This window comes from Schistocerca cancellata, chromosome 1, assembly GCF_023864275.1.
Source record: "Schistocerca cancellata isolate TAMUIC-IGC-003103 chromosome 1, iqSchCanc2.1, whole genome shotgun sequence".
Taxonomy (NCBI): domain Eukaryota; kingdom Metazoa; phylum Arthropoda; class Insecta; order Orthoptera; family Acrididae; genus Schistocerca; species Schistocerca cancellata.
This window is the reverse complement of record NC_064626.1, coordinates 1,046,187,855-1,046,259,943: the sequence shown is the minus strand read 5'-3', so window position 1 is coordinate 1,046,259,943 and position 72,089 is coordinate 1,046,187,855.

Here is a 72,089-nt window from a genome sequence, read left to right as displayed (position 1 = left end):
TGCTTAAGGCCTACAGAAAATGATAGTTACAAGCGGGAGATACAAGCTACAAGGAACCAGATAAACGCAAAGCAGCAGCGTCCGACATGTGAAAATTACAAGTCATTCTGTCACTAACATTATAAACAGCGCATCAGTCGGGCAAATGTGTACACAGGGATTGCAGCGCATCTCAGGCTCTTACCGCTATGTTAGTTATGACCGTGAAGTCTCGATTTTACACACAAGATGCGACAGGGGCGATCGCACAAATGAAAGCTGCTTTAGAGGAGTGTGTAAAGTTTATTCACACATGAGATGGCTGTCCACTGATAACCGACAGGTTTACCGTTAACGATTGCAAGTAGACAGTGTTTTAAACCACATACGAAACATGTAGCTGTATACGAGTAGAACGCAGGCTATGTCACGTGACTGATGCATCCAGAATCACTGATACCTCAATAGACATACAATATAATGCAGCCTAAATGGGAAAAAAATTGACTGCCACCCTTATTCCCTTCGTTTCGATGTCCACGTTTTCCGGGATTCCTCCTGTTGCAGCATACTTGGTCCGATATACAAATTGTTCGGTGCGAACCAGAAGATGGCAAAGTACTTCCTCAATTTCACTGCATTAGGCTCTATATTCGGTCAATATATACCTATTCCCTGGTCAATTTTCGCAATTATATCGATTTGAGGTGAAATCAATATATGCGATCATGACATAACATCTCGTTCTGTGTTCTAAAATTGATTGTAAATGTAGCACAGATGCCACCAGCCAGCCCAAATGCATTGACCGGGACGTGTAATATAGCACTGCACTCGACTGTATCCGGTCACCTCCACATTCGGAGGGGGACAGGGTGTGGTGGAGGGTGCTTGCGTGCATCTGTTGCGTTATTTTGCGAGCGACCCTGTAGGCTGTGCCATGCGTTATTTGGACAGTTTACGAGTACTGACCGTGTTTGCAGATATGTGTACTGAATTATTTAGGAGCAGTTAGCTATTGTGTACTGAAATTAGGAGTTGTTTGCGCATCTGCGGGCTATGCAACTTGACCCCAGGCACATCTGGGTGGGTGTTTTGTGATAGTGTGATAAATATAATCCATGCCTAAATAAAATGTTCGAAAATAACTAGAGTGCAGTCATTCCTTACTCTCCCCAGCAGCCCAGAGCAGGCTGAGTAGTTTTCCCTAACCATCTTGGTTTACGTCAGGAAAGGAACAACAGCTTCCTCTGCTGGTGGTACTGAGTACTAGACCTCGTGGAGAACATACTGTTTGCCGCCATCATGGATAACTGCACTTGCGTCATCAGTTGGTGTCACGGTTGCATCCTCTGACATCGACGAAATGTACTAAACCACTTGGGGTCTGGAGCTCGTGGTGAATCCACTAGGTGGCGCCATCTTAGATTACAGTACTTGTGTCACTACAGCGTCCTCAAGTGGCATAGATATGAACTAAGTCAGTTGGGCTATGGACGTAGTGGCGAATACACTTGGTGGTGCTGCTGCCTCTAATTGTTTAGATAAAGGCTGGTGTATGATTTCGACAGTTGACGATTAGCAAGCAGAGTATTTTAGTTGGATTATTATTTTGAGAATTTAAGAGTTGTTTGGCTATCTGGACGTGAATGTATTGCATTATTTATAGTGATTCGCATGTTTGTAGGTTGTGCAATGTGTCAGTTTTGACGGTTTACAATCAGCAAGAGTGTGTGTAGAGCCTTATACGTGAGTTATGTAGGGCTAGTTTGCATGTCTGTATGCTGTGGGTCATGTCGGAGAGCGTGTTCTGTGATAGATATACTCCATACGTCAATAAATTGCCCCCAAATAAATAAAGTACACTCATTCCTCTCTCCATCCGCCTAGTCGGCACAGGTTACTAGGAAGAGGTGGTGGTCAGGACCTTGAAAATGGTTGAAATTTCATAGTTGAACGCCTTTTCATACTTATATGAAATTATAAATTGAATTGTTTAATATGATTAAAATTGAAATACTTAGGTAATTGATAGGTTAGGTGCGCGATGTGGGTGTTAGCATATATACAGAAGACTATGTACGGCTAGTGTATGGAGTTCCGGCCGAGGGTGTGTGACGTAAGCGGTCGGACGCCCGCGGGGTGGCGGCGCAGCGCGTGTCCGGTTATGACGTGTGTGCGCGCGCGAGAGAGAGAGCAGACGATCTTGTGTCAGCTAACTTAGGATGAGCATTCTTTGTCGAGGAAGCCACGTAGTGGACTCGCAGTTGTGTGACGTCAGGGCAGATTCCACTGTCCAGCCGACCTAAGGCCGCGATCGGATGGTCGTTGGCAGGTGAGGCGGCGCAAGAGAAAGCGGACGTCACTGTGGCGTCCTCCTGTGAAGGCGATATGAAGTAGACTATGAACCTCGTGGTGGTGGACACAGCGGGTGCAGCCATCTTGAATAACGGTACATGCACCATGTTCTGACGTAAGGGTGGCACCCTCTGCTGATGAGAATATGAGCTAAGCCCGTTGGAGTCTGGACCTCGTGGCGAAAACACCTGCATGATACTGTTTAAATAATAATAAAGACAAGTCCGTTTCTCCCGCCATTATCGTAGGTGTGCCGCATTATCATTTTGGAATTTGAACTTCCCGCCATTTTCTGGGGGGTGGGGGGTTAGATTAGTGGAGGTAGGCCAAGTGTACAATCTTACACCACGTGGTGGATACATTGGGTGCAGCTGTCTTGATTGACGTCACGGTCGCCATCTTGGATGACGTCATCATGACGTCCTCTAGCATTGGCGGTGTATACTAAGTCAGTTTGAGTCCAGACCTCGTGGTGAATACACTGGGTCGCCATCTCGGATTACGTCACAGATGAGAGAACCCTCTGTTGGTGGCGATGTGTACTAAGTTGGAGTCCTGACCTTGTGGTGGACACACCTGCATGGAATTGTTTAAATAAAGTCTTATGTCCAAGTCCTTTTCCCACGAATCCTTAGGGGGTGGTGGCAGTCTGGTGACTGAGATTAGTAATGTGTCTTTTCTTTCACGCCATTTTGTTAGCTTAGTAGACATATGGGAATTGAATTTTGTTTACTGCAAAACTTAAAAGTTGGTGGCAGCTCGTAGGAAAAGGTGGCGGTCGCGTGACTTAGGCTAGTGGAGGTAGGCCAAGTGAGCGATTTTCCTGCGATTTTCTTTGCTCAGTAGAGCTAAGAGCAGTGTGGTGCATTATCCTGTTGGAATTTGAACTTGCCACTATTTTCTAGGGTGTTGGGGGTTAGGTTAGTGGACACAGCCCAATTGGTCTATTTTCCCGCCATTTTCGTGGTGTGATGCAATATCCTGCTGGAATTTGAATTTCCTGCCAATTTTTTTCTGGATGGTTAAGTTAGTGGTACCCCAATTGACCTATTTTCCAGCCAAAATCAAACTTCCCATCAAAATCCGCCATTTCGAATGACGTCATGGCCGCCATCTTGGATGACGTCATCGCCGCTATCTTGGATACATCTGGCAACAATGGAGAGTGGGGTGACACATACTTTGTCCCGCTACTGCTGGGATATGGACCGTGCCCCGACAGCTAGCATATATCTCCCTTGGCCAGAAGGAAGTATGTCATTCCTGTTCTTCCTTTTATGTTAGGAAGAAACTGGTAGGTGTTTCTCCCTGTTTCTGCCCTGTTCCAGATTTGTTGCCATTCTCTGTCCTTATTCTATACGGCTCTTGTGCCTAGTACGTCCTTTACCTTATGATATCTGAGCTTTTTGAGCCAAAATTGTGCACCTCTCTTTCTAGATCAAGAGGTAGCAAGCCTAACATTACCGGCAAATACCGGCAACGCCTCAGTTAGTGTCGTTCTATACGCGCCTGTCAGGTGCAAGAGTACACTTCTTGGTGCTCGTCGTAGAGCCTGTGCTGTCCTTACCTTTCTGACTCCACCAGCCCAACCGCTCGACCCGTAGCCCACAATAGCGGGTAAGATTGCGTTGTGGCACGTTCTTATTGTACTTATTGGCAGATGAAAACTTCTTTGGCCAATTGTTACTACTTTATTTATGATGTTAATGCCCCTCTGGCAGACGATTGCTACATGTGGATGAAAGTTTTGTTTCTCATCGATGTTCATTCCAAGGCACCTATATACTTCTTTACTTTTCACAGACTGGTCATTTATGCAGCCTTTGGAGATTCTTTCACAATTTTCTTTCCAGGTTATTCTAACTCCACCTGCATGTCGGTGCACTAATATCGTAGACTTTTATAGACACACCTGGGACAGCCCATCTGTTTCAGTCTTTCGAACAGGGCATGCCACCACAAACTGTCAAATGTTCCAGCAATATCAGTCATTATGCCTATAACATACTTGTCGTCTGAGGTGTTCACAATATTCATTCCGTGACTTGTCGAATCCCCAGTGGATTTCCCTTTCCTGAAACTGTACTGCAGGAGGCTCAAGCCTATTACCTGTCTGTGGTCCCTCAGCCGGCGGTGGCTACAACATTTACGAAACAAATCAGCCTGTAAGATTTCGGTTCTTTTGCGTCTTGGTCTTCCCCTTTTTTTATTATAATGATATCCGAGATTTTCCAGATTCTTGGCACCCGACCCTGCAAAAGACATTTGTTTAGTAACACCGTGTTACACTCAAGAGCCAAAGAAACTGGTACACCTGCCCAATATCTTGTAGGGCCCCCGCGAGCACGTAGAAATGCCGCAACAAAACGTGGCATGGACTCCACTTATGTCTGAAGTGATGCTGCAGGGAACTGACACAATGAATCCTGCAGTGATGTCCACAAATCCGTAATAGTACGAGGGGGTAAAGATCTCTTCTGAACAGCACGTTGCAATGGATCCCAGATATACCCAATAATATTCAAGTCTGGGGAGTATGGTGACCAGCGGCTCCAGGAACATTCTTCTGAGTTTAAACTCAGAAGAATGTTCCTGGAGCCGCTCTGTATCAATTCTGGACGTGTGGGGTGTCGGATTGTCCTGCTGGAATTGCCCAGGTCCGTCGGAATGCACACTGGACATGAATGGATGCAGGTGAACAGACAGAATGCGTACGTAGATGTCATCTGTCAGAGTCGTATCTAGAGGTATCAGGGGTACCATATCACTCCAACAGCAAATGCCCCACACCATTACAGAGGCTCCACCAGCTTGAACACTTATCTGCTGACATACAGGGTCCATGGATTCATGGGGTTGTGTTCGTATCCGAACACGTCCATATATATATATATATATATATATATTCAATATGAAACCAGACTCGTCCGACCAGGCAACAGGTTTCCAGTCAACAACAGTCCAATTTCGGTGTTGACAGGTCTGGGCGAGGCGTAAAGCTTTGTGTCGTGCAGTCATCAAGGGTACGCGAGCGGGCCTTCGGCTCCAAAAGCCCATATCTATGATGTTTCGTTCAATGGTTCGCACGCTGACACTTGCTGATGGCCCAGCATTGAAGTCTACAGCAATTTTCGGATAGGTTGCACTTCTGTCACGTTGAACGATTCTCCTCAGTCGTCCGTGGTCTCATTCTTGCAGCATCTTACTCTGGCCGTAGCGATATCGGAGATTTGATGTTTTACCGGATTCCTGATATTCACGGTACACTTGTGATATGGTCGTGCGGGAAAATCCCCACTTCATTGCTACCTCGGAGAGGCTGTTTCCAATCGCTCGTCCGTCGACTACAACACCACGTTCAAACGCACCTAAATCCTGATAATGTGCCATTGTAGCAGCAGTAACCGATCTAACAACTGCGCTAGACACTTGTTGTCTTACTTAGGCATTGCCGACCGCAGCGCCGTATTCTGCCTGTTCACATATCTCTGTATTTGAATGCGCATGCCTATACCAATTTCTTTGGTGGGCTTCAGTGTATATTGTACAATTTTGTCCACAAGCTGATGCAACACTTCTGCCAGTGTTCTATCAGACTCTGGTGCTTTCTTCTTCTTTAACTTACTGGGTAAATGGAATCACAACACTATTATTCACATGCTGCTCTAGTAATTCCGAGTGAAGATTCTGATAATACTATGTCTCTTCTGTCGTTCCATCGTTGTATTGTTCGACAACAAAGTTCTGAGTAGGTACTGCATTGATGTCCCCCAGTCTGTCGTCATCGTGCCGTCTGATCGTCTCATGGTTAATAATACGTTGGGTGACCGACCCTTGTTTGTTGCAAGTTTGTGTGGAAAACCCCAAACATCTGTTACCATTTGGTCGTTAATGTATGCTTCCATTTTTCTACCCTAGTCTGGTGTAGTAGTTCTTCGTATTGTTGTTCGACTGTTCTATAGAAACTCAACCTTCTTTTTCGTTTTGTTTCCCCTAAGGATCTTTGATAGTATCTCCTCGTCTGCCTTGCTCTGCGTTTTAAGGACTGTACGGTGGAACTTCAGGGAATTTTAAATCCTTTTGACTTGCTGAGAAATGTCCGGATCGCCTAGTCTTGAGCCGTCTGCATCGTTCGCACCAATTCGTCCGCTTAATCATCAACATCAAATCCGCTCCCCTGGAATGGTTGTATCTTGAATTATGCCCTTAAACGTTGGCAATTCGCTTTGCGTAGATTATATAGTCGCTCGGGCTAGATGTTAGCGTCTAAGTTATTGTCTGCATTTTCCAGTTGGCAATGTGATCACTGACTGTCGAGTTTGTGACTGTGATATCCATGTTTGCTGCAGCATCTGCGCGACTCTGGAAAGTAGGTGGGTTGAGAGGCCTATTCATGACGTGAAGGCAAAGTTCTTGTATAACGTCTTGAAGGCACGGTCCTCTTTCTCCCATTACTCTGCTATGCTACAATGATGATTACACGTTTGCGTCCATTACGAAAATTCGTCAGTCGTGTCGATGTAGCATTTTTTGAGTTTTCTGTATGTGGGTTTATCTCCTGACTGTTCTGAAAATTTTGACTAGTTATACAAAATTTTCTTAAGGCAGTCATTATTTCTGTGTGTCACCGCGTGTTCGTCATAGAGTTGATGTATCTTTTTCACTATTATGTCTTTATCTGTCACCAAAATGGTGGCCACTGGATGATGACTTCATGATATGATCTGTGTTATGACTGGCGTGTGGGGTAATGTCCCGTTTCTGGAATACAGCTGCTGTTTAAATAGTATGTGTAGGTCCAACTCCTCTAACACTTCCTCGAGTTCTTGCATCACCATGACACAGCACATCACATTCATATGCCAGATTTTAAGATATTAATGGTTTGTATTTGTTCTATTGCCGTTGGGGTACAATTTGCTTGTAAGCTAATGGTTTTTTTTTTTTTTTTTTTTTTTTGAGTCGTCAGTCTTCTTACTGGTTTGATGCGGTCCGCTACGAATTCCTCTCCTGTGCTATCCTCTTCATCTCAGAGTAGTATCTGGAAAATACGTCCTCAATTATTTGGTGGATATATTCCAATCTATGTCTTCCTATACATTATTTGACTTCTACAGCTCCCTCTATTACCATGGAAGTCATTCCCTGATGCCTGAACAGGTGTCCTATCATCCTGTCCCTTCTCCTTGTACAATTGTATTTTTCATATATTCTTTTCCTCTCCGATTCTGCGCAGAACCTCCTCATTCCTTACCTTATCAGTCCACCTAATTTTCTACAAACGCCTTTTCCAGGTCGACAGATCCTATGAACGTGTCTCGATTTTTCTTTAGTCTTGCTTCCATTATCAACCGCAACGTCAGAACTGCCTCTCTGGTGCCTTTATCTTTCCTAAAGCCAAACTGATCGTCATCTGACACATCTTCAATTTTCTTTGCCACTCTTCCGTGTATTATTTTTGTCAGCAACTTGAATTCATGAGCTATTAAGCTGATTATGCAATAATTATCGCTCTTGTCAGCTCAGGCAGTCTTCGGATTTGTGTGGATGATATTTTTTCGAAAGTCAGATGGTATGTCCTCAGACTCATACATTCTACAAACTAACTTGAATAGTCGGTTTGTTACCACTTTCCCCAATATTGTTAGAAATTCTGATGGAATGTTTTCTATCCCTTCCGCCTTATTTGATCTTAAATCTCCCAAAGCTCTCTTCAGTCCTCATTCTAATACTAGATCCCCCGTCTCTTCTAAATGGAGTCCTGTTAATTCTTTTATCCCATCAGACAAATGTTCCCTCTCATAGAGGCCTTCAATGTACTCTTTCCACTTATCCGCTCTCTCTTCTGCATTTAACAGTAGAATTCTCGTTGCACTCTTAATGTTAACACTCTTGCTTTTAATTTAACCGTAAGTTGTTTTGAGTTTCTTATATGCTGAATCAGTCCTTACGACAATCATTTCTTTTTCGATTTCTTCACATTTTTCATGCAGCCATTTCGTCTTAGCATCCCTGCATTTCCTATTTATTTCATTCCTCAGCGAATTGCATTTCTGTATTCCTGAATTTTCCTGAATATATTTGTACTTCCTTCTTTCGGCGATCAACTGAAGTATTTACATTTTAGTAGTTACCTTCTTTGTATCTATGTTTTTGTTCCCAACTTCTGTGATTGCCCTTTCTGGAGATATCCATTCCTGTTCAACTGTACTGCCTACTGAGCTATTCCTTATTACTGTATGTATTACTGCCATCATGGCTGGTAATCATAAAAATATTTATTTTATTTTTGTCACTAGGCATATTATACATTTTGCTTCAGCTAATTGAACATGGTGACACCACTATTTTTCTATTTGTAACACGTATGAAGATAGCTACAGCCGAAACCAGTAATTTTGAAGTGTACAATTTATGTGATCAAGACTGACGTTTATTAATAAAATATAGTTGAGGACAGAGGGAGGACAGCACATTCAGGGTCTTTAGTTTGCTGTCGATCAAAGGGGTAAGCTCTTGTGCGACACAGGGGCCGCTTATGATAGTGTGGTATGCAGATAGTAGGAGTTAGTCTTTTCAGTGTAATCAATTGCGATTCTGGAAGATTGTTTCATAGTGTATTTGTTCAGATTAACGAATCAGTGTACTGAACTATGCTGCTGGCAAAGAATTAATCAGTGTCTTTATATACTCTGCTAGCACTAACCGCGCCACTACTTTGATTCATTTTTAATTGTAGCGTATTATCAGACCAGGAGACCCACCATTTCAGATAACTTGCTCCTTTGCGTTAAATAAAAGCGAATATTGATCATAAGTCTGAAATTAAAGTTCATGCTTGTTGTAAGGGACCATTCCCGTTCCATTATTTGATGTTGTATATTTATTTGTGTTGCATTTCCATTAACTGTGCCTTATGCTACCTGGCTCTTACATAAAGAATTATTATGTGCACAATACACCAGCGCACGACTAGTCCCATATGTTAGCAGCCGCTAAAAAATTATAACGTGGTCGCGTGCTAGCCCGCCTCTTGTTACGTGGTATCAAACTGATTCATTTTACAATTGACGTCTCTCAATTTTTTCTCGTTGCTACAAACCAACCAGAGCACATGAAATTACATTTTGACTTGTCTGATCTGGAATAACTTGATGTAGTTAGGTATGACTTTTCAGTTTGGCGGGAAAAGCAGAAAAATAAGCTGCCGTCTCAGCTCCAGAGAGCAGTCAAACCTGAACAGAATCTATACTTACCTATTCCCTAAAAATATTGTAAATTAAAGCCCCCTGGCGCGTTTTTCTGTCTTTGTGTGAAGGCTATTCTCAGAAACATCTGTAGGGATTTTGATGCGGTTTTCACTAATAGGCAGATTGATTCATGAGGAAGTTTGTGTTTTTACGCCGGCTATTGAGAAAGTAAGGCCCGGTAGGTCGCGAAACGGAAACCATAGTGAAAATCAAAAATGTTTTATTATGTTGTATTCACAACAATTTGCTGCACCTTCCAGCTACTGCTCTACGTAGTCTCCAAAAATGTTCAAATGTGTGTGAAATCTTATGGGACTTAACTGCTAAGGTCATCAATCCCTAAGCTTACACACTACTTAACCTAAATTATCCTAAGGACAAATACACACATCCATGCCCGAGGGAGTACTCGAACCTCCGCTGGGATCAGCCGCACAGTCCATGACTGCAGCGCCAGACCGCTCGGCTAATCCCGCGCGGCTACGTAGTCTCCGCTCCGACTTACAAGGGGAGGCCACGAAGTTTGAAACGCGGATTTACTGCAAACTTCGTACACTCGTAGTACTCCATGAGGACAACAAAATGTGTAAGCAGTAGCGCGTACTTCTCAAGCGTTATTGAGAAAATCGCAAGATAATTTCGGTCGTCAAATATATACCTGTGCGTGGCCAGTTTTACCACGAAGCGGCCGCAGCCCAGTGATGCCGGCACGGTAACTCAGCGTGTTAGATCAGAGGCTTAGCTGCTCCCTGTAATAAAAAAAAAAAACTGAGTTAATGGATCAACGATGAACTGAAACGGCTGTCTTGCGACGTCCGCCCCGAGCAGGTACAACAAACGAACAAAATGAGATTAAAAGAAGTGGTTTGCGTTCTAGCCCCGTAATCGATGGGTCGATGGATCGAGTCCCGCTTGTCATATTTTTTTAATTTCTAACACAATAATTTTCTTTACTATTTATATTACAATTGATATAATGGGAAAAATACGTATAATCAGATGAAATTTTATCAAATTTACAATTTTATTTGGCAGTCTACAAATTTTTACTGTCACAAATAATATTATATTCATAACTATCGACTAGTAAACGACCAAACGCATAAAGTAATACTGAAAATGTATGCTTGTCCGTGATTTGAGAAATCCCTTATACCTGGAAGCAGCCCTAAACGACTTGTTACCTCCAAGTTTTGACCGGCACAGACTGCTTTCGAAAGATGTACAATTAATCACTGCTTTCGACATTACGAGTACAGGTTTCAGGATGGTATTTTTTGTAAAAACATGGAAACATAAAGTTAAACGGCACCAGCTGCATTGAATAAATGCTATGTTTCCGCATACGCAAGGTCTTTTGAGTTTTCCATGGGAAAACAAACCTCGTTAACATTTTCATAAACCTCTCTTTCAGACGATAATTTGGAAGCAAACCATGCATAACGCATCATTTCCTTAAATATCCGCGTCGATAATTGGTCATGCAGTATCGACTGTATTTTAATAGCGTCTTCACGAGAAGCAATTTCTCGTACTCTTTTGATTAAATACGAACAATTTTGAAGACACGGGCAAGCATACATTTTCTGTATCACTTTATCCATTTGGTCGTTTACTAGTCGATAGTTATGAATATTATATTATTTGTGATAATAAAATTTGTAGACTGCCAAATAACACTGTAAATTTAATAAAAGTTCATCCGATTACACGTATTTTTCCCATTATATTCAATTGTGATATAAATAGTAAAGAAAATTACTGTGTTACAAATTAAAAAAACCGACGAACCACCGCTTCATGGTAAAAATAGACACGCACAGGTATATATTTGACTACCGAAAATAGCTTGCGATTTTCTCAATAACGCTTGAGAAGTACGCGTTACCGCTTACACATGTTGTTGTCCTCATGGAGTGCTACGAGTGTACGAAGTTTGCAGTAAATTCGCGCTCCAAACGTCGTGGCCTCCCCTTGTTAGACATACATTGTAGCATGGTACTAACTTTCCAATATCCTTCTCACAGAACGCAGCTGCCTGTGCTTTCTGCAACTTCTCTACGCTGGTGTGCAGTTTGTTGTCTGTGCCAAAGCGTTTTCTTCAGAGCCAGCGGTTCATGTGAGCAGAGACGAACATCAGAGAGAGCCAAGTCCGGGTTGTATGGTAGGTGATCATAAACGCTGTAGGGGGCGTCTCATTGCCTGTGGGGTTGCATGAAATCAGGCGAAACCTCGGAGCGGACACGCATACTTGGTGGGAGACACTAATAGTCTAGGCATCTACACATGCTCACTGTGTGCTCAGAACTGAAGATAGCGAATTGGCGCGATCGAAAGGGATATTAGAGGCACTGCCCAGCACATCTTTGCAAAGCTTCAACGGATTTTTACTGTCGTTTCAATTTTGTGACCTATCGGACCCTACATTCCGAATAGCCCTCGTAGTTTATTACCACTGAGCCCGACAAGACGCCCGGCTGTAATTACTTGGAGCCACCAGTGCGAAGAAGCAGGGGCGAGTCACTAGTTCTGGATGTGAATGAAAGAAAGGGACATGGAGCCGACGGAGGTGCGAGAGGAAAAGTTAAAGTTTAAAGCAATACAAAAGGAAAGTGAAGAAATGTGTACAGAATGTGTGTGGAATGTGACAGTTCCCCAAAAGTGGGATGATGGTGTAGGTTTTCTACCTCATTAGAGAGGAGACAGACAAAACATTAAAAAACTACACACCTATCAGCGTCCCCTGCGTAATACTAAGCAAGATTATGCTGTGATTGAGGAACTGTACTAGCATTCGGGACAACAGCGATTCAAATTCCCGTTCGAGCAATCCGATTTCTGTTTTCCGTGGCTTCCGTGAATCCCTTAATGCAAGTCTCTGGATGATACTTTTGAAAAGGACACGGCTACTTTCTTTCCCCATTCTTATCTAATCGGAAATTACGCACCGTCTCTAATGACTTCATGATCGACAGGAAGCTAAGCCTTCCTTCTTTCCCCTCCGCATGACAAAGGATATTGTATTCATGCCCAGCATGGACATACGGTGACCATCCCCTTCTAGCTGGACTGTCGATACAGAACCTCAACGAAAAGTGATTGGCTATATCCAGCAACATTGGTGTGATATTCTCGTGTCCGGTGTCATATAGCCATCCATGAATACGCCAGTGACAGCCGAACACGACATTCCGTTATCTCGTGAAGCTAACCTTCAATCGTCATATTGACATACGTATTATCAACCTTGTTGTGTTGTGGACTCGTTTTGGAAGGCTGCTAGGAAGGACAAATCTTCGCTTATCGACGACATTCGCTGCGCTCAGGTGTTTGTTCTCGGCTCACTGTTCAGTCCGTGAACTCTTTCGACACTAACCACTCGGTATTGCCTACCTTGGCGTTCCCTCGGTCACAGCTTAGCTGTCTTCCAAGTGATCGTACAGACAACAAACAAGACGTAAGATTTCTCTAAAATTATTACCTGCCACATAAAAAATATTCGATTTTAATCGAGCAAAGGAACATGCTGGCTTTAGCAGTAGGACCATCTGTGAATTAAAGAACGGTACATAGAGTATGAATTACCAAGTCAAAGAGGGGTCATGTAGAAAGATTTCATATCAGCAATATTCTCAGCAGAATTAGAGGAAGTTTTCAGATTTTGAAATTGGGAAAACCAAGAAGGAATACGCCGGCCGCGGTGGTCTCGCGGTTCTAGGCGCTCAGTCCGGAACCGCGCGACTGCTGCGGCCGCAGGTTCGAATCCTGCCTCGGGCATGGATGTGTGTGATGTCCTTAGGTTAGTTAGGTTTAAGTAGTTCTAGGGGACTGATGACCACAGCAGTTAAGTCCCATAGTGCTCAGAGCCATTTGAACCAAGAAGGAATACGTATTAAATGGAGCTTATCTGAACCACTTTCCATTTAGTGATAACATTACACTGTGTACTTCCGCTGCAGATAAATTTCAACGACTGGTGGACGGACTTAACACAGCAACCTTGGAATTTCTGTACCATATGCTGTTTTCTGGCTGTTGTTGGACAGGAGTGTCGTCTTAAATGATGAAATACGAATTCTATACTGCATACATTTGTTTTCTGCTTTCTTTATCATCTATTAGGTTGGTACATAAGTTCATAGCGCTTTCGTTTTGCGTGTTGTTATTCCGGTTGCTATGGGTTTGTTTATCGATATCATTTTTTATTTGTGGCTCACTGTTGTATCTGAATTTATACAGTGTGAACATTAATAAACCCGAAAAAATGCAGGGACGGTTTCCTGACCGGAAAGGAAGGAGAATGGGTCCTGTGGTTATGTGTCCGGAAATGCATCGTTGCCACTGTAGATGGCTCTGATGAATGAAAGTTCCTCTTACCAAGTGCCGTGTGTTTCTTGCGCGTTGCAGGCTGTGTGATTGACGCAGCATATTGTTGGCAGCAGAACGGTCCATTTTTCATGTCGGGAAGAAGCTGAGATGGTGTTTGCGTATAGCCAAACAGATGGAAACGGCCGAGAGGAAGAATGTGCTGTGAACCCGGTCATTGAAATCTCGTGTACCCATAATTCACCGTCTCCCTGAATGGGCCCACAATCACACAAACGCCAAAAAAGGGCTTCAAATGTTGTGTGAAGTGGTTAGCAGGGGTACTTGTTTTTGTACAGCTGTACTACCTCTCGACCGTTAACATTTGGTTGGCGGCACCACGGACACCTTCTCGGCTTGTTTCCGACATGAATATCGGACCATTTTGTTGCTTGCGGTACGCGGCGTCAGTCACACAGGAACGCAAGGAATAAACGGAACGTGGTCACAGGAACCTTCATTCCTCAGCGCTATCTACAATGGCAACAGTGCATTTCGTGACACATGTTCATAGAACCTTTTTTTCCTCCATTTGAACTTTCATTCGTCAGCGCCATCTACAATGGCAATGATGCATGTCGGGATACATATTCATAGAACCTTCTTTTCCTCCATTTACGGGCAGGAATCCCTCCCTGCAGTTTGTCGGTTTTATTAATGTTCACACTGTATATTGTCATTTGGAAATAATGAGTGGAGCTGAGGACGCTAGAAAATCTACATCTACATCTACATCTACGTGATTATTCTGCTATTCACAGTAAAGTGCCTGGCAGAGGGTTCAATGAACCACTTTCAAGCTGTCTCTCTAGCGTTCCACTCTCGAACGGCACGAGGGAAAAACGAGCGCTTAAATTTTTCTGTGCGAGCCCTGATTTATCTTATGTTATCGTGATGATCATTTCTCCCTATGTAGGTGGGTGCCAACAGAATGCTTTCGCAATCGGAGGAGAAAACTGGTGATTGAAATTTCATGAGAAAATACTGTCGCAACGAAAAACGCCTTTGTTTTAATGATTGCCACTCCAATTCACATCCCGGCGGGGTCAGGGATTTTCTCTGCCTCGTGATGACTGGGTGTTGTGTGATGTCCTTAGGTTAGTTAGGTTTAAGTAGTTCTAAGTTCTAGGGGACTGATGACCATAGATGTTAAGTCCTATAGTGCTCAGAGCCATTTGAACCATTTGAACCAATTCACATATCATGTCTGTGACACTATCTCCCCTATGTCGCGATAATACAAAACGAGCTACCCTTCTTTGTACTTTAGGTTAGTTAGGTTTAAGTAGTTCTAAGTTCTAGGGGACTGATGACCATAGATGTTAAGTCCTATAGTGCTCAGAGCCATTTGAACCATTTGAACCAATTCACATATCATGTCTGTGACACTATCTCCCCTATTTCGCGATAATACAAAACGAGCTACCCTTCTTTGTACTTTTTCGATGTCATCCGTCAGTCCCACCTGATGGGGATCCCACACCGCACAGCAGTACTCCAGAATAGGGCGGACAAGCATAGTGTAAGCAGTCTCTTTAGTATACCTGTTGCACCTTCTAAGTGTTCTGCCAATGAATCCCACTCTTTGGTTTGCTCTACCCACAACATTATCTACGTGATCGTTCCAATTTAGGTTATTTGCAATTATAGTCCCTAAGTATTTAGTTGAATTTACAGCCTTCAGACTTGTGTGACTTATCACGTGATCGAAATTTAGCTGATTTCTTTTAGCACTCATGTGAATAACTTCACACTTTTCCTTATTCAGGGTCAATTGCCACTTTACGCACCATACAGATATCTTATCTAAATCATTTTGCAAGTCGTTTTGATCATCTGATGACTTTCCAAAACGGTAAATGACAGCATCATCTGCAAACAATCTAAGACGGCTACTCAGATTGAAGTCGTTAGTATAGATCAGGAACAATAGAGGGCCTATAACACTTCCTTGGGGAACGCCGGATATTACTTCTGTTTTACTCGATGACTTTGCGTCTATTACTACGATCTGTGACCTTTCTGACGGAAATCACGAATCCAGTCGCACAACTGAGGCGATGCTCCGTAGGCACGCAGTTTGGTTAGAAGACACTTGTGAGGATTCAAAATGGCTCTGAGCACTATGGGACTGAACATCTTAGGTCATAAGTCCCCTAGAACTTAGAACTACTTAAACCTAACTAACCTAAGGACATCACACACACCCATGCCCGAGGCAGGATTCGAACCTGCGACCGTAGCAGTCCCGCGGTTCCGGACTGCAGCGCCAGAACCGCTAGACCACCGCGGCCGGCCACTTGTGAGGAACGGTGTCGAAAGCCTTCTGGAAATCTAAAAATATGGAATCAATTTGACACCCCCTGTCGATAGCACTTATTACTTCATGAGTATAAAGAGCTAGTTGTGTTTCACAAGAACGATATTTTCTGAATCCGTGCTGCCTAAATATATGGAGCACCAAGTGGAGAAATCTTAATGTTTCCAACATATTCTTCTGTTTGATTTCAGTAGAGGGGTGACAGCTGCAGAGGCCGACAGAAACATTTGCACCTCGTATGTGGATATGCCATTGGACAGAGCACGACGAGTAAATGGTTTTCTCATTTTAAGGAGGATAGTTTTGACGTTAGTGACTCTCCATGTTCAAGAAGACCTTCGGGGTTTGATGAAGATCATTTAAACGCATTAATCCACAGTGACCCACATCAGTGTACTCGACAACTGGCAAATGAGATGAACTGTGATGATTCCACCATCGTGCGAAATTTGCATGCAAAGGGGAAGGTTCAAAAATCAGGTTTATGGGTACCGCATGCTCTAAGCCATAGACACAAAAAGCAATAGGTGGCTGTATGTGCATCTCTGCTTGCTCGTTATCAACTGGCTTGTGAACTACACTGCCCAAAATGGTTCAAATGGCTCTGAGCACTATGAGACTTAACATCTGAGGTCATCAGTCCCCTAGACTTAGAACTACTTAATACTAACTAACCTAAGGACATCACACACATCCATGCCCGAAGCAGGATTCGAACCTGTGACCGTAGCAGTTGCGCGGTTCCGGACTGAAGCGCCTAGAACCGCTCGGCCACCGCCGCCGGCCTACACTGCCCATTCCTATCATGCATGGTTACTGGTGACGAGAAATAATGTCTATTTGCTAAATAAAGGAAAAGAAAGGAATGGCTGAGCCCAAAGAAAGCAGCAACTTCCCGCACAAAGACTTGCGCGCATCCACTAAAGATAATGGATAATGTTATGCACTAGGTGGAACAGCATAGGTGTCGTGTACTAGGAATTGTCAACAGCAGAGACGTCTTGCAGGAGCAGTACAAGAACACAACCAGGAAGACTGCGTGAAGTGATGCTACTCCACGATAGCGCCCGCCCACGTTCTGCTAGACTGACAAAAGACACAATACAGGAGTTAGGTTGGAAAGTCATTTCGCACCCACCTTATTCACCTGATATTGCGCCCTCAGATTTTCATCTTTTCCCTTCTCTATCGAACAGCGTTCAAGGAACTTCCTTACCGGATGAAAAAACGCTACGAACATGGTTCGATGAGTTCTTCGCCTCAAAATGACGTTACTTCTACAGTCGCCGAATAGAAAAGTTACACCAACGTTGGCAGACTATTGTAAAAGTGAAGGATATGTAAATGCCGTGTGGCTAGGGCCTCCCGTAGGTTAGACCGTTCGCCTGGTGCAAGTCTTTCGTGTTGACGCCGCTTCGGCGACTTGAGTGTCGATGGGGATGAAATGATGATGATAAGGACAACACAACACCGAGTCCCTTAGTGGAGGAAATCTCTGACCCAGCCGGGAATGGAACGCGGGCCGCTAGGTATGACATTCCGTGGCGCTGACCACGCAGCTACCAGGGGCAAAGTGAAAGGTAATATCCGTATATCATTGACGGCTAAAGTCTCTGTTAAGTGTATCTGTTGTGTTTATTAAACTTATGGAAAAACGCTACGAACCTATGTAAATCGTCAAATTTTCGCTGTGTCTTCACGTATCCCCTCGCTTTCTCTTTAATGGCGCTGTTGTTCCATTTGAGAAATTCATTTCACTTACCTTATACGCATTTGTAGCTTTTGCTGTTTGCCTAATTAACCTCGTAAAACAAGTTACCTTCCGTCTGTGTCAGCATAAACGTAATTTTCAGAGGTGCTGACCTTGCTGCTTAAATTATGCTGTTACACCTTTCCATTCTTAAATTAATTCTTAAGATCAACAGTTTTTATTGCTCCCATATGAATACGTTTCTTTAAATCTTTGTTTCCATTTTTACATTCTATCTTATTAGTCTACGCTCATCTAAAATTATGAAGTGGTTTAGGACCGTCACATGCAGTAAAATGTGTTTACTGTTTTATAATATATAGACAGTTTCATTTTTAATACCATTCCCTCCTTTCCAACTACTTTTTCTATTTGTTTTCTTCTGGAAGAGTGCATAGACCCTGAGAAATCAGTACCCAGAACAACCACCTCAGGCCGTAATAACGGCCTTGATACGCCTGGGTATTGAGTCAAACAGAGTTCGGATGGCGTGTACAGGTACAGCTGCCCATGCAGCTTCAACGCGATACCACAGTTCATCAAGAGTAGTGACTGGCGTATTGTGACGAACCAGTTGCTCGGCCACCATTGACCAGACGTTTTCAATTGGTGAGAGATCTGGAGAATGTGCTGGCCAGGGCAGCAGTCGAACATTTTCTGTATCCAGAGAGGCCCGTACAGGACCTGCAACATGCGGTCGTGCATTATCCTGCTGAAATGTAGGGTTTCGCAGGGATCGAATGAAGGGGAGAGCCACGGGTCGTAACACATCTGAAATGTAACGTCCACTGTTCAAAGTGCCGTCAATGCGAACAAGAGGTGACCGAGACGTGTAACCAATGGCACCCCATACCATCACACCGGGTGACGCGAGTATGGCGATGACGAATGCACGCTTCCAATGTGCGTTCACCGCGATGTCAGCAAACACGGAAGCAACCATCATGATGCTGTAAACAGAACCTGGATTCATCCGAAAAAATGACGTTTTGTCATTCGTGCACCCAGGTTCGTCGTTGAGTACACCATCGCAGGCGCTCCTGTCTGTGATGTAGCGTCAGGGGTAACCGCAGCCACGGTCTCCGAGCTGATAGTCCATGCTGCTGCAAACGTCGTCAAACTATTCGTGCAGATGGTTGTTGTCTTGCAAACGTCCCCATCTGATGACTCAGGGATCGAGACGTGGCTGCACTATCCGTTACAGCCATGCGGATGAGATGCCTGTCATCTCGACTGCTAGTGATACGAGGCCGTTGGGATCCAGCACGGCGTTCCGTATTACCCTCCTGAACCCACCGATTCCATATTCTGCTAACAGTCATTGGATCTCGACCGACGCGAGCAGCAATGTCGCGATACGATAAACCACAATCGCGATATGCTACAATCCGACCTTTATCAAAGTTGGAAACGTGATGGTACGCATTTCTCCTCCTTACACGAGGCATCACAACAACGTTTCACCAGGCAACGCCGGTCAACTGCTGTTTGTGTATGAGAAATCGGTTGGAAACTTTCCTCATGTCAGCACTTTGTAGGTGTCGCCACCGGCGCCAACCTTGTGCGAATGCTCTGAAAAGCTAATCATTTGCATATCACAGCATCTTCTTCCTGTCGGTTAAATTTCGCGTCTGTGGCACGTCATCTTCGCGGTGTAGCAATTTTAATGGCATGTAGTGTAGTAAGCTTATGAATCCCCGCAGCTCATGTTCGTCGCATCGGTTCACTGCTGCTGCTAGAAGAATTCAGTGTTGGCAGATAGAGATAAGTTTCTAGCGACACAATATATCGACATTTTTAGGACAGGCGGGAATTTTAAATCAAACACCGGTCATATATACACTCCTGGAAATTGAAATAAGAACACCGTGAATTCATTGTCCCAGGAAGGGGAAACTTTATTGACACATTCCTGGGGTCAGATACATCACATGATCACACTGACAGAACCACAAGCACATAGACACAGGCAACAGAGCATGCACAATGTCGGCACTAGTACAGTGTATATCCACCTTTCGCAGCAATGCAGGCTGCTATTCTCCCATGGACACGATCGTAGAGATGCTGGATGTAGTTCTGTGGAACGGCTTGCCATGCCATTTCCACCTGGCGCATCAGTTGGACCAGCGTTCGTGCTGGACGTGCAGACCGCGTGAGACGACGCTTCATCCAGTCCCAAACATGCTCAATGGGGGACAGATCCGGAGATCTTGCTGGCCAGGGTAGTTGACTTACACCTTCTAGAGCACGTTGGGTGGCACGGGATACATGCGGACGTGCAATGTCCTGTTAGAACAGCAAGTTCCCTTGCCGGTCTAGGAATGGTAGAACGATGGGTTCGATGACGGTTTGGATGTACCGTGCACTATTCAGTGTCCCCTCGACGATCACCAGTGGTGTACGGCCAGTGTAGGAGATCGCTCCCCACACCATGATGCCGGGTGTTGGCCCTGTGTGCCTCGGTCGTATGCAGTCCTGATTGTGGCGCTCACCTGCACGGCGCCAAACACGCATACGACCATCATTGGCACCAAGGCAGAAGCGACTCTCATAGCTGAAGACGACACGTCTCCATTCGTCCCTCCATTCACGCCTGTCGCGACACCACTGGAGGCGGGCTGCACGATGTTGGGGCGTGAGCGGAAGACGGCCTAACGGTGTGCGGAACCGTAGCCCAGCTTCATGGAGACGGTTGCGAATGGTCCTCGCCGATACCCCAGGAGCAACAGTGTCCCTAATTTGCTGGGAAGTGGCGGTGCGGTCCCCTACGGCACTGCGTAGGATCCTACGGTCTTGGCGTGCATCCGTGCGTCGCTGCGGTCCGGTCCCAGGTCGACGGGCACGTGCACCTTCCGCCGACCACTGGCGACAACATCGATGTACTGTGGAGACCTCACGCCCCACGTGTTGAGCAATTCGGCGGTACGTCCACCCGGCCTCCCGCATGCCCACCATACGCCCTCGCTCAAAGTCCGTCAACTGCACATACGGTTCACGTCCACGCTGTCGCGGCATGCTACCAGTGTTAAAGACTGCGATGGAGCTCCGTATGCCACGGCAAACTGGCTGACACTGACGGCGGCGGTGCACAAATGCTGCGCAGGTAGCGCCATTCGACGGCCAACACCGCGGTTCCTGGTGTGTCCGCTGTGCCGTGCGTGTGATCATTGCTTGTACAGCCCTCTCGCAGTGTCCGGAGCAAGTATGGTGGGTCTGACACACCGGTGTCAATGTGTTCTTTTTTCCATTTCCAGGAGTGTATATTAATGTCGAGTGTAAGACGTACCTATATACTGGAGACAATTTTTCGAAGAAAGAAGTGCGTATTATAGTCCGTAAAATACGGTATGTTGAACATGTGACGTCACCAGATGACGTACCTCGGCGCTTACGCAGTGGTGGACCCTGTCAGTGTGTCGCGACTTCAGCGTGTGGGGCTGTGGTTCGATTCTCGTGTCCGTCAGAAAGTATTATTTTGCATCGCGTTAAACAATAATGTGCTTACATTGAGGTAAGATTTATTAATTTATTAATCACTCTTGCGGTCTCTGCTGGTTTACTGCAAAGTACAGGACAGCAAAAACATACTGTATTGCGGCAGAAGTACACAAGTAGAAGCTTCCAAATTGCGTCGTTACCAGTAAAAAAACCTACTTTTTTCTTTATTAAATGAAGTCTGTAAAGAAAAAAGGGCGATAAAAGGAAAGAAACACAAAATAAGAACAGCTTGTATTTGGCTCCTGCGAGGGCAGTACTTTTGTAGCTTCTGTGTTTACAACAAATCAGATTTACAAAAGGTGCCCGAAATTCGCCCCGTTTGCTTGAAGGCAAGTGTTGAAAGAAGTTAGAAGTCACCCACATGAGTATCAAAAGAAATCCGATAAATTTCGGTTACACTATAAATCACACAAATCTAAAGGATGTAAATTCAACTAGATACTTAGGGATTACAGTTACGAGTAAGTTAAGCTGTAACGATCACATAGACAATGTTGTGGGTAAAGCAAATCAAAGCTTCCGGTTTACAGGCAGAACACTGCGAAACTGCAAGTCCGCTGCCTGCACTACGCTTGTACGAGCTCTTGTGCGGTATTGCTGCGTAGTGTAGCATTCGCATCAGATACGATCGGCGGAGATCATCGAAAAAGTGCAAAGAAAGGTAACTCGTGTTGTACTATCGCGAAATACGGGAGAGAACGCCACGCACAGGCTACACGAACTGGAGTGGGAATCATTAAAACAAAGGCGTTTTTCGTTGTGGCAGGATCTTCTCATGAAATTTCAATCTCCGCCTTTCTCCTTAGAGTGTGGAAATATTTTATTGGCCCCCTTTTGCATAGGAAGGAATGACCATTATAATAAAATAAAAGAAATCAAAGCTTGCACAGAAAGATTTAAGCGTTCATTTTTCCTGCACGCTTTTCGAGAGTGGAACGGTTGAGAAATAACTTTAAGGTGGTTCTATGGACCTTCTGCCAGGCTCTTAATTACGAAGCGCAGAGTAATCATGTAGACGTAGATGTAGACTACATCGCTCAATCATCAGTCACGGCACGTGCTCGGAAATGTTATTTTGGGATTCCGCTTCACGTGTGGCGAGTTAGGCCGTCTGGTGACGTCACATGTTCAATATTTGTCATCCACTTTTGAGGCATTTCCTGACATTTGCAGCCACATGTGTTTTACATTAAATTACTTACCTCAACGTCATTTACGTCGCTTTGGAACTTTTAAAACGTTAATAAGAATCACCCTGTATAAATACGAACCCCTATCTTACGGCAGTGCAAGCGTCCTTGTGAATTAGCATCATTACCTAGGATAACTGCTTTAACAAATCTTTGTGTTTGTATGAAATGAACACATCGCTAATCATTAGACACTATTTATCACTCTTGAGCAAGCTGGTCATTAATATAGTCTAATTGTTCCTTGTAACAGATGATTCAGTACTTGGAGTAGAGACAGTATTTTCATGGAAAAATTTTGAGGACTCGGAAAAATCTGTTGTCCATGTTTTAGAAACCTTGACTCTTGCCAAAATCAATTATTCTCAAAACGAGAAAGAGGTTCCGCTTTTATGTAAGGAGTGTGGATGTTTCATGTACAAGTGTAACTGTACAGATCCATATTTGAATTTACTGTGGGTGTACAGTTTGATCCCGACCACGCTTTCCAGAGAAAACGGCCGAGTGGCTGCAAAACGTCTTGAGCAACTACCACTCCGAAATCCAAATCCATGTCAGCTGCTAGTACGGAAACGATGAGGCTTTGTCTCGTCTGTTTGTGGGTTCTTACTCTGAATTCCATGCCCAGTTAATCATTTGTTTAAAAATAGTTAAATGGAATAGGTGGTTTCCCTACTGTGGACTAGCATAAAGCACGATTCGCCATACGAGGCCACACGCAACAGCTGGTAGTGTAATTCATTCTAGAAGAGTGTCTGGAACATCTACAAGCAAGCACTCCAACAGAAATGCCGACATACTTAACGTTACACTACAGCCTAAATGTGGTATAATGCACCATAAATAATAGCGACAGGCCCCGATTAGCACGGAGTGGTCACCTTAAGTCTTTCAGACCAGAATCCTAAATGCCGGCCGGAGTGGCAGAGCGGTTTTAGGCGCTACAGTCTGGAACCGCGCCACCGCTACGGTCGCAGGTTCGAATCCTGCCTCGGGCATGGATGTATGTAATATCCTTAGTTAGTTAGGTTTAAGTAGTTATGAACCATGGACCTTGCCGTTGGTGGGGAAGCTTGCGTGCCTCAGCGATACAGATAGCCGTACCGTAGGTACAACCACAACGGAGGGGTATCTGTTGAGAGGCCAGACAAACGTGTGGTTCCTGAAGAGGGGCAGCAGCCTTTTCAGTAGTTGCAAGGGCAACAGTCTGGATGATTGACTGATCTGGCCTTGTAACAATAACCAAAACGGCCTTGCTGTGCTGGTACTGCGAACGGCTGAAAGCAAGGGGAAACTACGGCCGTAATTTTTCCCGAGGGCATGCAGCTTTACTGTATGATTAAATGATGATGGCGTCCTCTTGGGTAAAATATGCCGGAGGTAAAATAGTCCCCCATTCGGATCTCCGGGCGGGGACTACTCAAGAGGATGTCGTTATCAGGAGAAAGAAAACTGGCGTTCTACGGATCGGAGTGTGGAATGTCAGATCCCTTAATCGGGCAGGTAGGTTAGAAAATTTAAAAAGGGAAATGGATAGGTTAATGGAGTGTAGCCATGTATGGAAGTGAAACATGGACGGTAAATAGTTTGGACAAGAAGAGAATAGAAGCTTTCGAAATGTGGTACTACAGAAGAATGCTGAAGATTAGATGGGTAGATCACGTAACTAATGAGGAAGTATTGAATAGGATTGGGGAGAAGAGACGTTTGTGGCACAACTTGACCAGAAGAAGGGATCGGCTGGTAGGACATGTTCTGAGGCATCAAGGGATCACCAATTTAGTATTGGAGGGCAGCGTGGAGGGTAAAAATCGTAGGGTGAGACCAAGAGATGAATACACTAAGCAGATTCAGAAGGACGTAGGTTGCAGTAGGTACTGGGAGATGAAGAAGCTTGCACAGGATAGAGTAGCATGGAGAGCTGCATCAAACCAGTCTCAGGACTGAAGACGACAACAACAACAACAAGTTCTAGGGGACTGATGATCTCAGAAGTTAAGTCCCATAGTTGATTTGAACCAGAATCCTATAACATCAGAATTGAACATCTACATATATATTGACCAGGAGTAGACACTGGCATAGAACGCACGATGAGTACTTATGAAGGATGCGTGAAAATGCAGTGTTAGTGTCGTGTATTCTCTCTTCCTGGCAACACGACAAGGACTATGGAAACGAAATAGATATAAACGCCAGCACATTTTTAGGGCTCCGCATCTCAGGAGGTAGAAAAGGAAGCCTTATAGGATCACTTGGTTGGCTGTCTGTCCAAACCCTTTTTCAACTGTTCAGAACCCTTTTCGTCTGGCCCATCAAGTTGAAATTTATGACGCAGTGAGGTCTACTATCGCTTGGCGATGTAAAAAATGTGGAACTTTTTACTCAATGCAATCAAAAGATACCGCCATTTGTGTCACTTATTTTGATACTCGCGAAACAAGACATCAAAACCTGTAGGGTACTTCCTTTTCAGCCAGAAACAGGAAATTTGCCAAGAAGCAAATTGCTCAAATGGCTCTGAGCACTATGGGTCTTAACTGCTGAGGTCATCAGTCCCCTAGAACTTATAACTACTTAAACCTAACTAACCTAAGGACATCACACACATCCATGCCCGAGGCAGGATTCGAACCTGCGACCGTAGCGGTCGCGCGGTTTCAGACTGTAGCGCGTAGAAACGCTCGGCCACAGCGGCCGGCTACCAAGAAGCAGGATTTCATACTACAACTAAAGGGAAAAAACCCGAAAACTGTTAATTTGTAACTGCAATAGACGAAAAAATTTTTTGTCATTTGTTACCAGACTGTCTGTCCGTCCGTCTATTAAGACCTTTTTTTTCAGGAACGGGTAGATATAACAGGCTGAAATTTGTTACACACTTAGGTTTATAGCTCTTTGGTGGTGTGAAAATGTTAAGCATCTAAGTCAATACCATTAAAAGATACGATCATTTATATCATATATTTTGATACTGCTAAACTCGCACATTAAAACCTATAGCGTGCTTACCTTCGACGTAAAATCATTGATCTGGCCAAATAGAAGGGTTTAACGGTACAAGTAAAAGAAAAAATCAGACAATGGTTAATGTTTTATTAAATAACAAGAAAAATATTTCTTTTGTCTATAGTTATACTACACCTAACCGCAAATTAAAACATTCTCGAAAGTGCTGGAAATCCTGGGATCGATATCTTGCCAGTAACAATGTCGACAACAGGCAAAATTCGTCGAGACCCTCGATTCCTGGAATGGATGAATTGTTTTTATATACAATTAAGTTTGTACGAAACTTCCAGTACAAGAGTCCTGTTCGCACCGTAAGGGTAGCAGTATAGGGTGCCATGTTAAACTTCCTATACATGCATCTATAATGTCCACTAACACAGATGCCATTATAAATAGTTCGTTGAAAATCTTCTCCATAAAACAGTTCCATCTTGCCTTATGTCAGAAAATGAAGTGCATTTTATGGCAAATTGAAACTAAATTTACTATCTGACGACTTCCTCGATCTATCAAAGGCTAATGACGATGTGGAACTGTAACGCCGGAAATGCATATCCTCCTATTTCCATCTATTGTACTATTTTTTTTCCTTGCTTTGTTACCTCAAGATATGACATTTCTGTCTCTTTGTGTATTGTAATTGTTTACTGTTTGTATATATATATTTATGCATTTATGTCGATGTATAATTGGTTTGTTTCGTAAATATTATTTGTATTTTTACGCTGGGTCTTGCCTAGGGAAAACTGCTATCGAACGATTACGTCGATAGGTCGTGTGAAGAATCAAAGTGCGTAGGATCTTTGGTAGTGTTAACTCTGCCGCGTGGAGCGCGGGCTGAGAGAGGGAGTGTGGCGGGAGTAGCGAGTGAGCAGGTGTGTTGTGTGACGCTCCCGCGAGTTGCCGCGCTTTCGGGGTTTGGCAGCATGTAATTGCGCTCGACTTGCGATGATAGTTTCTGACATGGTGTCGCGGACGGGAAACATTAACTAGCGCACATCAAGAGCCCGTTTCGTCTGGTGACCGTGTCGAGAAGAAGGCGCGCAAACATCCAGCTTCTACAACAGCGACGGCCGACAATGAGTGACTGTCGCCACCTCCTCGACCGACGGCTTCAAACCTTCAATCAACCGACAAGGAAGACTGGACGCACGTAAAGTTTTAGAGCTGTATGGCAGACCTCAGCTTTTCAAACTGTACCATTTTCGTAACTATAATTACAGCAACTTAGCATGAACCTTTGTTGCTCATTGTCCCAATTGCATTGCCAAGCAGGGTCCCTTCCTTTTCCGGAATGAACCCGAGTGTCGTTGAAATTCAGACGCCAGCATTAAAGTAACATCATTTCACTGCTTTAATTTCAAAGTTCAGTTAGCTGGATACAATATTCAGATTACACAAGCACAAATTAAGAGTGCGAGTTTTGTTACCATATTTTAGCTTACCTGTGACTGCAGCTCAGCTTGGTACGTACTAAATTTTACTATTGTTAATTGTTCAGAATCATTTAATTCAGGCTCAAAGTTAAATCTCTTCTTTCTAAATTGCGTAGATTCAAGTAGCTTTGAAATGATTGTTGAGGTAGTCCAAGACTAACCGTATTTTACTGAATTTCGATGTGCTTCAGAAAGAAAGCTCACTATTAACTTCAGTCACTAAATTAACTTTCGATTTTCCGGTTTTATTAATTCTTTTGCTAAATTAAGTCAGGGTGTAGCGAAATTTATTACTTCTGACAAACTTTCAGTTTTCACACTACACGTGTCAACCTTCAGTTGCCACGCTTCTAGTGCTAATTATATGTGTAATAACCTTTCTTTTTCAGTTACTATAGTAATTGTCCTTAGGACTGGCGACCGTGATTTCCCCCAAATCTCAAATACCTAATTACCGCTAGTTAATTGTTAACGTAACGGCTGCACATTTACTTTCTTTATTAACTTTACCCCTTTTCAAAATTAATTTCCACCAGTTTCATTAGCACAGTTCCTTTCATTTAGATGTAACCCTTTCCTCCCTCTTTACCGACAGGTTAACTTCGGTGACGATTGCTTTTCCAAAACTCCCATTAGGTACACGCGGTTTCATTTTTCACTGTCATTAAGGTCGGTAAGTGAGGGGGAGGTTACACGTGGCGACCTGGTGACAGGACAATCTTCGGATTTGAGGTTGTTCTGGACATGAATTTTGCATTGTGCAAATCTCGTAACAAAGTATTGGTTACGTACAGGCCGTTACGTCAGCGAGAATAAGTAGTGGGAGTAATCCTAATTATGTTTGAGGTTTGGCATTTATATTGAAAATTATTAAATTGAGTGAAGGCAATAATTGCCAAAATTTGGTAGACTTGGATACGGAACTATCGGTCGAACAGTGGGAAACGCGCACTGCGGTACCCATTGTTCAGGGGCTGGCGGCTAGCATGAAAGACGCGACCGCCGAAACGCAACAAAGAGCAGAAATGGAATTCCACACTTTAGAAAATGTTTCGGAATCGGAAGTGAAAATCAAATGTGAATCCCTTGATGACGAATACGGGGGGGACAATTAAAGAGGAAGCCGCTACGGAAGTAAAACCGGTAGTTTCCGGGAATTTAACTGATTTATTGAATGTTTTGATTAACGAAATCAAGAGTCAATCGGCAGAAATTGAAGCTCTGTCTGCCAAGCAAGAAGATCAGGCTGCCAAGCAAGAAGCTCAGGCTGCCAAGCAAGAAGCTCAGGCTGTCAAGCAAGAGGCTCGGGCTGCCAAGCAAGAAGCTCAGGCTGCCAAGCAAGAAGCTCAGTCTGAAAAAATTGAACGGATGCTAGACAATCAGAACAAAGCTATTAACGTTGTTAACAACAATGTTGGAGTTGTTAATAGAAAAGTTGATAAAATCAAAGAAGATATTGTTGTAATTAATACCGAAATCGGTAATCTTAAACAGGAAATGATAGGCGTTCAGGCGGAAATTGCGAGCATAAATACTCGTTTTGATTCCGAAATTAGCAGAATCGAGAAAAGTGTAGGAGAAGCAGTTGCTCCGATCATCGAGAATAAGGTGACGGAACAAATTCAATTAGTGAAAAAAGAGGATCAACAGAAGGTGGAAACTTTAAAGGCTTTAGTGTCCGAAGTAGACACTAAAGTGAGGGAGCAGGCTAATACCTGCGAAGAGAAAAAGAGGGAAGTGGAAACGCTTGCGACAACCACTTGCCAAGTAATTACGAGAGTGTCGGAATTAGAAAAGAAACTTGACGAAAAACAGAGCTATGTGCCAATCTATGCACATAGTTCGGAATTGTTGACGGAAGAGGAGCGGTTCGACCCCTTGAAAAAAGGCGGTATACACGCGACGGATTTCATTAAAAATTGTGAAAGAGTTTTACCCAGATCATGGACTAATGAGAGAAAAATTAATGCGGTTATTGATGTGCTGGCTGGTGATGCCAAGCGTTGGGGCTTAAACCTCAACATTACGAACCTGACTTTTGACGAGTTTAAAAATTTGTTTCTGGCTGAATACTGGTCAGAGCAAAAACAGCAAAGTGTCTGGCGCGAATTTGTCGTATCGAGGCCTTTCGATGCGAATTCGCGCGGTTCGATGAAGGAGTTTTGTGAGGGCTGGATCCGCAAGTTGGAATATTTGCGTGATCGCCGCACGGAATCCGAAATAGTCCGGGAACTCTACAGGAAGCTTCCAGATGACACAAAACGCTACGTAGGAAGCAATCACAGGACAATCAATGATTTCCTGGACAGAGTTGAGGACGAGGACAATTGGCGCAGTAATCGTGACAGTGGTAGAGGCCGTGGTAACAACAACGGGTACCACAGCAACCACAACAACGATAACCATGGGAATAATGCATACCGCAACCATGGCAGCAATAACAATAATGGTTCGGACCGTAATAACAATCAGTACAATGCAAATAATAACAGGAATGACGGAAACCAGTATCATACTAACGTGATACGGGCTTCACAGAATAGTAATAACGCCAGAGGGTGTGATCAGCCGCCTCAGCAGCATCCGGGGAGCGTATCTGCTGGGACGAGACAGGGAAACCATTAGCCGCGCCGGTGAGGGGCCGACCGGGCGTGGAGAAATTTTGGCGGCCCAATAACAGGAGAAAACCCAGGTGTCGTCGTTATGAAAATTCCGTATGGAATAATCAACGGCGGGAGAGTGTGCCAGTGTTAAGAGAAAAGAGTGCGCCCACAAGTAGTAGATCAGCTGTATACACGGCAGTAGAAAATACATTCGCTCTCAGTGAGAACAATTTAAGTAGTGTTCCGGAAATCGATTATAAAGTGGCAGCTGTAATACCCACAGCGGAACTAGAGATTGAGTTTAAGAATGATTCGCAATTGTTGAGAGAAGATCAGATGTCGGATGACACGTCCGTCATCGAGCGAGGGGATGCAGAGAGGGATGAGGTCTGGTTAAGGCAGTTCGACCGCTTATACGACGAACTAAGAGATTATAGGGGTCTGTATGGGAGAAGCGTTTATGGGGAGCGCGTGCAGGATTTTCCGCGTCTCGTCCCGCAGGAAGATAGTGTTTGTGAAATGATAGAAAGTTCTGGCCCTAATCGGCAGACTTTACTAGAAATAGCTGATGTTAAGGGGGAGCACGAGCAAGATTCGTCGTGTTTCGTCCCGCAGGAGTTAGATGTTGAAGTAGTAACGGAAAGTTCTGGCCCTAACCGGCAGACCTTACCGAAAGTTTCAGTGGTAGAAGTAACCGACCCATCCGACGCAAACCTCCAGTTTAAACATTGCGAGAGTATTAAGGAGAAAGATTGCGAAAATTTTAGTGATAGCCGGACACGATTGGTAGAAAAGCACATAGATTACAACGTGTATGAGGTTAGAGCTGACGTTATACGGTCAGACGGTAGCAGTGTGGGTTGCGCAGATCCAGAGGAAGTAATTGCAGATACTACTGGGCACATTTCTCCAGGTAGATTGGCGGATGAGATTAATCTGACCAAAGTGGAATCAACGAAGGTAACGATTAATGAATTGATAGCAAAGCAACACTCACTAGTTGACGAGTTACAGGAAAAGGTTTCGGTATTGGAGGCGAAGCTACAGAATACGCCTCAGGACAAACGTGTTGAAATTAAAACTGTATTTGAACAGAGGCTGAAAAAGCCGCCAGATAAGCCGGATTTAGGATCAAAGCCGGATGGTTTTTTTCTGGAATGACCTGGATACAGACGAGGATTTACTGTGGGAAAATAAAGAAACAGCCGAGGACAAGTGTAGACAGATAGTAGTGTCTGTTAATATGCATGACCTACAACTAAACGTGTTGATTGACACCGGTGCAGAATTGAGTGCTGTATCTGGGAAAATATTTGAGTTACTGAAAGACAGACCTGGCATCGTAGTTATGCCAGTAGCAGGAGTGAAAATTATCGGTGCTACTGGGAAGGCCAGTAAACCGGTCACAAAACAGATTTTTGTCAACTTCGAGATATGTGGGGCACGATTTGAATAAGAGTTTGTCGTCGTGCCAGACTTGACTACGGAAGTAATTAACGGGTTAGATTGGCTATTAAAGTACCGTGCAGTGATTAATTGCGAAAGCAAAACTTTGACATGTACGTCACAAGATAAAACGATAGTAGTTAGTTTTGACGAGGCAGGAGACGGTGTGCATAAGCAATACCAGCCTATACACATTGTTAACTGGCCGGATGACATTTACGTAGGAATGAATTTGAACGGCCGTAACGTGAGGAATTTCGGCAGTGACAAAAGTGTAGAAAGTGAATTGGAAGAGATAATCAAATTCCCTCCACGGATTGACATTAGTATTGGTGTGAAAAAAGATCGTTTGCGAGAAGTAATGAAGCTAAAAGCCGATGCTCGCATACGTCGTCATGACGCAAAAGCGCGTTTTGCTAAGTTTGCAATCGGAGACTTAGTACTTGTAAAAGCTCATGAGAAATCGAGCGAGATAGACAATGAAATCTCTAAATTTAAGTTTGTTTATAATGGACCATATAAAGTCATTGGTATACCTCACACAAATGCTTATTGCTTAGAGTATCCAAGCTCTGGAAAACGATTAGGTATACGGAATATTGTAGACTTGAAATTGTCCCAACCTAGGATCGATTAATACCACACAATGGGTAATTTGTACAGTATGTAAATATAGAGTGTAAGATTTAAGGATGTGCCATGTTACGATGCTTTTGCCTGACCTAGAGGTCATTAAAGAAGTTGTAATTAATAAGTAATTAATTTTGACTAAATGATTTAAGAGTAACTGATTAGTAATCATCTGAAAAATCCAAGCTGCTAGTTTAAGTTTTCAGCTGAGTCACAGTAGATTAAGGAATGTAAATATGATTTTGTAACTTTCTGTAATATTTCATGAAAGTGTGTTTTTATTAGTCATTGCCGATGTACTTAGACGCTGTTTTAAGTTTCAGGCTAGTACATGCGTGTGATGATGGACAGTGTTGAGTTATCCACTGTGATAGTGTTTATGGACTCCTTGAGATTACTCGGGAGTGAGTTTTTCCGAAAGAATTCAGTGAAACGGACGTTCTGGAAATGCCGTTACGCAGGCGAGTGAGATCAAGCGTGCCGCACAGGCGGGCGCAACAATACTTGCGAGGCGAAGCCGCTATCGGCTCTTGTGTCGCTGTCGGCATTTGTACCGCTGTCGGCATTCTTTGTATTCGCGAGTACGGAATGTGGAGTTGCTTTTCTTACCCGGGCAGCTGATGTGAAAGAATTCTGCTGTCAATATTTATGTTTTCTTCGATCAGCTGTATATTATTTTCTTGTTTAGCGTTAATTGGACATGACGAGAATATTAATTATGAAAAGGTTACATAAAATTGTGTATTCTATGTAATTAATTATTAGTTTGCGTATTTTGATATACCTGTTTTTTATGACCATGTACTCTGATCAATTTTGCAAATAGTGTTCCATTTCTTATAGTGTTACGAATTTTAATGATTTTGGAATAGCTAAACCATTTTCTATGTTTTCTATGAATTTTGATATGTTGTCAACTTGTTTTATTTTGTGCAAGATGACAGAGTGGAATAAGATTAGGAGTGTCTCCACTCAATTATTATTGTCTAAAAAATTGGGTTATGGTTAATTAGACGAATGCTAAATTTTTTTTTTGATGTTTTGAGCATATGCATTTCCGCTGTTTCTTTTTTGGGACATTTTCTGAGTCTGTTTACGTTACACGAACATCCTCAGACAATGTGGGGCACGTGTAACGCCGGAAATGCATATCCTCCTATTTCCATCTATTGTACTATTTTTTTTCCTTGCTTTGTTACCTCAAGATATGACATTTCTGTCTCTTTGTGTATTGTAATTGTTTACTGTTTGTATATATATATTTATGCATTTATGTCGATGTATAATTGGTTTGTTTCGTAAATATTATTTGTATTTTTACGCTGGGTCTTGCCTAGGGAAAACTGCTACCGAACGATTACGTCGAAAGGTCGTGTGAAGAATCAAAGTGTGTAGGATCTTTGATAGTGTTAACTCTGCCGCGTGGAGCGCGGGCTGAGAGGGGGAGTGTGGCGGGAGTAGCGAGTGGAGCAGGTGTGTTGTGTGACGCTCCCGCGAGTTGCCGCGCTTTCGGGGTTTGGCAGCATGTAATTGCGCTCGACTTGCGATGATAGTTTCTGACATGGTGTCGCGGACGGGAAACATTAACTAGCGCACATCAAGAGCCCGTTTCGTCTGGTGACCGTGTCGAGAAGAAGGCGCGCAAACATCCAGCTTCTACAACAGCGACGGCCGACAATGAGTGACTGTCGCCACCTCCTCGACCGACGGCTTCAAACCTTCAATCAACCGACAAGGAAGACTGGACGCACGTAAAGTTTTAGAGCTGTATGGCAGACCTCAGCTCTTCAAACTGTACCATTTTCGTAACTATAATTACAGCAACTTAGCATGAACCTTTGTTGCTCATTGTCCCAATTGCATTGCCAAGCAGGGTCCCTTCCTTTTCCGGAATGAACCCGAGTGTCGTTGAAATTCAGACGCCAGCATTAAAGTAACATCATTTCACTGCTTTAATTTCAAAGTTCAGTTAGCTGGATACAATATTCAGATTACACAAGCACAAATTAAGAGTGCGAGTTTTGTTACCATATTTTAGCTTACCTGTGACTGCAGCTCAGCTTGGTACGTACTAAATTTTACTATTGTTAATTGTTCAGAATCATTTAATTCAGGCTCAAAGTTAAATCTCTTCTTTCTAAATTGCGTAGATTCAAGTAGCTTTGAAATGATTGTTGAGGTAGTCCAAGACTAACCGTATTTTACTGAATTTCGATGTGCTTCAGAAAGAAAGCTCACTATTAACTTCAGTCACTAAATTAACTTTCGATTTTCCGGTTTTATTAATTCTTTTGCTAAATTAAGTCAGGGTGTAGCGAAATTTATTACTTCTGACAAACTTTCAGTTTTCACACTACACGTGTCAACCTTCAGTTGCCACGCTTCTAGTGCTAATTATATGTGTAATAACCTTTCTTTTTCAGTTACTATAGTAATTGTCCTTAGGACTGGCGACCGTGATTTCCCCCAAATCTCAAATACCTAATTACCGCTAGTTAATTGTTAACGTAACGGCTGCACATTTACTTTCTTTATTAACTTTACCCCTTTTCAAAATTAATTTCCACCAGTTTCATTAGCACAGTTCCTTTCATTTAGATGTAACCCTTTCCTCCCTCTTTACCGACAGGTTAACTTCGGTGACGATTGCTTTTCCAAAACTCCCATTAGGTACACGCGGTTTCATTTTTCACTGTCATTAAGGTCGGTAAGTGAGGGGGAGGTTACAGAACGGATGGTGACGACATTTACGCAGTAGATGATGAAAACTATTAGAAAACCATCCACTGAGACAGTACTATCTCCACGATTTCCAACATTTAAACTCTGGTAGATTGCAAAGGTTATGCAGGCTAGAGCACAGTTCTCAGGAGTTCATTTGTGCCATAGACACCGGTTCAATAACAGCTCCACATTTTCATGTAAGGACTACTGTCATGGTTTACATATTCTAGGTTTGATACCCGCAGTTGTAGTCAACCACTGCATACGAAAAAACGTCGTCGGTAACTCACAAAGCGGACGATTTCGACGGACGGTCATTGAAGAGGATTGTGACAGGAAAAAAGAAGATGACAGCTGCTAAAATTATAGCAGAAAAGATTGTCGCACACAAGAACCCTGCCAAAACAGTAAGAATGGAGCTCCAGAGGCAGGGAATTTCAATGCGAGGTGGAATTCCAAAGACATTCATCACTGATTCAAATGTCCGCATCAGGAGAACGTGTTGTCGGAGCGGTGGAACTGGACTATGGAGCAATGGACCAAAATAATTTGATCAGATGAGTCTTCTTTGCACTGTTGCTAACTTCTGGCCGAACTTACGCGGCAAGAGTGGATGATTTATACAGCCATATCGTGGTATTCCATGGGTCGCGAGAATCGTGTGACCATTTTGGCTGATCAGGTACATCCCATGGTAAAATCTTTGTTCCTCAATGGTGGTGCTGTGTTCCAAGACTAAACGGCCCCTGTTTACACCACTCGCATCGTCCAGGACTGGTTCTAAGAGTACGAGGAAGAATTGCTACATCTCCTCTGGTCACCATAGTCACCAGTTAATGTTATTGAGCCTTTGTGGTCTGCCTTGGAGAGAAGCGTTCGTGGACTCTATCTTCCTCCACCGTTGTTACCTGAACTTGCTACTATTTTGCAGGAATACTGGTATAATATTCCCTTCAAAACCATACAGCATCTGTATTTATTCATCCCAAGGCGACAGGAAGCTAACGGTTTTCCTACCTCGGAGCAGGCTTGGTAATGTTTTATAGTTTTGGTGTTTCCGAATTTTTGTACGCCCACTATAGAAGTTTCTCTTGAGCAGCCGATTTTATTACTGCAAACATCGGAATTTCTCGCGGACAAAGGAATATAGCTCTCAAGGTACAGATGATGCGTCATTGCCGTCTTTTCCTGGAGGCAAATTATTTTGTCGCCGAAAGGTTTGTCTTCCAACTGAATCATCAAAGGTGGGAATGCCCACATCTCAAGGATTCTAAAAACTGGAGATAAAGAATTATTTGCGACGATAATTCACGATGTTTCGTTGAATGTTGCTTCCGTCATCCTATTATGATCATCTAAATGGCAGTTTATCGTCGGAAGTGCTTCGCTCAAAAAACTTAGAACTCCTCGCTAGTAAATTTGCGTACATGCTGTATTCTGCCTAACACTCAAGTTAATCTGTGAACAGGACATCATAATTTGCGCGATAAGATAAGCAGTCATTTCTAAGTAAGTCATAGGGAAGAGTATTGTGGGAGAGCGCGTGGGGGGAGGAGATCATTTAGGAATCAGAATCTTTCAGAAAGTTCTGTCTCTTACGCCGGATGATGTGGCCACACTATGAGATAACTTGTGCATTCACGAAACAAATGACTCAATTGATTACAAGTTCGCTTCTAAGATAACCACTTTGAAAACAGAATCATTATGACATGAGCTGTTCAGGGTTTGGTGGGCAGCATAATATTATGACGCTGTTTTCATAGCTCATGTATTCCACAGCACAATATAATCAAATCGCCGAAGATTCAACGATTACTGTCTCACTGAGTATTGTAGTGTTCGGAGCATTCTTCAAAATTTTGAGACATGTTGTCCAGATTGGTGGCCGTATCTATATTTTATCTTCTCATTGTCACGTATTCTATCATATACGAAGGTAGTGGATCGTATCAAATAGAAAAAAACAAGTTCTCTATGCACCACATCGAAGGAGCATCACAGATGCTGGAATTTGCAGAAAACAGACTTCACCCTTGCACGTTAGTTATATAGGAATCAACAAGTAGTCCTAGATTCGAAACACTGCGCTCAGGTCAAAAAGGACAAATACAGGATTTGAATTGCTGTAAATTAAAAGAAAAAACCACCATTAACTGCTACTGAGTGACTAAACGGATTTTTATTTCTCACTACTTCTGGACAACAACAGAATAGCAGAAGAAAAACCGCGTCGAGCTCTCCCCTTTTCAAAGAGCACAAATGACTGAAATTTAGCAATACTGTTCCGCTGATATACCAGGAATGACAAAGAACTATCGGAAATTATAAAGTCAGTCCGACAATTTTCCAAAAATGCTTTACACAGTCTCAAAATTACTTTGTCGAGAGGCTGAATCAAACTATTAGTTTCGGGTGGAATACGAATTATCTTAACAGTCTGTAACGGAACTGAAATGATGGTGGGCTGACAGTAATTTGGAGCCCGCGCGTCTGAAACGGGCGCGCTTGTGTGAGACTGCCAGGGAGTGCACCCTGATGCCATCTATTGGCGAAACTGGGAATAGCGCTGCCTGTCAGACAATGCACTAAGCTCTCAGAGTCAAATGTATTCTTTTTCTTGGTAATTATAAGTTATTACTGTATAATTTAATGTTGTAAAGCGCTAGTAGTAAATTATTATGACTGGTATGGACTCCAGGGTAGTAAATATAAATATTCTTAAATACTAAATGATTTCGGTAAAAAGGTGGTAGGGGAACGCCCCCACTCTTGGTGATACGAGCGTAGCTAGGGGTAGCTGGAGACACAGGGACAGAACAATAAAATGGCCTGGGGAGTGTTGACGTGATCGGACGTGCGTAACTGTGCTCACGCAAAAGTGATTGTGCAACAGAGAAGAGGCGAATATCGTCGCCGTTTTTGGAGTAAAACGCGACGAATGGTTGTTGAAGCCGCCTCTGTGCCACTGGGGCTGATTGTAAGAGTTCCTGCGCCCAGGTTTTATGGCGGACGTGCAGTAGCTTATACGAGTGCTACAGCTCGTAGTTCCAGCCGCCATTAAGGGCATGAGGCGTGAAGAGCAGCGTTAGCCACGTGCATCTCACCACCAGCACCGACACGTCTACCCAAGGCAAGACTGCTTGCAATTGTTAAGTCGAACTTTGTATACATGTAAAAGGAGAATACCAGTTTTCTTTTATGCAAGTGCAGAGGACAGAATATAGTAATGAGTAAAATTACGACGCATGTTGTTCATTGTAAAGTGTAGTAACCTCAAACATAGTATAGTGAAATCAGACTGAGGCCACCATCGCCTCTTTCATTTACAATTCTTTTGGTTGTACAATACTTTAGCGTATAAGAATGTTGAAAAGAGCAATGGTCACACCAGAATGAGTCGCCTATTTACAGTTACTTAAATTTTTCTGAGCAACCTTTCAAGTAAAGTCACTTAACTGATTCTGTATCAATGGTCCAAAGAGTAATATCCAAAATCATTAAATAAGTTGAAGGATAGAATTTTGTTAACCGAAGTTGCATAACCTGTCTTGGTAGTAATTACCAAGCCACCTCACAGAAATTGAGAGAGTATTTGCTTTGTAGAATCATCTAGAATGATCAGAAATAGTAATATTCAGAATTAAGTTTAAATTCAACTCAAGCCATTTCACTTTGAAACGAGCCCAAAAATTGATTTATTCTTTTGCTCCTTCAGAGCTGGCGACCGTAGTTATAAGTATTTTCAGGAGGATTCGACGGTAAGTCTGCTGCTCTCGTCGTGCTGATAGGATTATCCACTGCTGCTAGCAGTGGTGATTGGATACATAAGCTCACTACCAAGTTAAGTGGGTCAGGTAGGCAGTGTTACCGTGTGAACTGTAGGGCACTGTAGGCCGTGGATCGAACCCGTTCAATCATCACAGCTCTTAGGGAAATAGTCCGGTTAGGAGTGTACTATTCATTAGGTAAATACTGGCGAGTAACGGTCAAAAATGTATACGCAAGTGAATTTAGCAAGGTCCACGTAGCACCTAGTTAATGTGGTGCAATGGCGAGGGTAGGAGTGGAGTAAAAGTGAGCTGAGCTTGTGGCAGCTGTGCTGGATTCAAATATTAACTACGTGAATTCACTACTGCCTCTTACCATTGGGACTGAGCTATTTACAGTTAAAATACGTAGCAGTAAGCGCAAAGGCGTGACAGCTACAAGTCCGTATTGGTTTTATACATACGGAATTGGGAAGTGGGTCATTCCGTCAGTGGAGGGGGTTAAAACAACCGAGTCAGTGGAGAACATACCCCATTTGCTGATGGAAAGATACAGCGGTTCGGTCGCATGTGGCGACCGTGACAGGACTAACCAAGTTTGTAGGATAATGGCTGCAATAAAAGTGTTTTATATAAACTTGTAGTTTCAAGAAAATTTAAAATTTAAAATTCTGTTGTAGACAAATATACCACAATTGGTAAGTTCAAGACGACAACCTGCAAAGCAGCAAAAGAAAGTCCAATAGTAGCAGTTAAACAAGTAATACTTGGTTTAATAAACATTTCTATTAGGCACGAAATACAGCAGCATAAGATGGAGTCGAATAGTAACAAGCAAGACGAAAACATTACAAGGTCAGACCCAGAATTAGGGACCATAGATACTGTTGTAGGGTTGGAAAATCTTATAGATGAATCCACACCCATAAGACAGGAGGAACGGGAAGTGAAACCAAAGGTAGTGAAAAGTGAACCCAATGTATCTGTGGATGCAAGTCACAAGGGAGAGGATATGGAATTAACAAGTTTGTTAAATAGGATGATGGCGCAAATTCGAGAAGGGAATGCTAGTTTGAAAACAGAAATGGCTAGTCATATATCCCAATTGGATGAAAACCTATCTGGTAAAATAAAAGCCAATTTAGATATTTTGAATACGCAAAGCCAACGTATCACAGAGGTAAACAAATCAGTAAATAGCATTAGGGCTGAAATAACAAATGTTCAGAGAAAAGTCACAGAAATAGAGAAAAGATTTGATACCGAAATTCAGAGAATAGAGAAATCAGTGGAACCTTTGGTTAGTGAAAAATTAGAACCGATAATTGAAAGTAAATTACAGGTGATAGTACCAGTTCTAAAGAAAGAGATTGTTAAAGAAACGGCAGCTGATATTGAAACACTGCGCAATACCATGTTGAGTTTTGATGCATGTGTGCAGGAGCAGGAAAATACACTGCGTAATGAGATAAAATTATTAAGTCAGCAAGTTCAGAATCAGACGTTTCTTAACTGTAGTGGTATCCCATTGGTAATGCAAAAATCGGAAATACTGAATAGGGAGGAAAAATACGATCCTCAAAAGAAACAAGGTGGATGGCATCCAATGGATTTTATAAAAAATTGTGAACGTGTCTTACCAACAGACATGTCTGATAAAGAAAAAATTAATTTAGTAATAGACGCTTTAGCAGGTCATGCTAAACGTTGGGGATTGAATTTGGATATCGACAATTTGAAGTTTACAGACTTCAAAGAAAAGTTCCTTGAGGAATTCTGGAGCACACAACAGAGAGATAGGTTGTGGAGAGAATTCGTTGTCGCCAGAATGCCAGAACATGGGCGTGGGCTCATGAAAGAATACTGTGAAGGATGGTTCAAGCGTTTGGAGTATCTTAAAGATCGTAGATCAGAATCGGAGATAGTGTGGGAGTTGTGGAAAAAGCTACCTGACGATTCAAAGCGTTATGTAGGAGGCACTCATCGAACATTCGATGAATTTTTAGAAAAAATCGAGAATGAAGATAGGTGGCGTGAAAGTAGAGAGTTTCGAGGTTTCAGAAATCAGAATGGAATAGTAAAAGGTGGTAGGAATGAACCGCAAGTTAACATGATGAGAGGAAGAGGTCAAGAAGGTAACTCTCAGCGAGGGAGAGGACACTATCAGGGAAACAGGATGCATTATCAAAATCAGGAAAACTAAATACCGCGCAGGTCAAGGGCCTAACGCGCGCGGAAAGAAAGAAATGGCCCAAACATAGGGAAGATCGGAGTAGGCAGTACTATAGTAGGATAGTGCGTCGTTCGCCTGAAGAGCAGTTACATAAACGAAACTTTGCGAAGTATAATGCAGGGATACAAACAGAGGAGAGAGAGCAGGGAGGAATTATTAAGGGAAATGAAGTAGGAAAAGAATATCGGTCGGATGTGAAGGCTCACGTGAATGAAAGAAGTACAATTCGAGGTCAGAGTGACGAATTGATGAAGGAAGAGTCAGAGAAGGCGTTGTTTGTCGGTAGGGATGGCAACTGTGCAGAGAGGCAGGGGCAAGGGAGGAGTGATGTGACTTATGGGAAAAGGTTCGTACGAATAGTCGACGAATCGCATCGAGAAGTAATTAAAGAGGAAAGGGTGGATAAGAAAAAGGGGCATAGTGCAGAGACGCATGCCGATTCAGAAATTGCCTCGTATGCAGAATATATACATCAGCTCAAAAGCCAGCCAGCACAATTAGAAAGATCTTCCACTCAAGTGATTAATTTAGACCCGAATATGACATTGTTAGAGAGACATACCGATTATGATGTGTACCTAGTGACAGCAAGAGTACATGACTGTGATGAAGATTCTTTTGAAGAAATTAGAGAAAGTGTATCTAACCAAGAGAAAGAGTGTTGTGATCCCTGTAGTACTGAAGCAAATGAGTTGAGTGAGACTGGAATTCCATTAGTAGGGGAAAATAATGAAAGTAAGAGTGGCGAATGCACTATCCAACAAAGGGAAAGTATTGAAATGGATTATAATCTGCGAGAATTATTTGAACCCGAAGAAGGTCATATTTCTAAGGAGGAGGAATTATCGTCAGAATCATCAGAAAGCATCCAGGGAGAAAAAGAAATAGAGGAAGTTTCCGATTCCGCAACCGAGAGTTCAGGCATGACAGATTCGAATGAGAACGCGATGGCATTAAAGAGCCTAGACGAAGGACTATTGGAAAAAGTGGTGAAAGAATTTAGGATGAAAAGGAGAAAGAAATCTCCGGATGGAATGGTCAGTATAAAAACCGGAAAAATAATATGGCAAGACTTGGCGGTGGAAAAGGATTTATTATGGGAAGATAAAGAAAGTATGAAAGAGGACAATAGGATGCAAACAATCCTACCTATTAATGTATGTGGGTACGATTTATATGTATTGTTGGATCCGGGTGCTCAAATAAGTGCTATTTCGCACGCATTTTTTGAGATGATCAAAGAGCAACGAGGAGTAGTCATGATGCCAGTAACAGGTGTTAAAGTGATAGGGGCGACAGGGAAATGTAGTAAACCTATTAAACATCAAGTGATGACGGAATTTAAGATAAAAAACAAGCTATTTTCTAATGCATTTTTAGTAGTTCTAGAGCTCAGTGCCGAGATCATTTTAGGCATTGACTGGTTAATAAAACAAAAAGTAATTATAGATTGTGACAAAGGGATAATAGTTTGTAAAGTTGATAGTGCGGTATTAGAAATACCATTTGAATCATCTAGAGTAATGGAAGAGAACCAGCTGAGATGGGTAGAATTTAGAGATGATCATGATTCAGGAATAGGTCAAAAATTCGATTGGTTTCTGGTGAGGCAGATAGTTGAAGATGGAAATAAGGAGACACTCCTCCGAAATGTAGTGGATAAAACGGAAGGACTATCTGATGCCCAAAGGGAGGATCTATGGCAAATTCTGAAAGAAAATCAGGAGGTATTTTCGGACAAACCGGGACGAGTGATAAATTATGAGTACTGCATGGAGGTAGAGGAGCATGAACCTTTCTTTAAACCACCATATAATGTACCCTTGTCTAAGAAAGAAGCAGTTCAAAAAGAAACAGATAAAATGGTTTCATGTGGGGTCATTGAACGGAGTTCTAGCCCATATAATAACCCATTGGTGATAGTAGGTAAGAAGGATGGAAGTGTACGAATAGTGATAGATGCTCGTACTCTGAATAAAGTAGTGAAGAGGGAGTTGGATCGTCCAGAGAACATAGATAATTTATTGCAGAAGTTTAATGGTGTAAAGTACATGACTAGTTTAGACCTAACGGCAGGATACTGGCAAATCCCATTAAGTGAGGAGTCTAGGAAGTACACGGCATTTTTATTCAATGGCAAATGCTACCATTACACAGTGGTACCATTTGGCCTAAATACTTCCGTTTCAGTGTTCATTCGGGCTTTAGACAAAATTTTAGGGAGTGAACTTAGTTCGCTAATCACGGTTTATGTAGATGATCTGTTAATTGCTACAAGGACATGGGAAGAGCACATGGAGTTATGCGACAGGGTGTTCAAAGCTTTAATTAAAGGAGGAATGACCCTGAACCTGAAAAAATGCGAGTTTGTGAAGAAAGAAATAAAGTTTTTAGGTCACATAGTAACACCAGAGGGAATTGAAAAGGATCCCAATAAAGTCAAAGCAATAAGAAATTGTCCGGCTCCCAGAAATAAAAAACAACTAAAGTCGTTTATAGGACTTTGTTCCTTTTATCATAAGTATGTGGATGATCAGGTGTTCAATAGCCCACATCTGAACAACCTACTTAAGAAGAACTGTGTGTATATATGGACTGAGGAATGTGAAACAGCATTCAACCGGCTAAAAGACAATTTGGCTAAAAACATAAAGTTATGGCACCCTGACCTGTGTGAACCATTCCACATGGCAAATGATAGTTCAGATTATGGATTGGGAGTATCCATATTTCAGGAGGTAATGATAGATGGGGAAAAAACTCATAGACAAATAGCATTTGCGAGTAGAACCATGTCTAAGTACGAAAGAAACTATACAGTTTCAGAGAAGGAGGCTTTAGCTATAGTATGGGGTTTTAGGAAATTTCAACTTTTCTTATGGGGACATAAGACTGTGGTCCATACAGACCACAAAGCTTTAATATTTTTGAAGGACTGCAGATTGTTACATAACAGGTTGACCAGATGGGCGCTGTTTTTACAACAATTTGACATAGAGATCAAGTATGTTAAAGGGAAAGAACATGCAGTACCGGATGCTTTGTCGAGATTACCGGAAGGATGTGAGACACTAGAAAGTGTAAAGAATAGGGAAGATGTTTTTGAGGTGAATTACTTCAAAAAAGCGGAAGGAAGAGAAAAAATTAGGGAAATATGTCGGAATATGCGAAGATATCAAAGTGATGATGATGCACTCAAGTCGGTAAAGGTCAAGTTTGACAATCCGGACGCAACTAACATAAGGGCTTCATATAAAATACATAAAGGTGTACTGTATCTTCAAAGATTAAATAATCCAGGGAAGTGGAGAGTATGTTGGCCGGAACAACACACTGAAGTGCTGATAGATTATGTTCACTTGGCATATGGCCATTGTGGTGCACGGAAGTGTACCGATAAGTTAGATGAATGCATTACCTTTAACAACATGGCACGAAGGGTAGCACAGAGGATAAGATCTTGTGATCTATGCCAAAAGGCGAAAGTAACAAATGCAACTAATCAAGGGCCCATGCAATCAATAAAACCTGATGAAGTATTAGAAATACACTCCTGGAAATGGAAAAAAGAACACATTGACACCTGTGTGTCAGACCCACCATACTTGCTCCGGACACTGCGAGAGGGCTGTACAAGCAATGATCACACGCACGGCACAGCGGACACACCAGGAACCGCGGTGTTGGCCGTCGAATGGCGCTAGCTGCGCAGCATTTGTGCACCGCCGCCGTCAGTGTCAGCCAGTTTGCCGTGGCATACGGAGCTCCATCGCAGTCTTTAACACTGGTAGCATGCCGTGACAGCGTGGACGTGAACCGTATGTGCAGTTGACGGACTTTGAGCGAGAGCGTATAGTGGGCATGCGGGAGGCCGGGTGGACGTACCGCCGAATTGCTCAACACGTGGGACGTGAGGTCTCCACAGTACATCGATGTTGTCGCCAGTGGTCGGCGGAAGGTGCACGTGCCCGTCGACCTGGGACCGGACCGCAGCGACGCACGGATGCACGCCAAGACCGTAGGATCCTACGCAGTGCCGTAGGGGACCGCACCGCCACTTCCCAGCAAATTAGACACTGTTGCTCCTGGGGTATCGGCGAGGACCATTCGCAACCGTCTCCATGAAGCTGGGCTACGGTCCCGCACACCGTTAGGCCGTCTTCCGCTCACGCCCCAACATCGTGCAGCCCGCCTCCAGTGGTGTCGCGACAGGCGTGAATGGAGGGACGAATGGAGACGTGTCGTCTTCAGCGATGAGGGTCGCATCTGCCTTGGTGCCAATGATGGTCGTATGCGTGTTTGGCACCGTGCAGGTGAGCGCCACAATCAGGACTGCATACGACCGAGGCACACAGGGCCAACACCCGGCATCATGGTGTGGGGAGCGATCTCCTACACTGGCCGTACACCACTGGTGATCGTCGAAGGGACACTGAATAGTGCACGGTACATCCAAACCGTCATCGAACCCATCGTTCTACCATTCCTAGACCGGCAAGGGAACTTGCTGTTCCAACAGGACAATGCACGTCCGCATGTATCCCGTGCCACCCAACGTGCTCTAGAAGGTGTAAGTCAACTACCCTGGCCAGCAAGATCTCCGGATCTGTCCCCCATTGAGCATGTTTGGGACTGGATGAAGCGTCGTCTCACGCGGTCTGCACGTCCAGCACGAACGCTGGTCCAACTGAGGCGCCAGGTGGAAATGGCATGGCAAGCCGTTCCACAGGACTACACCCAGCACCTCTACGATCGTCTCCATGGGAGAATAGCAGCCTGCATTGCTGCGAAAGGTGGATATACACTGTACTAGTGCCGACATTGTGCATGCTCTGTTGCCTGTGTCTATGTGCCTGTAGTTCTGTCAGTGTGATCATGTGATGTATCTGACCCCAGGAATGTGTCAATAAAGTTTCCCCTTCCTGGGACAATGAATTCACGGTGTTCTTATTTCAATTTCCAGGAGTGTAGTAGCAGTAGATATCTTTGGACCATTACCGAAAACCATGGGGTGTTTTGTGTACATATTTGTAGCAGTTGAACTTTTCTCAAAGTATATAAAGCTTTATCCCTTGAGAAAAGCTACTGCCAGAGCTGTGTATGATAAAATGGTGTGTGATTATTTTGTGAAAGTAGGGAAGCCAAAGAGAATACTATCAGATAATGGTGTTCAGTTTTGCTCAAAAATGTGGAAGGATGGGATAACTGAGAAACAGGTAGAAGTGGTACATATCTCAGCTTATCACCCATCAAGCAATCCAGCAGAAAGATATATGCGTGAGATAGGTCGGTTATTTAGGACGTACTGCCATAGTAACCACAAGAAGTGGGGCATGTATGTGAGTGAATTCGAAGAAATCATGAATTCATTAACAAACGAGAGCACTGGATTTACTCCAGAAGAAATCCTGAAAAAGACAAGGAGTAAAAGTCTAGTAGAAGACCTACTAGAATTTCCAAATAGAGTTGAATTAGATTATGATAGTAAAAATAACTTAGTAAAAGACAAGATGAGAAAACAAGCAGATGCGAGAATTCGTCGTCACGACGAAAAAGTAAGGAATCCCAAATTCAAAATAGGTGATTTCGTTCTTGTAAAAACACATGAAAAGTCAAGTGAAATTAATAACGAGATCAGCAAATTTAAATACACTCCTGGAAATGGAAAAAAGAACACATTGACACCGCTGTGTCAGACCCACCATACTTGCTCCGGACACTGCGAGAGGGCTGTACAAGCAATGATCACACGCACGGCACAGCGGACACACCAGGAACCGCGGTGTTGGCCGTCGAATGGCGCTAGCTGCGCAGCATTTGTGCACCACCGCCGTCAGTGTCAGCCAGTTTGCCGTGGCATACGGAGCTCCATCGGAGTCTTTAACACTGGTAGCATGCCGCGACAGCGTGGACGTGAACCGTATGTGCAGTTGACGGACTTTGAGCGAGGGCGTATAGTGGGCATGCGGGAGGCCGGGTGGACGTACCGCCGAATTGCTCAACACGTGGGGCGTGAGGTCTCCACAGTACATCGATGATGTCGCCAGTGGTCGGCGGAAGGTGCACGTGCCCGTCGACCTGGGACCGGACTGCAGCGACGCACGGATGCACGCCAAGACCGTAGGATCCTACGCAGTGCCGTAGGGGACCGCACCGCCACATCCCAGCAAATTAGGGACACTGTTGCTCCTGGGGTATCGGCGAGGACCATTCGCAACCGTCTCCATGAAGCTGGGCTACGGTCCCGCACACCGTTAGGCCGTCTTCCGCTCACGCCCCAACATCGTGCAGCGCGCCTCCAGTGGTGTCGCGACAGGCGTGAATGGAGGGACGAATGGAGACGTGTCGTCTTCAGCGATGAGAGTCGCTTCTGCCTTGGTGCCAATGATGGTCGTATGCGTGTTTGGCGCCGTGCAGGTGAGCGCCACAATCAGGACTGCATACGACCGAGGCACACAGGGCCAACACCCGGCATCATGGTGTGGGGAGCGATCTCCTACACTGGCCGTACACCACTGGTGATCGTCGAGGGGACACTGAATAGTGCACGGTACATCCAAACCATCATCGAACCCATCGTTCTACCATTCCTAGACCGGCAAGGGAACTTGCTGTTCCAACAGGACAATGCACGTCCGCATGTATCCCGTGCCACCCAACGTGCTCTAGAAGGTGTAAGTCAACTACCCTGGCCAGCAAGATCTCCGGATCTGTCCCCCATTGAGCATGTTTGGGACTGGATGAAGCGTCGTCTCACGCGGTCTGCACGTCCAGCACGAACGCTGGTCCAACTGAGGCGCCAGGTGGAAATGGCATGGCAAGCCGTTCCACAGGACTACATCCAGCATCTCTACGATCGTCTCCATGGGAGAATAGCAGCCTGCATTGCTGCGAAAGGTGGATATACACTGTACTAGTGCCGACATTGTGCATGCTCTGTTGCCTGTGTCTATGTGCCTGTGGTTCTGTCAGTGTGATCATGTGATGTATCTGACCCCAGGAATGTGTCAATAAAGTTTCCCCTTCCTGGGACAATGAATTCACGGTGTTCTTATTTCAATTTCCAGGAGTGTATATATATAATGGACCATTTAAAATAGTGTATATACCCAATGTGAATGCTTATTATTTAGAGTACCCATTAACAGGCAAACGCCTGGGAGTAAGAAACATAGTGGATCTCAAAAGGTATGAACCACGAATTCTACCAGATTGAAAATAAATATATAAATAAATATTAAAGTAAACCAATATGTAAATAGTTTTGTTTCTTTTGTTCTATGTGAAAGGTAAATGCTCACTAAAATATATTGCAGTATTCTAATGAAACTTCTAGTTTAAGTAGAGACTAAACGGACTGGGAAAGACTGAGCTTCTAAGAAAGCCTTAATAGATGTGTAAATAAGTGTTGTGGAAGAGGTAGAAAAGTGAGGAGGTAAAGTGAAAAGGACGGGCTACAAAATAATAGGCGCATAATGTGTGTTTTACTTGCCTGAAATAAAAGAAGTGTATTTAAAACTTGAAAAAAAAAGGTGTTTAAAGTGTACTCTGTTTAGAAGTGAGAAACTTGGAAAGAATATATGTAAATCATTTATGTAATGTTTAGCAGGAAAGAGAGAAAGAATTGGTGTTTCATTTTAAATATGTAATATAAGTATTTAAATATGTAATATAAGTATCGAGGTGTATCAGTAAGAAAGGGAAAACCCTTGGTAAAAAGCTTATCGAAATTTCAGATTCATTATAGGAGAGACTTCTTATTCAATTATCACTGTAAGATACTTCAATAAGAAGTGGGGCATGTGTAACGGAACTGAAATGATGGTGGGCTGACAGTAATTTGGAGCCCGCGCGTCTGAAACGGGCGCGCTTGTGTGAGACTGCCAGGGAGTGCACCCTGATGCCATCTATTGGCGAAACTGGGAATAGCGCTGCCTGTCAGACAATGCACTAAGCTCTCAGAGTCAAATGTATTCTTTTTCTTGGTAATTATAAGTTATTACTGTATAATTTAATGTTGTAAAGCGCTAGTAGTAAATTATTATGACTGGTATGGACTCCAGGGTAGTAAATATAAATATTCTTAAATACTAAATGATTTCGGTAAAAAGGTGGTAGGGGAACGCCCCCACTCTTGGTGATACGAGCGTAGCTAGGGGTAGCTGGAGACACAGGGACAGAACAATAAAATGGCCTGGGGAGTGTTGACGTGATCGGACGTGCGTAACTGTGCTCACGCAAAAGTGATTGTGCAACAGAGAAGAGGCGAATATCGTCGCCGTTTTTGGAGTAAAACGCGACGAATGGTTGTTGAAGCCGCCTCTGTGCCACTGGGGCTGATTGTAAGAGTTCCTGCGCCCAGGTTTTATGGCGGACGTGCAGTAGCTTATACGAGTGCTACAGCTCGTAGTTCCAGCCGCCATTAAGGGCATGAGGCGTGAAGAGCAGCGTTAGCCACGTGCATCTCACCACCAGCACCGACACGTCTACCCAAGGCAAGACTGCTTGCAATTGTTAAGTCGAACTTTGTATACATGTAAAAGGAGAATACCAGTTTTCTTTTATGCAAGTGCAGAGGACAGAATATAGTAATGAGTAAAATTACGACGCATGTTGTTCATTGTAAAGTGTAGTAACCTCAAACATAGTATAGTGAAATCAGACTGAGGCCACCATCGCCTCTTTCATTTACAATTCTTTTGGTTGTACAATACTTTAGCGTATAAGAATGTTGAAAAGAGCAATGGTCACACCAGAATGAGTCGCCTATTTACAGTTACTTAAATTTTTCTGAGCAACCTTTCAAGTAAAGTCACTTAACTGATTCTGTATCAATGGTCCAAAGAGTAATATCCAAAATCATTAAATAAGTTGAAGGATAGAATTTTGTTAACCGAAGTTGCATAACCTGTCTTGGTAGTAATTACCAAGCCACCTCACAGAAATTGAGAGAGTATTTGCTTTGTAGAATCATCTAGAATGATCAGAAATAGTAATATTCAGAATTAAGTTTAAATTCAACTCAAGCCATTTCACTTTGAAACGAGCCCAAAAATTGATTTATTCTTTTGCTCCTTCAGAGCTGGCGACCGTAGTTATAAGTATTTTCAGGAGGATTCGACGGTAAGTCTGCTGCTCTCGTCGTGCTGATAGGATTATCCACTGCTGCTAGCAGTGGTGATTGGATACATAAGCTCACTACCAAGTTAAGTGGGTCAGGTAGGCAGTGTTACCGTGTGAACTGTAGGGCACTGTAGGCCGTGGATCGAACCCGTTCAATCATCACAGCTCTTAGGGAAATAGTCCGGTTAGGAGTGTACTATTCATTAGGTAAATACTGGCGAGTAACGGTCAAAAATGTATACGCAAGTGAATTTAGCAAGGTCCACGTAGCACCTAGTTAATGTGGTGCAATGGCGAGGGTAGGAGTGGAGTAAAAGTGAGCTGAGCTTGTGGCAGCTGTGCTGGATTCAAATATTAACTACGTGAATTCACTACTGCCTCTTACCATTGGGACTGAGCTATTTACAGTTAAAATACGTAGCAGTAAGCGCAAAGGCGTGACAGCTACAAGTCCGTATTGGTTTTATACATACGGAATTGGGAAGTGGGTCATTCCGTCAGTGGAGGGGGTTAAAACAACCGAGTCAGTGGAGAACATACCCCATTTGCTGATGGAAAGATACAGCGGTTCGGTCGCAAGTCTTTTTGTCGTTCTCCTCAAGACAAAGGTGTCGTTAAGTTGAGGCCAAGGATCCAAAGAAGCAATGAACTATTTTCTACAGCTGGTAACAAGACATTTCGGATGTAATGCAGAAAATTATTCTCTCCCATTTTTCCGGGTTTTGCTATGTCGATTACTAGATTTTTGCAAGTAAACAGTATTTTTATAATTTTTAATTCTAATTTGCCTTGAGGTTCCTGAAAGCAGATATAAAGCTGCAGAAACAGTAATCCACTGATACTTAACACTTTAGACCTACTCTGCCTTTTTTCAGTCGACATGATAAAGTGCGGTTTGAATGCAGTTCTTGGATGAAACTTGACTGATTGGCTTTGTACACAGCATTTTAGCGAACAATAAGTAGCTTTGTGTTCAGAAGAACCCTGGAAATCAGTAATATTCATCTCATTTGCAATTCAGAGGGCCTAGTTTTGTAGATCACTCTCGGTAATAGTGCATTGACTCTCACGAACAGTCTTTGGATCAATTTATCTTCCACACATATGCGACTTTCATAACGAGGCATTTTTCCTACTTCGCCTTTCCACGCTTCTGCGAATTTCATAACGAGGCATTTTTCGTACTACCCCTAACTTTTTCCTCCGTTTATACATTTCTCGTCCAGATTTTATGAAACAAAACCGACTTTGCACACTGCATAACTGTAGGCGTTTTCTCCACCCTACGTAAAAAAATTTCAGCCTTTCCATTATCACTGAAAGTTGCTACGGCACATGTTTCCTTTGGTCTACGAAGGTACTGTGTTTTTATTTTGGATTTCAGTTAGCACAGCAGTCATCCTTCGAACGACAATTCATGAAATCGTCAGAGTTATTTTCTGTTTCTTCTAATGTTTCCACAATTTCTAACGAAATACAATTATTGGAATGAGTGTTCAAGGAATTAACTAATCAATAACACATACTATGGTCTTCAGAAGTACCTGATTCCGACTGCATGCCGCATTCATACTATTTTTGCTTCGTACGGTTGAAAGCATTAATTGGAATAAAAAACTTATAATATTTCTACTGCAGTTCCGAGTTAATCATTAAAATGTTTGCTAATGGAAGTGATGAAAACAGCAATATTATAAGGGAAGACGAGATGCTCTGAGTTACATAACGGAAATCACTTTGGCGCTCGTCATAAAAGCTCACTCATGTCGTATGTAGCCAAGGGCGCATAGCAAAAAAATGTTCAAATGTGTATGAAATCTTATGGGACATAACTGCTAAGGTCATGAGTCCCTAAGTTTACACACTACGTAACCTAAATTATCCAAAGGACAAACACACACACCCATGCCGCAGGGAGGAGTCGAACCTCCGCCGGGACCAGCCGCACAGTCCGTGGCTGCAGCGCCTTAGACCACTCGGCTAGGCGCATAGCAGTTTAGTCAACAGTACACTGCATGGCAAAACTTATAAACCAATATGTACAGCGATATTACTCTTCAACATAAAGTCTCAGTAGCCACTAAGGACAGTATAGCTCATGCCTTTTACATTTACATAGATCAAAGTAGTCACGTATTACTCAGATAAATCGTTTGTCTTATCCAAGGTGTCCATATTGTTTATTTATTACTATCATGGAAACAATAAATCTTTTTTACATACAAATCTTACTTCTCACCACAGCTGGTTTCACAATATTGTAAATAAGTAATTAAACTGAAATTGCTGTCCAAGAACATAAGTGCATGTCTATTCATGCTAAACAAAATAATAGAAACACAGAATAGATGTTTAGTAGTTGACTGGGTACAAAACAACAGAAGAAGGGACATAATCCAATAAATGCTTTTAACTGTCGTTTGGTGCATGGCGCAGAAAAATTCTTGTTTGTACCGATTTTATTGGGATCACATACTATGACTGACAGGGAAATAATATGACCTAGAAACTTAATTTCCTCTCTGCCATACTTTGACTTTTGCCGATTAGCTGTTACTCCACTCTGGAAATATGCACAAAATCCTATGAAAGAATTACCAAGTGTTCTTTCCATGTCGTCGTCACAGAGTGTCATCAACATATAACGTTACCTTATCTGTCAAACCACGTCGAGCATAGTGTCTAGTACAGTAATAAATACACAAGAGCTCACATTTAGACCGAAGGGCAAAACCCAAATTGATGGCTCCTGACAGCGTGTTAAAGCTATGTAATTTTTTGACTTTACTGGTGTTATAATGTTGTTAACTGCACTGCATCTAGGACTAGATGTACTTCTCCATTAGATTTTATCACAGGTAAAAAAGACTAGAATATTGGGAGCGTGAAGCATCGAAAACATTCCATGATAACATTCTCTTAATCTTTCGACTTACAGTCTCATTTTCAACCATAGGGTAGGGTATGATTTCCTGCCACATTCATGTGACAGACATAAGTGTTTATTATTCCAGGTTTTTCGTCGAATACATGTAAATGTGTAGCAATTCTTTCAGTTGTCGTCGTTGTTGCTCAACAAAATGTCGTGGTCGGAGTACAAAATCAAGCATGCTAGTGTTATCAATATAATTATCACTACAGCAAACCGATGTACCTTCAACAAATGTGCTCGTATTCTTTAAAAATCGAGCTTTTGGTCCTTGGTAGGATTCATCAAGTTTAACTGGAGCTCGTATTAAGTCGACATCAATATATACACTCTCGATGCACACAACTAGTACTTATATTAGGAGAACCCTATCATTGCGTCCTTGTCCCTTGAAAACTCAATGCCTATCAGACAGTCAACTACAAAATTCTTTAATTTTAGGAACGGGCATAAAGTCACTCCATTACCTATAGAAACAGTTAGATGAGTTTGGCATTTGAGAAGCTGCGACCTCAGACAAAGAACTCCTATTACATGACAATTCTGCACCGGATTTATTGGTGCTTTATTTACTTATTTAATTTTAGTAAATAGCATGTGTAACATGACATTCAAGGAGGCACCAGTATCTAGAATAATCGTGGTAGGGAATGTTCCTACAATAGCGTTTATAGATGCTTGGACCCTAACTTGTATTACGTTCAAATCTGTATGGTAATCATTGCACAGTTCCTATTTAATATCATTACTTTTATTCTAGCGCAGCGTGTGCGAACATTGCTTCCAGCCTACGATACAACCAACATCGGAGGGCTTAATGAAGTGGAAACTAGTTTATTGAACCTTCAACATGGACAGTTGGTGGCGGTTCATCCGTTACTTCAATGATATTCACGGAATGATTTAGATTTGGCCAATTGTTGTCTGTCGAACCGAGGAGGCACCTCACTATATTTTGGTTAAGTACTGTTTTCATTTCTCTGGTTCTGGTTTGCATTGTGTACTTACCAGTAACCATTATTATTGATTCCGCAATTTCGTCCACTGTCAATTTCTTGATACTCTTAATATCCTTACGTTACTCTAGGAAAGTAACATAACGGGATTTGAGACTGATTTTTACTTTGCAAATCAGATTCAGGGGAAAAACAGTCCATCGGAACATTCGCCTCACGTGAAACGTCATCAATTTCAAAGTCTACATCTGTGTGAATACCATATTCAATTAAATAATTTCGAAAAATTTTGAACGAATCCGAGAGTTGGAAAAGCACCATCTTGCGGCGCATAGCTCGTTAATGATGAAATTCAATAAAGGGAAGTTCACAGCTATTATTCGACTATGAGCGAATGCTTTAGTGTTGTTAATTGTACGCAATAGGGCAGAAAGCTTGCTATATCTAATGTCTGTACTGAAATAGCGATGATGTCGCGTTGTCTTCAACAATGGTTTCCACATTTAAAGTTTAAACGTCTGCTCCCAGTTTAGTTCCGGACTACGTTTTCGTTAACGTCCAAGAATAATAATGTACCCGTGAATAAAAGTTTTACTTTAAAATCGGCGTAGACATTAAAAATACTGCACCTCCTATTAAGGTGTGCTTTTACATCGGAAGCTAAGACAGAATGAGGGAGTCAAGATCACTTGCGAGAATCATTTGTTTCAATAGACATTAGTTCACATTTCAAGAGTCACAGATCATGTTTGCATAATTTTCCTTCGACCCGAAGGAATTTTCTTACGACGTCGCGTTGTGCCATCTGTGGAGCGGTCAATTATGCAGTAATTTAGAAAAATGGGTATCGCACACTTTGGAACCTGCACAAAGACCATTAACAAAGCACATGCCAAGAAACAACATAGAAAATTAATTCAGTTTTATCTCCATTTTTAACACTTAGCAATAACGCAAAGGCAACTGATAATCATTATGGATATTAAATGAGTTACAAATTCGAGCAGATAGAGCAGTTAGACCAACTGTCAACGGAAAAGGAAAATCGCTTTACAAATTACAGCCGCGTTTTGCCGTGTTACCTGTTTACCGACGTCGCGTCAACCAAGGACATGTGACTGTCGTCGGTGCATCATTAATATGATATTGTAATCAAGTTTCTAACCGCAGAAAACTTCTACATTTGCATACATACTCTGCAAGCGACCGTACGGAGCGTGGTGAATGATACTCTGGGCCACTATTGGTCATTTCTTATCCTGTGTCACACTCAAATAGAGTGAAGGAAAACCGACTGTTTATATGCCAGCGTACGAGCCCTAATTTTTCGAATCTTATGTTCGTGGTCCTTACACGAAATGTGTGCTGGTAGTACTAGAATCGTTCTGCAGTCAGTTTCAGATGCTGGCTCTCCAAATTTTCTCAGTAGTGTTTCTTGAAAAGAACGTCGCCTTCCCTTCAGGGATTCCCATTTGAGTTCCCGAAGCATCTCCGTAACACTAGCGAGTTAATCGAACCTACCGGTAACAAATCTAGCAGCCCCTCTGAATTGCTTCGACGTCTTCCTTTAATCCGACCTGGTAAAGATCCCAAACACTGTGAACCAAGAATAGGTAGCACCAGCGTCCTCAAAATTCTTCCAATAAACCGAAGTTGACCATTCACCTTCCCTACCACAGTCCTCACATACGGGACATTCCGTTTCATATCGATTTGCAATGTTACGGCCAGATATTTAAACGACGTGACTGTGTCAAGCAGGACATACTAATGTCGTATCCGAACATTACGAGTTTGTTTTACCTACTCATCCTCATTTACTCATATTTTTCTACATTTAGAGCCAGCTGCTATTCATCTGACGAACTAGAAATTATGTTTAAGGTATCTCGTATCTTCCTACAGTCACTCAACATCGATACCTACAGGTACACTTCAGCACCATCAGCAAACAACCGCAGATTGTTTCCCACCCTGTCCGTCAGATCATTTATTTATACAAAAATAATAGCGGTCCTATCGCAGTTCTTCGGGCATTCCTGACGGTACCATTTTCTTTTATGAACACTCGCCATCGAGGACAGCGTTCTGGTTTCTATTACTTAAGAAGTCTTCGAGCCACTTACGTGCCTGGGAACCTATTTTGTATGCTTGTACCTTCGTTAACAGTTGGCGGTGTGGCACAGCGTCCAATTCTTTTTCGGAAATCTAGGAATATGGAATGCGCCTGTTGCCCTTCATTCGCAGTACGCAGGAACTCATGAGAGAAAAGGGCAAGATGAGTTTCATAGGAGTAACGCTTCTTAAAAATGTGCTGATCCGTGGAGAGAAGCTTTTCGGACTCATGAAAATTTATTATATTCGAACAGAGAACATGCTCAAGGATTCTGTACCAAACCGATGTTAGCGATATTGGTCTGTAATTTTGTTGGTTTGCTCTTTTACCCTTTTTGTATACGGGAGTCACCTGCGCTTTTTTCCAGTCGCTTTGGACTTTGCACTGGGCGAGAGATTTGCAATAAATGCAAGCTAATACTCTTTGTGAACCCGTAATGGGATTCCATCAGGACCTGGGTGACCTATTTACACTCCTGGAAATGGAAAAAAGAACACATTGACACCAGTGTGTCAGACCCACCATACTTGCTCCGGACACTGCGAGAGGGCTGTACAAGTAATGATCACACGCACGGCACAGCGGACACACCAGGAACCGCGGTGTTGGCCGTCGAATGGCGCTAGCTGCGCAGCATTTGTGCACCGCCGCCGTCAGTGTCAGCCAGTTTGCCGTGGCATACGGAGCTCCATCGCAGTCTTTAACACTGGTAGCATGCCGCGACAGCGTGGACGTGAACCGTATGTGCAGTTGACGGACTTTGAGCGAGGGCGTATAGTGGGCATGCGGGAGGCCGGGTGGACGTACCGCCGAATTGCTCAACACGTGGGGCGTGAGGTCTCCACAGTACATCGATGTTGTCGCCAGTGGTCGGCGGAAGGTGCACGTGCCCGTCGACCTGGGACCGGACCGCAGCGACGCACGGATGCACGCCAAGACCGTAGGATCCTACGCAGTGCCGTAGGGGACCGCACCGCCACTTCCCAGCAAATTAGGGACACTGTTGCTCCTGGGGTATCGGCGAGGACCATTCGCAACCGTCTCCATGAAGCTGGGCTACGGTTCCGCACACCGTTAGGCCGTCTTCCGCTCACGCCCCAACATCGTGCAGCCCGCCTCCAGTGGTGTCGCGACAGGCGTGAATGGAGGGACGAATGGAGACGTGTCGTCTTCAGCGATGAGAGTCGCTTCTGCCTTGGTGCCAATGATGGTCGTATGCGTGTTTGGCGCCGTGCAGGTGAGCGCCACAATCAGGACTGCATACGACCGAGGCACACAGGGCCAACACCCGGCATCATGGTGTGGGGAGCGATCTCCTACACTGGCCGTACACCACTGGTGATCGTCGAGGGGACACTGAATAGTGCACGGTACATCCAAACCGTCATCGAACCCATCGTTCTACCATTCCTAGACCGGCAAGGGAACTTGCTGTTCCAACAGGACAATGCACGTCCGCATGTATCCCGTGCCACCCAACGTGCTCTAGAAGGTGTAAGTCAACTACCCTGGCCAGCAAGATCTCCGGATCTGTCCCCCATTGAGCATGTTTGGGACTGGATGAAGCGTCGTCTCACGCGGTCTGCACGTCCAGCACGAACGCTGGTCCAACTGAGGCGCCAGGTGGAAATGGCATGGCAAGCCGTTCCACAGGACTACATCCAGCATCTCTACGATCGTCTCCATGGGAGAATAGCAGCCTGCATTGCTGCGAAAGGTGGATATACACTGTACTGGTGCCGACATTGTGCATGCTCTGTTGCCTGTGTCTATGTGCCTGTGGTTCTGTCAGTGTGATCATGTGATGTATCTGACCCCAGGAATGTGTCAATAAAGTTTCCCCTTCCTGGGACAATGAATTCACGGTGTTCTTATTTCAATTTCCAGGAGTGTATTTTCAACTCTTCCAGTTGCTCCTCTACACCTGGAGTGCTTATTACTACGTCGTCCATACGGGAGTCAGTTCCATGGTCAAATGATGGTGCGTTTGTACGATTTTCCTGGGTGAACGATTTCTTAAACGCGAAATTTAAAACCTTCGGCTTTCGTTTTGCTATCATCAACTGCCACACCAGACTGGGCAACAAGTGACTGGATGGAAGCAGATCCGCTCAGCGATTTTACAAAGGACCAGAATTTTCTTTGGTTCTCGGCAAGATGTGTTGCTAAAGTGTGACGGTGGTAGTTGCATGCTTCACGCATAGATTTTTTCACAGGCGTACGTGTGTCTACTACCTCCCGTCATTTGTGCGTTCTCGTTTGAACGGAGAGTGCAACAGACTTTTGCCGGCCGGGGTGGCAGAACGGTTCTAGGCGCTACAGTCTGGAACCGCGCGACTTCTACGGTCGCAGGTTCGAATCCTGCCTCGGGCATGGATGTGTGTGATGCCCTTAGGTTAGTTAGGTTTAAGTAGTTCTAAGTTCTAGGGGACTGATGACCTCAGAAGTTAAGTCCCATAGTGCTCGGAGTCATTTGAACCACTTTTGCAAGAGACTTTTCTTCCTCCGCATTTTACAAATTTCGTTGTCAAACCACGGCGGGTCTTTTCCATCCTTAATCTACTTATTAAGCACGTAGTTACCCAGACTAGGATTTCAAATCTGTTTAAACTTTGCCCATGGTTCCGCTACGGGCGTCTTAATGGAACTAAGTGATGTCAGTTCAGTAACTGAGATGCTAGCAACTGTCCATCTGCTGTCTCTAGCAGAAACACTCTCGCAGCCTTCTTGACAGATTTATTAACTTTCGTAACCACAGATGCTACGTCCACACATGGAGCACGCTGTCCTTCAGCATGGTAATGCCAGACCACGCACGACATCTGCAACAGTCCGACGCCTTGGGCTCACTGTCATCGATCATCCTCTATACAGTCCCGACTTGGCCGCATTCAGTTTTCATCTGTTCCTAAAACTTAAAGAACACCTTCGAGGACTTCAATCTGATAGTGATGAAGCGGTGCAATCATGGGTAAGGGTGGCTCCATTAAATTAGCCAAACATTCTACAGTAACATTATCACCAAACTGCTCTGTCGTTGGAAGAAATGTGGTCGACGGCGGGGTGACTGTGTTGTAAAAGAGATTCGTAGACATGAAGAATAAAAATATTGAATGTTAATAACGTTTGTTTGATTTAAAAAGCTCTAAGAGTTTTCTCATAAAAGATTCTGAGGCATTACTTTTCAGCACACTCTCGTAGAGTAGAGGCGTTGTACAGCACGAAGTGGTTTACTGTTAAAATTGCGTGAGTCAAGTAACATACTACTTCCTCCCACATACATATTGGGAAACGACAGATACTGTTAAATCAGCAGGGACACTAGCATTTAACGTCCCATTGAGGACGCCCGTCCATTAGAAGAAGGGAACTTAAGGAAAGATAGGGAAGAAATTGGGCGTGCTCTTTCAAAGGAACCATTCCGGTTTTGCCTTCAGCGAAAAGCCTAAATCTGGATGGACCTGAGTTCAGCATCTTACCACTGCGCTACCTCATTTGGTAGTCAAATCAGAGAGTGGTACGGAGACAGCGATAGCTGTTTTTTCAACATCGTCTAGACTGAAAGGCCGAAGAAGTGCGAGAAATCGAAGTTGGGACGTCAGCGAGAAGCGGCGAAAGTCACAGCTGTCTTGTTCAAATGGTTCAAATGGCTCTGAGCACTATGGGACTTAACATCTGAGGTCATAAGTCCCCTAGAACTTAGAACTACTTAAACCTAACTAACCTAAGGACATCACACACATCCATGCTCAAGGCAGGATGGCTTCAAATGGTTCAAATGGCTCTGAGCACTATGGGACTCAACTGCTGTGGTCATAAGTCCCCTAGAACTTAGAACTACTTAAACCTAACTAACCTAAGGACATCACACACATCCATGCCCGAGGCAGGATTCGAACCTGCGACCGTAGCGGTCGTGCGGTTCCAGACTGTAGTGCCCTTAACTGCGCGGCCACTCCGGCCGGCGCCCAAGGCAGGATTCGAACCTGCGACTGTAGCGATCGCGCGGTTCCAGACTGAAGCGCCTAGAACCGCTCGGCCACACCGGCCGGCAGCTGTCTTGTGTTGTATCAACAACGTGTTGGGCACGAAAACTCTTTGCGTTGTGTGATAGTTACGAGATTGTTATTTAAGTACACACAAGTCATATTCTGTGTTACTGGGTTGTGTTTGTGAGTTTAACGCAATGTAATAGACGTTTATGCAATTTAATCTTCACTATGATTATGAAGTGTTGCGCGCCAAAAGCTAAAGGAAATTACACAGCAGAAAACAAGCATCATGTGTTCAAGGTTTCTAAATACAATGTGATGAGACAGAAACGTGTTCACTCAGTCTCAAGACGGATCTCGCAGTTATTAATTATTCAGTGGTTGTTTTTGTTTGGAAAATGATTTAGCAACGCGTGTTTTATATTATGATGTGTTATTGTTTACCGGGTCACTTGTCTTGATTATATTGATGAATAAATTTCGCTACTCCTGCCAAATAAAAGATGTACAACATAATAATAAACTTCTTCACCAACAACAAAATACAGAATAAAATCATCCACAGTACCAATACCATTATGCAACAGTATCAGAAGTCGGGTGTGTACAAACTCTTTTGCAACTCATGTCCAAGCTTCTACATTGGAAAAATTTGTAGAAGCTATACAATAAGATTTCAAGAGCACATGGATGCATTCCGTCTTAACATCCTGAACAAATACAGCTTTGCAACACATCTTGCCCAAAATAGTCATTCTGTAAATAGCATAAAACAGAAACTACAGATACTTCATCTGTCCAACAAAGGCATGAAACGTCACCTTTTTGAAGAAACTGAAATCTTCATCAACACAAATACAGCATCTACCTAACTACTCGGTGACCAGATGGAATTAACAATTTTTTCTTTCCGAATTTCGAAGATCTACTTGTTCAAAACTGCTATTCAGCCAAATTTCCGCCGCCCCCCCACCTCCATATGCCCCCGCCTCTATCCCTCACTTTAAATCCTAACTACGCTGATGTCAACGTCAATAATCTATCACAGAATAAATCCCGCATTAAATGTCTAAATATCCAAGACTTCTACTGTTAAAATAAATTAATAAACATTTATGTATCATCTTTTAGCTGCAATAAATAGAATCTGGTTCTGCTGATATTTCAGACCATTTTAGTGTAAGAATAGGAATAAAAAAGCAGCTCAATTGAAGTTTTGTACTAGATGTTTTTAAATACAAAGTTCGTGTACATGTAAACAACTGTAATTGTCTGCAAATATTATAAATTTATTTTACTTGGCGCTTTCGTGTTAAGATCAATTTTGATTAAAATATTTGCTCATACATCGTTTGTGTTATATGCAACAAAAACAAATGATGTCTCTTCATCTTCATCTGAAGATCTTTGTAATAAGCACCAGTTGTACAGCAAATGCTAGATACTGGCAAAGTTTCGTGCCTACTGGTGCATATATGCATATCCCGTGAAAAAAGAGTGACGTGGTATCAACTGCCAATCACAATGGAAGCTGCTAGATGGATACTAATAATAAAGCCACCACACTTTCGAAATAGGTGCAGTATTCAGCTTTGGATCCATATCGGCATGTGAACAGTGCTCATGGCGACACATTAAAAGACGTTCCATCTTCTTGTCACAGAGTCAACACCCAGAGTTACGCTGTGAGACAGTTATGTAATCTACTGTTCACCATGCGAATATGACGTGAACAGATTCGAAAATTGGTTTGTGAAATAGGTAACTGTTTCAAAGAAGTGGCTGGTTACAGTTTTATGTATTTGTTGTCGATTAATAGTCACGGGTTCTTAAACTTCCGCCGAATTAACAGTGTATATATAGCCTGGGTGTGAATACATCTGATGGAGTAGGTCTGATCGTCTTGATGTCTGGAACAGTAATCTGGGGTGACGTATTGCTTGACTCATGTTGAATTCTGAAGTTCCATAACACCTTTGTGACCTACTTCTATTGCAGAGGGGGACAATTTAAGACTCTAGGTCTCTTCATATGTTGAGAGAGCTGAGGCTGGGTGATGCATTTGATACCCCTCATCGTGTGAAAATCATTCCTCCCAGTAATAGTGGTGACAATGGAAATCGCCATTGTTGAATACATATTGACAGCATCTTACATCTGGGACAGGCTCTTCAGTGTGGCAGACAGTTGACAGCTCCTGCTGTTGAACTCTTTTTACGTAATATCTCACTTAGCAGTTGCAAATAAGCATTCAATTAATAAACTGAGCCCGCATCTCGTGGTCGTGCGGTAGCGTTCTCGCTTCCCACGCCCGGGTTCCCGGGTTCGATTCCCGGCGGGGTCAGGGATTTTCTCTGCCTCGTGATGGCTGGGTGTTGTGTGCTGTCCTTAGGTTAGTTAGGTTTAAGTAGTTCTAAGTTCTAGGGGACTTATGACCACAGCAGTTGAGTCCCATAGTGCTCAGAGCCATTTGAACCATTTTTTTAATAAACTGAAAATAGCTTTATTTTATAAACATGTGCTCATTGAAGTTATTTTGTCTACTCATGTAAGAGGCCTGAGGAGGTATAATCAGTCTGCAAAATGAAAAGCGGTCAGCACGGCGGATTGCTAAGCGAAGGGGCCCGGGTTCGAATCCTGGCCGGGTCGGAGATTTTTCTCCCTTCAGAGAATGGATGTTGTATTGTCCTTACTTTCGTATCTTCGTAATGAATTACTGTTGAGATGTCTGAATTGGCACGGCCCGAAAGCCAATAAACTGGGGAAAAAAATAAAAATCGAACAGCGCTCATAGTGGGGGAAGTTGCCTTTCCCGGAAGAGTGCTACAATTGCCCTTCAGCATGACTAAGAAACATCCCTCTAGCGGTGTAGGACAGTGTGCAGAGATTTGCTCAGATTCTGTCCATTTGCATTTCTTGCGTTAGTACTATTAGTGACTCATGTCTGCATTCCATGTAGTGTTAATGCACTATGTCGCCAATGTTTCATACTGCGCACTGTGGAATTATTTGAGAAAAACATAACAAATAGTCTTTAAATGTGTGCCCCATCCACATCTCTACGCTCTCATCTCACCGGTGCTGATTTTTAGTATGTTGTTCATGACACTTCCTCCTACCACTCTACAAAAATTGGAGATTACACAATTTTTTCCACTGTTCGACTTGTTATTCATTGATTGGGCTAGAAGACCGGAGCTTCATAATGTCTGCAAATCCTTAGGGAAGAACGCAGTATCACAGCTGTGGCTCCTAGGAGATACCGCTGTTTGATAATTACTAGTCAAAGAACTATTGAACACGGCATTGTTACGCTATGTAATGATTTAAGTGCTGCTAATATTAGGACAGTGAACTTGTTTTCGGGGCGAGAGGCCAGGGCCGTTCGAGAAAATTTTTCCACACAAGCGACATATAATTTGGCGCCCTTCTCGCTTCCCCTCTTTCCACTCGTGTACTTTCACCAGTATGCAATCTTACTCTTTGGCTTGGCGCCCTAAGCGATCTCTGCTGATTGTGATGCGTCCTACACGGAAATCTTATTTTTGGGGACCCCGGCGCCCCTACCGGCTTGGCGCCCTGTGAGAGGCCCATGTTCACCCTTTCCATTGATTTTACAGAAATACTACTCGTGAATGACGTGGTTGTGCCTGGAATACAACATTGGGCGATTTCTTTCTTCTTGCTTCTTATACTGAATCTTTGATGTTGATGTGGAATTAAATTCTAGTCAGCCTCATTCTCCATTCTCTGGAGGTGGAGGGTATCTAAATATGAGAAGCACTGACTGAAACAGATACCATTTGCATCCACGTGGAAACACACACGCACACACACACACACACACACACACACACACACACACGCGCGCGCGCGCGCACGCACACACACACACACACACACACACACACAAATGCACATCAGAATCAAATAAAGAGGTTTAAATGTCCATTGTGACTGGCATAAGACAGTGCTGAGTATAAAAATGTGAAGTAGTCTTCCATTGATTCACGAAAGGAGACTACAGTGTGATATAGACGTGAACTTCACGAAACAGTTATCTATAGCATATTTTATAGAAATTTTCGAAGAGTTTGATATGTAGTGTTAAAGAGTCTGAAGAAGAGATTCTATGCTACTGAGTGAAACTATCCCCTTTCGAAATTCAAATTCTTCTGGACTTGGGCGTCCGGGAAGATAGCTATTCAGAATTTGACAAATCTATGAAGATGGTAACATACTTTCTTCTTCGTATTGCGGAGTTTGAGACTAGCGCCCTTACTGAAAATGGTCTACTTTTGTTATGATAAACTATCATAATTCACATCCATATGCTGCAGCTTAGTTAGCCTGTGAAAACTGCTATCAGCGTTTCAGTCTGACAAAAATAGCTTTTTCAAAAAGTCGAACTATCGGAGACTTTGTTTATACTTCCAAGAAGTATTCTATACTAGCTCTTTTCACTATACATATGCCTTTCCAATGTGAAATACGAGCAGATAGTAGAATGTCACACGCGGCATTTTCAAAAGTGTACTAAAACGGGTTCCTGAAACGAAGTTATATTTATTGGTCACTGTGACATTTGTAGAATGTATATTTTGTGCAGAAATAAATCATACAAATCAGCTAAACTGAACTCATTTGCCGTCTTCTTAGTAATGTAAGAATATTTTGTGACTTTTACGTCGTCTGTGATAGGAAAGTTCTGCAGGGAATTTCGAGAAAACAATTTTTCAGACATTCAAAACTACGTGAAATATGTCCAAATTGTCGTTGCAATCTGTAATTTCCTTCCGTTATTAGCCGGCCGCGGTGGTCTAGCGGTTTAGGCGCTGCAGTCCGGAACCGCGGGACTACTACGGTCGCAGGTTCGAATCCTGCCTCGGGCATGGGTGTGTGTGATGTCCTTAGGTTAGTTAGGTTTAAGTAGTTCTAAGTTCTAGGGGACTTATGACCTACGATGTTGAGTCCCATAGTGCTCAGAGCCATTTGAACCATTTGAACCTTCCGTTATTTTTCGATACATTTAAAGTATGTATTTGGAAGATAAGGATGGTAAATCATATGAAAGCGATGTGTGGATCTAACAAAAGAAAATAACGGAAAGACGATTGTAGATAACAGAAGTGAGATTCTAGGAGCAGCAGTGTACGCGAGAAGATGTTGTTGTTGTGGTCTTCAGTCCTGAGACTGGTTTGATGCAGCTCTCCATGTTACTCTATCCTGTGCAAGCTTCTTCATCTCCCAGTACCTACTGCAACCTACATCCTTCTGAATCTGCTTAGTGTATTCATCTCTTGGTCTCCCTCTACGATTTTTACCCTCCACGCTGCCCTCCAATGCTAAAATTGTGATCCCTCGATGCCTCAGAACATGTCCTACCAACCGATCCCTTCTTCTAGTCAAGTTGTGCCACAAACTTCTCTTCTCCCCAATCCTATTCAATACCTCCTCATTAGTTACGTGATCTACCCACCTTATCTTCAGCATTCTTCTGTAGCACCACATTTCGTAAGCTTCTATTATCTTCTTGTCCAAACTAGTTATCGTCCATGTCTCACTTCCATACATGGCTACACTCCATACAAATACTTTCAGAAACGACTTCCTGACACCTAAATCTATATTCGATGTTAACAAATTTCTCTTCTTCAGAAACGCTTTCCTTGCCATTGCCAGTCTACATTTTATATCCTCTCTACTTCGACCATCATCGGTTATTTTACTCCCTAAATAGCTAAACTCCTTTACTACTTTAAGTGTCTCATTTCCTAATCTAATTCCCTCAGCATCACCTGACTTAATTTGACTACATTCCATTATCCTCGTTTTGCTTTTGTTGATGTTCATCTTATATCCTCCTTTCAAGACACTGTCCATTCCGTTCAACTGCTCTTCCAAGTCCTTTGCTGTCTCTGACAGAATTACAATGTCATCGGCGAACCTCAAAGTTTTTACTTCTTCTCCATGAATTTTAATACCTACTCCGAATTTTTCTTTTGTTTCCTTTACTGCTTGCTCAATATACAGATTGAATAACATCGGGGAGAGGCTACAACCCTGTCTTACTCCTTTCCCAACCACTGCTTCCCTTTCATGCCCCTCGACTCTTATAACTGTCATCTGGTTTCTGTACAAATTGTAAATAGCCTTTCGCTCCCTGTATTTTACCCCTGCCACCTTCAGAATTTGAAAGAGAGTATTCCAGTCAACATTGTCGAAAGCTTTCTCTAAGTCTACAAATTCTAGAAACGTAGGTTTGCCTTTTCTTAATCTTTCTTCCAAGATAAGTCGTAAGGTCAGTATTGCCTCACGTGTTCCAACATTTCTACGGAATCCAAACTGATCTTCCCCGAGGTCGGCTTCTACCAGTTTTTCCATTCGTCTGTAAAGAATTCGCGTTAGTATTTTGCAGCTGTGACTTATTAAACTGATAGTTCGGTAATTTTCACATCTGTCAACACCTGCTTTCTTTGGGATTGGAATTATTATATTCTTCTTGAAGTCTGAGGGTATTTCGCCTGTCTCATACATCGTGCTCACCAGATGGTAGAGTTTTGTCATGACTGGCTCTCCCGAGGCCATCAGTAGTTCTAATGGAATGTTGTCTACTCCCGGGGCCTTGTTTTGACTCAGGTCTTTCAGTGCTCTGTCAAACTCTTCACGCAGTATCTTATCTCCAATTTCATCTTCATCTACATCCTCTTCCATTTCCATAATATTGTCCTCAAGTACATCGCCCTTGTATAAACCCTCTATATACTCCTTCCACCTTTCTGCTTTCCCTTCTTTGCTTAGAACTGGGTTGCCATCTGAGCTCTTGATATTCATACAAGTGGTTCTCTTCTCACCAAAGGTCTCTTTAATTTTCCTGTAGGCAGTATCTATCTTACCCCTAGTGAGACAAGCCTCTACATCCTTACATTTGTCCTCTAGCCATCCCTGCTTAGCCATTTTGCACTTCCTGTCGATTTCATTTTTGAGACGTTTGTATTCCTTTTCGCCTGCTTCATTTACTGCATTTTTATATTTTCTCCTTTCATCAATTAAATTCAATATTTCTTCTGTTACCCAAGGATTTCTATTAGCCTGCGTCTTTTTACCTACTTGATCCTCTGCTGCCTTCACTACTTCATCCCTCAGAGTTACCCATTCTTCTTCTACTGTATTTCTTTCCCCCATTCCTGTCAATTGTTCCCTAATGCTCTCCCTGAAACTCTCTACAACCTCTGGTTCTTTCAGTTTATCCAGGTCCCATCTCCTTAAATTCCCACCTTTTTGCAGTTTCTTCAGTTTTAATCTACAGGTCATAACCAATAGATTGTGGTCAGAATCTACATCTGCCCCAGGAAATGTCTTACAATTTAAAACCTGGTTCCTAAATCTCTGTCTTACCATTATATAATCTATCTGAAACCTGTCAGTATCTCCAGGCTTCTTCCATGTATACAGCCTCCTTTCATGATTCTTGAACCAAGTGTTAGCTATGATTAAGTTATGCTCTGTGCAAAATTCTACAAGGCGGCTTCCTCTTTCATTCCTTCCCCCCAATCCATATTCACCTACTATGTTTCCTTCTCTCCCTTTTCCTACTGACGAATTCCAGTCACCCATGACTATTAAATTTTCGTCTCCCTTCACTACCTGAATAATTTCTTTTATCTCGTCATACATTTCATCTATTTCTTCATCATCTGCAGAGCTAGTTGGCATATAAACTTGTACTACTGTAGTAGGCATGGGCTTTGTGTCTATCTTGGCAGCAATAATGCGTTCACTATGCTGTTTGTAGTAGCTTACCCGCACTCCTATTTTTTTATTCATTATTAAACCTACTCCTGCATTACCCCTATTTGATTTTGTATTTATAACCCTGTAATCACCTGACCAAAAGTCTTGTTCCTCCTGCCACCGAACTTCACTAATTCCCACTATATCTAACTTTAACCTATCCATCTCCCTTTTTAAATTTTCTAACCTACCTGCCCGATTAAGGGATCTGACATTCCGCGCTCCGATCCGTAGAACGCCAGTTTTCTTTCTCCTGATAACGACGTCCTCCTGAGTAGTCCCCGCCCGGAGATCCGAATGGGGGACTATTTTACCTCCGGAATATTTTACCCAAGAGGACGCCATCATCATTTAATCATACAGTAGAGCTGCATGTCCTCGGGAAAAATTACGGCTGTAGTTTCCCCTTGCTTTCAGCCGTTCGCAGTACCAGCACAGCAAGGCCGTTTTGGTTAATGTTACAAGGCCAGATCAGTCAATCATCCAGACTGTTGCCCCAGCAACTACTGAAAAGGCTGCTGCCCCTCTTCAGGAACCACATGTTTGTCTGGCCTCTCAACAGATACCCCTCCGTTGTGGTTGCACCTACGGTACGGCCATCTGTATCGCTGAGGCACGCAAGCCTCCCCACCAACGGCAAGGTCCATGGTTCATGGGGGGACGCGAGAAGATACTGGGAAACAAATCTGGAATGAATGACGGAATTGTAAATACAATGGATAAGAGATCTCATAGATACTGCCTACAGGAAAATTAAAGAGACCTTTGGTGAAAAGACAACCACTTGTATGAATATCAAGAACGCAGATGGAAAACCTGTTCTAAGCAAAGAAGGAAAGGCAGAAAGGTGGAAACAGTACATAGAGGGCCTTTACTAGGGCTATGTACTTGAAGGAAATATTGTGGAAAGAGTACACAGAGGGCCTTTACTAGGGATATGTACTTGAAGGAAATATTGTGGAAATGGGAGAAGACGTGGATGAAGTTGAAAAGGGAGATACGACACTGCGTGAAGAGTTTGACAGAGCACCGAAAGACCTGAGTCGAAACAAAGCCCCGGAGGTCGACAACATTCCATTAGAACTACTGATAGCCTTGGGAGAGCCAGCCCTGACCAAGCTCTACCGTCTAGTGTGCGAGATGTATGAGACAGGCGAAAGACCCTCAGACTTCAAGAAGAATATAACAGTTCCAATCCCAAAGAAAGCAAGTGCTGACAGGTGTGAAAATTACCGAACTATCAGTTTAATAAGTCATGGCTGCAAAATACTAACACGAATTCTTTACAGATGAATGGAGAAACTGGTAGAAGCTGCCCTCGAGGAATATCACTTTCGATTCCGTCGAAATGTTGCAACACGCATGGAAATACTGACCCTACGTCTTTTCTTAGAAGGTAGTTAAGGGAACGTTTCTAGCGTTTGTAGACTTGGAGAAAGCATTTTAGGTAAGGCTTTCCCATGACTGTTATTGACATTAAATGAAACAACAAGTTTACTGTTACCAGTCACCGTTCTATTTTTTCCACGACGCGTTTCAAAGGCTTAAACCTCCATCATCGGGTGGATTTACATTAGTTAGTATGACATTTGTGTGTGTGTTGTGTTACGATTTTTTGGAGGAACTTGTGGCACTGTTTCCAGTGGTCACAGGTTCCTTTCGCTGTAGTAACACATCACATGTACACTGTCATATTTGCAAACAAATATCCGGCATAATTCTCTGCAGTGAGTTTGCGAGTATCAAAATATGTGACATAAACGGCCGTATCTACTGGTTGCTTTGACTTAGAAGCTTACATTTACCGTACCGCTACGCACCTATACACCTTAGTATGCGACACAAATTTTAACTTGATACGTCTACGCGTTTCTGAGAAAAAGGGGACTTAGCAGACGGACGACAGACAAGCTAATAACAAGTGACAAACACTCTTTTTCGTGTGATAAAATTACAAATTAACGATTTTCGCGTTTTTTCTTTGATCGTATAGTGAAACCTTGCTACTGGCAAATTTCATGATTCTAGGTCAACAGTAATACAGTAAGCAGATTCAGAAGGATGTAAGTTGCAGCGGCTGTTCGGAAATGAAGGGGCTTCCACAGGATAGAGTAGCATGGAGAGCTACATCAAAGCAGTCGCCATACTGAAGACCAGAGCAACCGTAGAACAACGGGAAGTACCCTACAGGTTTTGATGAGTGAGTTTGCGAGTGTCAAAATATGTGATGTAACTGGGCCTTTCTTCTGGTTGCTTTGACTTAGAAGCTTACATTTATTACACCGACAAGCAACTATAGACCTTAATATGTGACACAAATTTCGACATGATCGTCAGCCCGTTCGTGAGAAAAAGAGGTCGTAAGTGAAGGACTGACAGACAGACAGTCTCATAACAAATGACGAAAATATTGTTTCATGTGATAAAATAACAGATTAACAGTTTTCGAATTTTTTTCTTTGATTGTACTGTGAAACCTTGCTTGTTCATAAATTTCATTATTCTAGGTCAACGGGAAGTAGCCTGTAGATTTTGATGATGAGCTAGCGAGTAATAAATATGTGACTAAATGGCAGTATATTTTGATTGGATTGACTTATAAGCTTTTTTTTTTACAACGTTAATGGACTGTAAACCTTAGCGTTTGACGTAAATTTCGACTTGATTCGCACACCTGCTGCTGAGAAAAAGGGTATTCATAGTCGGACACACAAACAGGCGGACAACAAAGTGATCATATAAGAGTTCCGTTTTTACTGATTAAGGTGCGGAACCCTGAAAGATGTGGTTATTTTCTTTCTTTTGTATCAGGAACTATGTGCTAGAAGGACTTCGTAAAAAATGTGTGTACACTGTCAACAGAGAACAGATATTTTAGTGTAAAGACTTTTTTTCTTCATTTAGCAGTTGCAGCCAGACTTGATGGAATGAATTACACGTAGTTTCATGAAGCCCATACCTCTGAAGAACTCACTAAAGCGAGTACTTACTATGTTAGCACGAAGACAGAAAATAAACTGCTCCGTGGCAGAATTTGCGATACACTTATCAGGATTTCAGACAGTTCTATGGATACAAGAAAGTATCGATATCTCAAGTGCCTCTCTCTGAAAATAAAAGAAATCTTGAGAGCGCAGCTATCTTGTTTTTCTCTCAGAGCACGTCAAGCAGAGAACCATCTGGAACCAATTCGTGATATAAAGAGCCCAATGGAGGAATATTTGTACGCGGTGTACTTTGCCTTCGTTTTTTGTTCAACAATTCGCGACAGCGGGTGCCAGTCTGTAAGTACGCCCTCTGTGAGAGCGTTGAGAGATATTACACGCTGTCTGACAGAGACGATAAGGGACCTGCGATAGCTCAGAGTGACGCCAGAAGTGGCCTGAGTGGATGGGCATCAAGTTCAGCCTTTTTTGGGTCATCACTCTTCCGGCTGGTTTGATGAGGCCCGCCAAGATCTGCTCTCTTGTAACAATTTCTTCGCCTCAGAATGGCACTTGCACACAACACCCTCAATTATTTGTTATCAAGGTGGTTATAATCAAACGAAGACGGAAAATAAACCGCTCCGTGGCAGAATTTGCGACACACTTATCAGGATTTCGGACAGCCTATGTGGGATACTTCAGAGGGCCCCCATGAAAAACGAGTGATCGTGGGATAATGAAACTTTGTGGAAACATTTGTATGGACAAGCGGAAGAGAAATAATAAACCATTTAAAGAATCTCATTTTAATTTTCACATGAGAGAGTAACATTTATTAATTGCATGCCATGTTTATGTTCTAAGTTGCAAACATTCCTCAATGTGATGACCACCTGTATCCACGACGGCCTGGAACCGCACTAGAGACTGCTCTACAGCTGCACGATACGCCTCAGGTGGGCTGTTGACTAACTCAGTCGCTATGCTCATCTTCGATCCCCAACGTGCTTTAGTATCCCGTCGATAAGCCCTGCCCTTTAAATAGCACCACAACCAGAAATCACACGGATTCAAATTTGATGATCTTGATGGCCACGCAGTTTGGAACGATCGGCCAATGATACTGTTTTCTCCAAATGTATTACGGAGTAACCGAATGACCTCGCGAGAAATGTGAGGTGGAGCTCCAACGCGCATCAAAACAGTTGAGTCCAAAGCACCTCTCTCCCGTAGATCAGGGATCACATATTGGCGAAGCAATTCACAGTAACGTGCGCTGGTCATGCTGCATGTCATCGGTTCTTAGGATCCGAGTTCCTCCAAAGTCGCTGCACCAGCACATGCCCCTAACAGCAGTCCATGACACAACACTACTAACAACACAAATACTGTAGCGCGTAGTCTGAATATCATTCCCATAAAGTTGGGAACCTATATGGTAAAGAGTTTTCCGTCAACACTTGTAAGGACGACGGTTCTATCCCGCGTCCGGCCATCCTGATATAGGTTTTCCGTGATTTCCCTAAATCACTCCAGGCAAACGCCGGGATGGTTCCTCTGAAAGGGCACGGCCGACTTCCTTCCCAATCCTTCCATAATCCGATGAGACCGATGACCACGCTGTCTGGTCTCCTTCCCCAAACCAACCAACCAACCAACTTGTAAGAGGTTCACCACCCTGCTGG